The sequence below is a fragment of the Panulirus ornatus genome, chromosome 42 (assembly GCF_036320965.1).
Source record: "Panulirus ornatus isolate Po-2019 chromosome 42, ASM3632096v1, whole genome shotgun sequence".
Taxonomy (NCBI): domain Eukaryota; kingdom Metazoa; phylum Arthropoda; class Malacostraca; order Decapoda; family Palinuridae; genus Panulirus; species Panulirus ornatus.
In genome coordinates, this window is record NC_092265.1 from 11,773,873 (window position 1) to 11,845,633 (window position 71,761).

At 41.5% G+C, this 71,761-nt stretch overlaps 1 protein-coding gene across 1 annotated transcript; it reads right to left on the minus strand.

Moving 5' to 3' along the window:
* Positions 1-5,097: 5,097 nt before the first annotated feature.
* LOC139761902 (uncharacterized) lies at positions 5,098-36,196 on the minus strand. Its single transcript, XM_071686516.1, is given in 10 exon segments — positions 5,098-10,177; positions 12,376-12,778; positions 13,258-13,430; positions 19,975-20,396; positions 25,810-25,883; positions 25,886-25,952; positions 29,582-29,704; positions 30,240-30,328; positions 32,401-33,246; positions 36,132-36,196. Coding segments are annotated over 9 exon segments (2,301 nt in total). The 5' UTR covers positions 33,230-33,246; positions 36,132-36,196; the 3' UTR covers positions 5,098-10,056.
* Between the last annotated feature and the right edge of the window lie 35,565 nt (positions 36,197-71,761).

Here is a 71,761-nt window from a genome sequence, read left to right on the forward strand (position 1 = left end):
ATACAAACGCCTCTCTTTATTTCTTCATCCCACTGCTCATTACCCTTGCTAATCTGCCCACCTCCCACCTTTCTCATGCCACATGCATCTTTTGCACATACCATCACTACTTCCCTAAATACATCCCATACCTCACCCACCCCCCTCACATCATTTGCTCTCATCTTTTGCCATTCTATACTCAGTCTCTCCTTGTACTTCCTCACACAAGTCTCCTTTCCAAGCTTTCTTACTATCACCATTCTCTTCTCCCCAACATTCTCTCTTCTTTTTTGAAAACCTCTATAAATCTTCACAAGTTAGTGATGAGACATCCCACAAGCTGCCCCTCTCAGTTCACTAACATCCAAAAGTCTCTCTTTTACACGCTTATCAATTAACCATCTCTCCTACTCACATACCTATACTTATGTATATCTCTTCTTTTAAACCAGGTGTTCCAAACTGGAGGTAGAAGGATGGAGTGTGGGCATTTATGTATATACATGTGTATGTGGGTGGATTGGGCCATTCTTTCGTCTGTTTCCTTGCGCTACCTCACAAATGCAGGAGACAGCAACAAAGTATAATAAATAAATATATTATATATATACATACACATGTATAATCTAAGGCACAACTTGTTTCACAGGTACCACGCCTGCCACCTGCACATAAGTGTCATAGACATGTAGACTGGCTCAACCTTTCCATTAAGTCTTCACCAAAATCAGGAAAGATAGTTGTCTTTGACTGTACATATTCATACTTGCTTGCCTTCTGCCATTCCCGGTGCCACCCCACCCCACAGGAAACGACATTGCCATCCTGTGTCTGCTTTAAAAAATGTCTGAGAAATACTAATAGAAACATGGATTTGTATGTGGTATTTTTCCCCCCCCATGTTTAAGGCTCCAGTCACAGATAAAAGTTCACATCAAGGGTGGGCCTTAATTGAAATATAGAAAGATAATGAAAGGGAATAAGAAAAGACAAAGGATATCATTTATGAGTTTTAGAGGAAGTGAAAAAACCTGTCATCTAAAATGTACCATGTCATAGTTTTTGGATAAGATATGAGAAGGAAGAGATTTCCAAAGCTTCGATGTATAGGGAAAGAAGCAGTTATTAAAACAGCCCACTCATGAACTGCTGCCATGTCATAGTTTTTGGATAAGATATGAGAAGGAAGAGATTTCCAAAGCTTCGATGTATAGGGAAAGAAGCAGTTATTAAAACAGCCCACTCATGAACTGCTGATGGTCACACAGTAATCATGTGATGCAGCAGCTTGCCAAGTATTGCATGGTCTACCTAGCGGTTGGGATACACAAGAAGACAGTTCTCATGAGCAAAAACCAAAGTAATACCTATAGAAGAGGGAAAGTGAACCAACAGCGCAGCAGAGGGCAAGAGCGTCAAGTTTGGAAGTTAGCCTGGTACAGTTTATAAGTCCGACTGCTTTTGACTTAATTATGTCAAATAAAGATGCAGACCTAGAACCATCCCAGATGTGAGAGTAGTACTCCATACAAGGTTGAATCAATCCTTTGTATAAATGATATAACTGTTCAGAATCAAAGAAGTGTTGACATCTAAAGAGGACACCTGACTTTTAGTGGCAGACTTAGTTATTCCCATAATATGGGGCTTCCAAGAAAGAGTGGATGTTACAGTAACATCAAATGTGTTCAAGGAGTCAAAAGGTGGAATTACAGAACCATCAAAGGAGAGACGAGAGTTGTGAGGAGTTTTTGATAAGAGTGCTAGGTAGAAATTGGGTCTTGGAGGTGTTAAACTTAACTAGATTTTGTCTATCCAACAGAGATATTCTGTCCATGTCTGATTATATTGAGGAAGCTGCGTCACAGCAAGATGCAGATCAAGTGAGAGAAGGAGCAGAATTGAAGAATGTTGATGAATGCAGTGTCGAGTCATCAGCATACAAATGCATCTGATTATATGTGGTGGAGAAGAAATTGTATGGGGAGAAACCATATGAAAAGGTTGAAAGAGCCTTGTGAAAGGTCTTAAGAATATACAACATGAGAGGGAAGCTGCTAAAAGCAGCAAGAAGTTTTGTCAAGGGTATTAGGCATGTGTACAAATGGGAAGAGGGGAAAATGAATGGTTTCAAGTGAAGTATGGTCTAGGACAGGGGTGTGTGATGTTACCATGGTTGTTCAATGTATCTATGAATGGCATCGTGAGAAAGGTAAATGCGAGAGTCTTGGAGAGGGGCGGTATTGTAGACTGTGGGGGAAAGTGAGTCAGTTGTTTGCTGATGATACAGCACTTGCAGTGGATTGAAGAGTGAAACTGCAGAAGTTGGTGAATGAGTCTGGAAGAGTGTGAGAAAAGACGAAGTTAAAAGTAAATGTGAATAAAAGCATGCTTATTAGGTTTAGCGGCAGTGAGGGACAGTTACTTAGGGTGTGAGTTTGATTATCCCTGAGGCAGGGTACAAAGAATTTACCTCTGTATTCCCTACATGTCGCAGAAGGCAACTAAAGGGGGAGGGAGCAGGGGGCTGGAAACCCTCCCCTTCCTTAATTTCAATTTCTAATAAGAGGAAACAGTAAGAGCCAGGCAGCGAGTGCTAATCCTCCTCAAAGGCTCAGATTTTGGGTGTCTGAATGTAACCAAGATAAGAGAGGAAAGACAGGTAGTATGTTTGAGGAAAGAAACCTAGATGTTTTGATTCTAAATAAAGCTCAAGGGTAAAGGGGAAGAATGGTTTGGAAGTGTCTTAGGAGTAAAGTCAGGGGTTGGTGAGAGGATAACAGTTAAGAAAGGAGTAGCATTACTCCTGAAGCAGGAGTTGTGGGACTGTGTCAGGAAGTAAATCCTAGACTGACGTGGGTAAAACTGAATGTGGATGGCAAGAGATGGGTGATTATTGGTCCTTATGCACCTGTCCATGAGAAGAAAGATCATGACAGGCAAGTGTTCTGGGAGTAGCTGAGTGATTGCGTCAGCAGTTTTGGTACCAAAGCAAAAGACCGGGCATTAGTAATAGGTGATTTATACATAAAAGTTAGTAATGTGGCAACTGAGGTCATAATTGGTTCACATGGGGTATTCTGTGTCATGAATGGACATGGTGAAGAGCTTGTGGAGTTATGTGCTGAAAAAAGACTGATGATTGGGAATACCAGATTTCAAAAGAGAGATATACACAAGTATACGAATGTGAGTAGGAGAGACGGTCAAAGGGCATTATTAGATTACGAATTAATTGATAGGCATGTAAAAGAGAGACTTTTGGATGTAAATGTGCTGAGAGGGGTAGCTGGTGAGATGTCTTATCACTATCTTGTGGAATCAAAAGTCCCAAACTGAAGTTTTACTCTGAAACCCCTTGACCTTACCAAAGGCCATTATAATGGTCTGGCAGCATCCAGAATCAAAGCCCTAAATTGAAGCTTTACTATGGAGCCCCTTTAGTCATGCCAAAGGCCATTAGAATGGTCTGGTGACATCAAACAACCATGGTTCTATTTAAAATTATTCATTTTCATTTAGATTTCTAGTACCAATACATGAATCACTACGTCTGCCTCTAGATGTCAAAACTTCTATTCTGAACAGAATTGATTCATCTTGTTTTGAGTACTGCTCTCAAATTTTTGGGGGGTTCTAGCTCCGCAGCCTTACTTGACAGAGACAAAAGCTGTCTGCCTTATAAGCTGTCACGGGCTAACTTCCAAACTTGACCCCCTTGCCCCTCAACACAATGTTGGTTTTTGCTTATGAGAGCTGGATGCTTGTTTGCACACACCACTAGCTAGACCATGCAATACTCAGCAAGTAGCAATCTCACATGATTACTGTGTAGCCATAAGCAACTCAAGGGTGGGCTGTTTTGATACTTGCTTCTTTCCCTACACGTCAAAGCTTTGGAACTCTCTACCTTCTCATGTCTTTCCCAATAATTATGACTTGGCTCATTTCAAAAGACAGGTTTTACACTTCCTCAAAATCTTTTAAATACTATCCCTTGTCTTTCCTTTTTCCATTTCTTAATTATCTCTGTATTTCAATTAAGGCCTTGATGTGGACTTCTATTCATGACTGGAGCCCTCAACATAAAAAAGAAAATGAAAACGTTATGAGAGCTCCACCCAACTTTCTCAAATAATTCACATTAGGCATAGCACCTATCGTACTCTTTCTCACTAGACACATATCTTCGAAGTACCTATGCCACAGATATCTACAGATAAACAAGTGTTAAAAATATGAATTTACACAACCATATCCAACAATGCAAATACTTACGTTCTTTCATACTCTTATAATTCAAACATCCTGCTCGGAAGGAAATTAACAGTAAAGTGTACAACTGAATAACTACAGTGCAGAGCAGTTTCTTTGGGAAAACCCAACTGTGGGTTTATTCATATTCTGAAAAATTCAGAATGAATTCCATATTCATGAACTTGCATGTTATTGCCCAGATGTAAGTATCCCTGGTTATGTACTTAAGAAATCCTTGGGTAACTTTCCCTAATGCTGTTATGTCAGGAATCTGTAATCTTTCCTGAATCATTCAAATATCACATATTAGCCTCAATTTTTTCCATAAAAGAAGATTATCATTACTTTCTTGGTAATGATGATATTTCACTAACTGTTACACGCTATCATATAAAAATACAGTATCCATACAAATATCATCACCATACTATGGCATTAAGTCAACCTCACGGAATCAGGCTTCTCTGCACTCCCTGACATATCTTATGTAAAAGCTAGGGAACGGGCCACTGACAGGCATAGGCCCATGTTGGACCAAGTAAACGTCTGATGATCTAACAAACAAAAGCTCTGCCTTTTGACAGCCTGTAAGCTTGAAGTTAGGGATCCTAGCCTTGCAAAACTAATTCCTATGAAAGGTGCATACTTTTGGGCACTTGGCTCACTCTGTTTAATATAACATTATCGACACTGGTTTTATAATGATACAGTCTTCAACTTAGTAAGCATAATACAAGCCAATATGATTAACAAACTGGGTTTAGTATACAATACACTATATAGAATCAATGCTCATAGTAAAATATCAAGTGAAGGATCACCAATGCTAAGTATGATGAAAATGATGAAAACACCAGGTTAATCAATTTTTTCACTCATATTTCTTTGTTATAAAACATGACAATTCAAAAAACAGTAAGGGCAGCTGCTGGTAAGCCTAGTGTGGCCTCTAGCAAAAGAGTAATGGATAGTCTTACAAATACTTGCTAAGCAGGTGGCTGAAAAACAGTAGATACAGGAGTGCATCAGTGTACATATGTGTGCAAACAAACATATGTGCATGTGCATATGTGGAAGGGGGAACCTAGAGGGAATGCTACCACCTGCACCACAAAAATTCTGCCTTAAGTACAAAACTGTTTCAAAATACAATTTATGGAACACTCATCATAACTTTCTGAGGTAGACTTAACTGCATAAAATAAATAAGCACAAATTGATCTTAAATAAGACAATTAATTTTTTCACATGAGTGTTTAATTTCAACATCAATCATAACATCTACCATGTATTCATTATCTGATTCATCAATATTAATCAGCAGTCAAAGATATATATATGCAACACCAAAATTATAAACTTACAAAAAAGGCATTCAAAAACTAAATCAAGAAAAACTGTTATCCCTTTCTAAACAATCATAAGTCATATCATTTTAAGCAATAATAAGTCATATCAAAGTTAGGATATCAGAAAACTTCTCGTGAAAATTTAAAAATCATATTTCTCAAACATTAACAGACTAAGGGCCTCTGTTATACAAAAATTTCTAGCATCATCCATATCACCTACTATCAATTTTTTGTCTGAGTCCATATGATCGATCAGCAAATCTAGAAACATACACTCAAGAATGAAATAATTTGTTGACATAAAATAAAAAAAACCCAGAACAAATGCATAATCCCTTTCTGAAAAATGAGGTATCAAATCAAAGTGGAGAGATTAGGAAATATTTCATAAAACATTGCCCAAAAATTCAAAACACAAACATTGGATCTTTGCTATAAGTTGCTGTGTCATAAATCCTTTTTCACAAATATAGATGATGAATTCTGAAATGTATATCAAAACAGTATAAAAATGAGTGGTAATTGCCAAGCAACTTATATCTGTGGCTCTGGTAAGAAAAACACTAGGAAAAAAATTAATCTAGAAACACAATCTAATGTTTTGAGGTGTTTTAATAGTGGAGAAAGGGCAGTGGATACTATCAGAGTGCTCAGCCTAACACCTAGGTTGATAAAAAATTTACAAAATTACAAACAAACTGTACACAAAATTGATTTCAAAGGGTGACATTTCAAATGGCATCTGTACTGAATAAATGGAATTTGGAAAAGATGGAAAGCCTTTCAGGAGTTCTAAGTGAAGGTCAAAATAAGTGTAACATACTAATTGGTGCAATACTTATTAAATAAATATATGACTTTATATGGTATTTATATGTATTTCACATCAAAGAAATTTTCTCAACTTATAATAATATAATTTTTGGTACAATACTTAATATGTATGAGAAATAACTTTGACAAGAAATGTCCTAAAGGTCCATGTTAAAGTTGGGTTCACAGTACTTCATTTAATTCAAAAATCCCACTTTTTAAGAAAGCATCTCCTGTAAAGAGAAGATCTGGACACAAGTACTCTGATGTAACTCCTTTTAATCTAATCAAAACTTGGTTTATATTAATACATGCATTTACTGAATTTCTAACTTTAAATCTAGAACTATAATTCTAATATTTCAATATCCAGCATGCTTCTTTGAGAACATCAAGTATCAAATTATGAAATACAATACGAACAAAAAGATATGTCATTTAGTTTACAGAGAAGCTTCCTGACAAGTGGTTTATGATATTGATTTTCTACCATGAATAAAACATGAAAGAACACCCTTCATTAACAGTAAGAAAAAGCCATGCACCGTTTCCCTTATTTTGCAAATAAAAATGCATTTTAAGAAAGGCCATGCAAGGCAAACTTAGCTCACAGGGTAAAATGATGATTAGGATCAATCCCCCTAACCCAAGCTTTGCACTCGTACCTCTCATACACTGACACAAAACTTGTATAGAATACATGAAATAAAACATTCCTTGTAATAGCTAGAGCCTAAAACCTGCTGCATAATTCAATAATGGTTCAAGAGAAGCAAAAGTTTGGTGTCACATCATTAGAGTTTATTATATATTTTCCTTTATATTTTTTGCTTGTTCTTGATTATGTTGACATATTTCATAAAGATGCACTCCAACCTTGATAATGCATGGTTTAATTACCCATGTTCCTATTTATCTGAATACAGAAATTCTAGTGAAGCTCAGCGGCAGAGGAATTTGTAACCTAACTTTCCTATCATGAAGCAGTCGTTATCTGCTTGAACTGAACAATACAAAAGTAAATAAAGGAAAAACTGTCACAGAAAGTAGAGAAAAACTGTTGAGTTAGATGAAGAAATCTTGATGGTTTAAAGAGTAAGAACAAGGGGACAACATGAATATTGGATAAAATACTATTACATAAGCAGAGGAGCAATAATTTTACTTTTCTTTTAGAACTGCTTAGAAGTCAACTGGAAAGATAATTTACCAGTTGACACTAGCAAATAATGAATACTCTTATTCACTTACCAAAATAACACCAATGTAGCAACAACACTCTATTACCCCAAACCCAATCACTTATATATTATATTTGATATAAAAATTCATTTATAATAATTCTAATCATGTACAGTACATAAAACAAGTGGAAAGAAATTTAACAGGAATAAGAAAGTAGCATATTCCAAGAAAAAATTACAAACATACTTTTGCATTATGGTTGAATCAGAGCTAAGTAAGAATTTTCTACACTTCTCATGGAGAAAGTCCTAACTGTAAAGACCCACTGAGAAACTAACTAAAGTCCAACTCTAAAAACTAGTCAGGTCATAAGCACAACCAATGGGATACATCTACACAGGTCCACTGCAGTGCCATCTTGTCAACCCCACCCAATAGTAAAAAGTCTTGTGATACCTACTTCCTGAGATAAAAACATATTCATAATCTTGGAAGGCTGGAGGTAGAGCTCAATCTCTACAATCATTATTCAGTTATACATGAAATTTGAGATTCTTTCTTCAAAACCCTTTTCTATGTTAAAAAGGTACGAGCTTAAATAAAAGACCAAAGCTACTCAACAAGGACAAGATGCAGATCCTTTTGTCATTGAAAGAAAAATGTTAATGTGAATAAGATATATACCCCTAGTCATTTAATTCTGATTAGCGGATACTGTATTCACATTTGTTCACTATAGTTTCTATCTGGAAATCAAGTGAGAATATATTAAGAAAGCAAGTCATGGGTCTTTCTAACTCTGTCTAACCTGAAAGGGAAAAGTTGGTTTACACCATCTGAGATTACTGATTCCTGTACTGGAATACTGGCTCCATATATGTTTACATTCCGTACCTAAGTTAATAAGCTAAAGTATATACAAGTATTTATACTAGTTCAAAATCTAGAATCAACATTATATCACAAACCTGCAGGAAATGACAGAAAGAAGCCAAAAAAAAAAAAAAAAAAAAAAAAAAAAATGCAAAGGTCAATACAATAATATATCATCCAGATGAGATTTTTCAAAACTGACAAATATCTTTTTTTAAAGTATTCCTGATACAGTGCTAATATCAAAATTTCTTCATACACGTCATTGCATCGGTTTGTAAGATAAATTAATACTTTCCACATAATCTCAATAAACAACTACCACCTGACTGTTAAGTAGCACCCAAAATATTTCAGTAAGTTACTGCTTGAATGTCAAGTTGTAACTAAATATATATTTTCTGGAATACTACAGCTATATCCATTTAATGGTTCATGAATGCCCCATGATTTGATAACTGAAAACTGCACCAGATACCAACAATGTGAAGATCTTTGGTGTAGGAACAGGAACTGGTTCAAATGAGTATGACACATGAAGTACATACTCCACTTTTGCTTTATTTTTACTTCACTTCCTCAAGCAGTAATGCAGTTAACTTTCATCATAAAAAAATACACATGCATATCACCTCTTCCAGGCTTTGGATATTCAAACCAATTCCCATTAGTAACTTCTAATAAATCCGAGACTAAAATATCTACTGTCATCACTATTCATATAAGGGACTTATACATCCCCCTTTGTGAAAGCACTCGTCATATGTACTTCACTGTAAAACAATGTACAACACCATCATATTAGCAAAACAAACAAAAAGCAGCAGATATCAATTTGCAAGGGAAATATATTATTCCAAAATGATAGTTGATATTGTCTCCTTTTCAAGGAATAAAAATGAATGACAAAAACAGTACATTACACAAAAGTTTTCTGAAAGAGAAAATTTTGAACTAAATTTCTTTGCATTCATAATCACTTAACTACTACAATGAACCTAAAGGTTTCCTGGCACTTTAGTCAATTAAAAACATTTATAACGGGATAAGTGAAACTTTGATTTTCTCTCAATGCAAACCAAGTTGCTCAAAACATTTTCTACACTTGTGAAGAAAGCCAGTCCTTTACACAAATAAAACTTCCTTCCTTGTACTTTATACAGACTGACCATTTGATTGAAGTGCAATAAATATTCACAAAAAATGAATCACATCATAAATAAGTAAAATAATAACTGAGAAGAATGTAATACAACAAAGAACAGAAATTATGCTATGAATGGTGTATGTTTTTAATTACTGTTAGCCCAGACATACTTGCACTACTGATCTAATATGAAAGTCTAGAGTGTATTCTGAATTAATGTGTGCTTACTACTGATTACATGTGATCATGAACAGATGAAATACCACTCACTTGTGCAATGCAAAGAATACTGTAGAGCCTTTAATTGTTATTAAAGTCAAGAAGATTATACTCCTTACAATGAAGCCCCTTTGCCAAGACATACTATCATATATCTAGTATTTCTGGTCTCACATACTGAAAGCATAAGCATTAGTCATTACAACAGTAACTTTTCAGGTAGTGGACCTATACCCAAACAAGACGATGTTCAGAGTCGTTGAGTGTCCTTGATACACAGCTCCGGTTTGGAAGGGAAGAGAAGCGATGATCATCATGAGCTGATGACGACTCACCCACCACCAATAAGCTGTAGGAGGACATGCACAAAGGGTCAGCCACAGCACTACGTTCACACACACATAATTATTTGAAAGTCATTCACTCAAGAACTTCCCAAAGCAATGTACCTTCTTCTGACACAATGGATGTTGCCAAATGCAGTGATTCCAACCTCATGTATCATGAAAATTCCCTGAACCATGGCATTAGTAAGTGATATGCAAGTACTGTATAAAAATGTGCTGATTTTAAGGTGTTAAATACATAAACCACATGTATCATAATGTTAGAGTACCATAACCCAGTAAAATGTGTTGTAATTGTCTTACCCATACCATAGCTTATGAAAAACTCATATCCATAAATTCAAATTAGCACATAATGCATACTATGCACATATACACATAAGTATGCAATTTCCTTCTATGTGCATCAGGAACAGATGAAGGCCACACCTGCTCACATCCATTCTCTAGCTGTCATGTGTAATGCAACAAACTCACAACTCCTATCCACATCCAGGTCCCACAGACCTTTCCATAGTTTAACAGACGCTTCACATGTCCTGGTTCAGTCCACAGACAGTACATCAACCCAAGTGCACCACACCATTTCAATTCACTCTATCCTGTGCATGCCTTTCACCCTCCAGCATATTTAGGCCCTGACTGCTCAAAATCTTTTCCACTCCACCCTTCCATCTCCAATATGGTCTCCACATTCTTGTTCTTGCCACTTCTGACACATACATCCTCTCTTACAACCTTTCCTAATTCATTCCCTACATAAGTACAAACCAATTCAGCCCATCCTTCATTGCTCTCAACCACACTATTTCTATTACCCTTTCATTACTTAATCAAACCATATATATTATCCCTGGTTGAAAGAATACTGCCCAAGTATTCCCTGCATGTCATAAAAGGCAAATAAGAGGGGCAGAAGCAGGTGGCTGGAAAACTTCCCTTCCTGTAAACTTTCCAAAAGAAGGAACAGAGCAAGGAGCCATGTGAGGATTTTCCCCTCTAAGGCTCAGTCATCTGCTCTTGATGCTACCTCACTCATGTGGGAAATGGTGAGCATGCATGAAAAAATATATATATTTTCTTCTTTTCTTTCATACTTGATTGCCATTTTGTGCATTAAAGAGGTAGCACCAGGAACAAACAAAGAAAGGCTACATCCACTCACATCCATTCTCAAGCTGTCATGTGTAATGCACCAAAAATATGTGTGTGGGTGTGTGTGTGTGTCTGCATTTGGGGTGTGTCATGTGTACATCAACATAATCAGCTGACCAGGTAGTACGGAAAATAAGTGGATTATATCATAATCTTTATAGCATGTCACCCCACAACAATACCAGGAGGCCTCCAGTTATGATGCTCTGCCTCACGATGTTTCAGACTTATATAACTCTAGAATTAGGGTGCGATATATCATCTTAAGACATATCAAAGTTAGGGCTTCTTGTACTGACTTATAACAAAGATCTTCACATTGCAACAGACTGAAAAACAAAATCAAAAAATTTAGTTATGTATTCTCAACGCCTAAAAGAATATTTAAATTAACAAATATGTTAAAATAATCTGAGGTAGTTGTACCCTTATCATGCATATCCCATCAGTCTGGAAACTATGTTCATTTGTGTTCCACTCTACCCCATCATTTACTGCAACCACAGTAAATGTTAGACACTCACTGGTGTACAGGGTATAAGGTTATCATTCAAGGTCTGATACTGGTCAAAAACTTATTCTGTCACCTTAATGTCTTTAATACTAGTTTATCAGCATTACTTGTAATATACTATACTACATTTGTTGAATGAGATATTTCAGTGGTGATATAGATAACCCCTTCTCATTCCCAGTAATCCTTAGTCAACCCTATCCCATTCTAACAGAACCTAAAGCCCTTATCACCATTTTTCAGTACAGCAACATACCTTTTCAGTGTGTTCTAAAATATCATCAAAGTTACGTCATGACAGAGTGCATTTGGGTGGTAAGCTAAACTGCTTTGTGCTCTATAACCTATTCATAAGAATCACACCAGGAAAAATATGATTGGGAACATAAACCCTTGATAATGTGGGTTCCAATGGCCCAGAGTAAGATGCTGCAACAGGTGCCAGGAGTTCATCCTTATCATAAGCCGAGGCCTCCTGGTATGACTAATAATCACCAAAAATCTTTTGTTTCAAATTCATGGCAATCTTACCTCAGTGGTTGTGGGTTACTATTCACATCCACTAAAGACTGTGTTTGTGATACATCATCCCTGATTGTATCATTATTTATCCTTGGAGCTACACCGATGTTGTTTGTGCTATTATAATTTTGGTTTACAGCTGGACTAGCATTGTTTTCACTCATTTCTGCAATATTTTGGTTCTTGTCTCCTGGGGTGTTATCATGATGAAGAGTGCCTGTACCCTGTTTGTCTTCTCCATGTCCACTGTTCTGCCGCCCACCATGAATTTCCTTAGTAACTGCCTTATTATCGCTTTTTTCCACTGAAGTAACAGAAGAACTACCTTCAGTCTTCATACTTCTGCTGCTGCTGCTGTTGCTGTTTACAGATGATCCTGATTTCTTTGGCTCCAAGTTAAGTTTCAATATACCTGATGAAAAGTCGTGCTTTGAACCAACCATATTTAAAGACATGGGGGGATTATATCTAAGCACCCTCTACACTACTAGCAACAAAACTGCAAGAGAAACTATAAATTTGAGAATGAGAAGGAAATCATTATCTAACTCCTAAGATTTTTATATCAGGGTTGCAACCAACATAGATTCATATGGCTATCATGAGTAGGAAACCAAAATAATTGTGGTAACAGTATGAGTAATCAATCCTATTCTATATAAGATTAAAGGTTAGACCAAAGACACCAGCATTTGGCCTGCATAAGTGATATGCATCACAAGTGAAGGGTGAAGAAATAATAAATGGTCATACAAAGAGTGATAAAATCACATCAATCAGTACATGCTTGTTTATAATCAGTAGTAAATCTCACACACCCAACAACTTCTCACTTCACCTTTAACTAAGTTGAATTCAAATCCAATGAAAATCTTAACAAAAACAACTTACTATCACTTCTCATGAGTGACTTAAGAGAGGCAATGAGTTCTCTGGCCCTTGATGCCAAGAAGTCAGAGGTGAGTGATCGTCCTCTGTCATGGTTTAATGGAGCTCCAGTATTACTGTGACTGGATCCAGAAGCAGCTGATGCCACACAATATGTGCTGACTGCACGGTTCACTCTGTAACAGTTATCATTTCCTTAATAACAAATAAATATGTGAATAATACATCTTAAAGTGCAAACTGTTAATACTGAATCCAATGGTTTAATTAATACTGCAGTCTTCACACTACCTTTAGGCTAAAGATATAATCTTTCTACAATATACACTAAACAATCTCATTTATCTATTCACAATAAAATACAGCTCACCAAATTAAAGTTAGGATTAATTCATAACCTCTAAACATACCATGTGCTTGTTTTATTCCTGTACATTACAGCATATTTTCCTGGAGGCATCTAACAGGGGCTGGTGATGCTGTTTCCTGAGAGGTGGGCTGGTGCAGAGAATACATAAAGGAAAGCAAGGATGAATATGTACATGTGTATATATATATGCATATGCGTAGGTGTATGTAAGTGGATGGGTCTTTCCTCGTCTGCTTCCTGGCACTACCTCACTAACACAGGAAACTGTGATCAAGTATAATAACAACAATAACAATAACAATAATAATAATAATAATAATAATAATAATAATAATAATAATAACAATAATTTATCCCTGGGGATAGGGGAGAAAGAATACCTCCCACGTATTCCCTGCGTGTCGTAGAAGGCGACTAAAAGGGGAGGGAGCGGGTGGCTGGAAATCCTCCCCTTTCTTTTTTTTTTTTTTAATTTTCCAAAAGAAGGAACAGAGAAGGGGGTCAGGTGAGGATATTCCCTCTAAGGCCCAGTTCTCTGTTCTTAACACTACCTCGCTAACGTGGGAAATGGCAAATAGTATGAAAAAAAAAAAAATAACAATAATTATCATTCTTATTGTTGTGTTAGCAGCTTTGATACCTGAGACTGAGTTATAGTGATGGGTGATTTAAATGCAAAAATGAGTAATGTGGCAGTTGAGGGTATAATTGGTGTACATGGGGTTTTCAGTGTTGTAAATGGAAATGGTGAAGAGCTTGTAGATTAGTGAGCTGAAAAAGGACTGGTGACTAGGAATATCTGGTTTAAAAAGAGAGTTATACATAAGTATATGTAGGTAAGTAAGAGAGATGGTCAGAAAGAGTTATTGGATTACGTATTAATTGATAGGCGAGCAAAAGAGAGACTTTTGGATGTTAATGTGCTGAGAGGGGTAAGTGAAGGGATGTCTGAATATGTACATGTGTATATATGTATGCATATGCGTACGCAAAGGTGAAGATCTAGAGGTTTTCAGAAAAGAAGAGTGTTGGGGTTAAGAGAGTGGTGAAAGTAAGTGAGCTTGGAAAGGAGACGTGTGTGAGGAAGTACCAGAAGAGATTGAGTGCAGAATGGAAAAAAAAAAAGTGAGAAAAAATTATGTAAGGGAAGTGGGGGAAGAATGGGATGTATCTAGGGAAGCAGTGATGGCTTGTGCAAAAGATGCTTGTGGCATGAGAAAGGTGGGAGGTGGGCAGATTAGAAAGGGTAGTGAGTGGTGGGATGAAGAAGTAAGATTGTTAGTGAAAGAGAAGAGAGAGGCGTTTGGATGCTTTTTGCAGGGAAGTAGTGAGAATGACTGGGAGATGTATAAAAGAAAGGTGCAAGAGGTGAAAAAAAGGGCAAATAAGAGTTGGGGTGAGAGAGTATCATTAAATTTTAGGGAGAATAAAAAGATGTTTTGGAAGGAGGTAAATAAAGTGCATAAGGCAAAAGAACAAATGGGAACATCATTGAAGGGGCTAATGGGGAGGTAATAAAAATTAGTAGTGAAGTGAGGAGATGGAGAGTATTTTGAAGGTTTGTTGAATGAGTTTGATGATAGAGAGGCAGATATAGGGTGCTTTGGTCAAAGTGGTGTGCGAAGTGAGAGGGTCAGGGAGAATGGTTTGGTAAACAGAGAAGAGGCAGTGAAAGCTTTCCAGAAGATGAAGGCCGACAAGGCGGTGGGTTTGGATGGTACTACAGTGGAATCTATCAAAAAAGGTGGTGACTGTCTTGCTGACTGGTTGGTAAGGATATTCAATGTATGTATGGTTTATGATGCAGTGCCTGAGGACTAGCATAATGCATGCACAGTGCCATTGAACAAAGGCAAAGGGGATAAAGGTGAGTGTTCACATTACAGGGGTATAAGTTTGTTGAGTATTTTTGGAAAATTATATGGGAGGGTACTGATTGAGAGGGTAAAGGCATGTGTAAAGCATCAGATTGGGGAAGAGCAGTGTGGTATCAGAAGTGGTAGAGGATGTGTGGATCAGGTGTTTGCTTTGAAGAATGTATGCAAGAGCAAGAAATACTTAGAAAAACAGATCTATTTGTATGTAGCATTTATCTATCTGGAGAAGGCATATGACAGAGTTGATAGAGATGCTTTGTGGAAGGTCTTAAAAGTATATGGTGTGGGAGGTAAGTTGCTAGAAGCATTGAAAAGTTTTCATCAAGGATGTAAGGCATGTGTACGAGTAGGAAGGAAGGAAGGAAAGTGATTGGTTCCCAGTGAATGTCGGTTTGCAGCAGGGGTGCGTGATGTCTCCATGGTTGTTTAATTTGTTTATGGATGGGGTTGTTAGGGAGGTGAATGCAAGAGTTTTGGTGAGAGGAGCAAGTATGCAGTCTGTTGGGGATGAGAGGGCTTGGGAAGTGAGTCAGCTGTTGTTTGCTGATGATACAGCACTGGTGGCTGATTCGGGTGAGAAACTGCAGAAGTTCATGACTGAGTTTGGTAAAGTGTGTGAAAGAAGAAAGCTGAGAGTTAATGTGAATAAAAGCAAAGTAATCAGGTTCGGTAGGGTTGAGGGACAATTAATTGGGAGGTAAGTTTGAATGGAGAAAAACTGGAGGAAGTGAAATGTTTCAGATATCTGGAAGTGGATTTAGCAGTAGATGGAACCATGGAAGTAGAAGTGAGTCATAGGGTAAGGGAGGGGGCGAAGGTTCTGGGAATGTTGATGAATGTGTGGTAGGCAAGAATGTTATCTCAGAAAGCAAAAATAGGTATGTTTGAAGGAATTGTGGTTCCAACAATGTATATGGTTGTGAGGTATGGGCCATAGATAGAGTTTTGCGGAGGAGGGTGGATGTGTTGGAAATGAGATGTTTTAGGACAATAAGTGGTGTGAGGTGGTTTGATCGAGTAAGTAATGAAAGGGTAAGAGAGATGTGTGGTAATAAAAAGAGTGTGGTTGAGAAAGCAGAAGTGGGTGTATTGAAATGGTTTGGTAACACAGAAAATGAGTGAAGAAAGATTGACAAAGAGGACGTATGTGTCAGAGGTGGAGGGAACGAGAAGTAGTAGACCAAATTGGAGGTGGAAGGATGGAGTGAAAAAGATTTTGAGTGATCGGGGCCAGAACATACAGGAGGGTGAAAGGCATGCAAGGAATAGAGTGAATTGGAACAATGTGGTATACTGGGGTCGACGTGCTGTCAATGGATTGAACCAGGGCATGTGAAGCGTCTGGGGTAAACCATGGAAAGTTTTGTGGGGCCTGGATGTGGAAAGGGTGCTGTGGTTTCAGTGCACTACACATAACAGCTAGAGACTGAGTGTGAACGAATGTGGCCTTTGTTGTCTTTTCCTAGTGCTACCTCATATGCATGTGGGAGGAGGGGGGGGCATTTTGTTGTGGTGGGGTGGCAGGAGGAATGGATGGAGGCAGCATGTATGAATGTGTACATGTGTATATATTCCTAAGAGTCCACGGGGAAAATGAAACACGATAAGTTTCCAAGTGCACTTTCGTGCAATAATCACATCATCAGGGGAGACACAAGAGAGAAATATAACAGTCAGTTGAAATACAATAAAGAGATAATCGCATGTTTACCAAATGGCGTCCTAGCTACGTCTCTTTGTTGTATATCAACTGACTATTATATTTCTCTCTTGTGTCTCCCCTTATGATGTGATTATTACATGAAAGTGCATTTGGGAACTTATCGGGAACTTATCGTGTTTCATTTTCCCTGTGGACTCTTAGGAATATACTTGATGATGCACAAAATTGTGATCCTTTTCAACAATGTGTATATATGTCTGTGTATGTGCATGTATGTATATGATCAAATGTACAGGTATGCATATGTGCATGTGTGGGCGTTCATGTATATACATGTGTATGTGGGTGGGTAGGGCCATTCTTTCATCTGTTTAATTGCGCTACCTCACTAACATGGGAAACAGCAACAAAGTATAATAAATATAAAATAAAGAACATAAGAAGTGAGGACACTGCAAGAGGCCTATTGGCTCGTGCTAAGCAGGTCCTGAGTCTGTCCAAACTACAACTAAACGCCTGAACCTATAAACATATCCAACCTTCGTTTAAAGCTACCTAAAGACCTAGCTTCCACTATTGTACTTGGCAGCTTGTGCCATAAACCTACTACCCTATTCCTAAACCAATATTTACCTACATCTGACCTGAATCTATTTTTTTCTAAGTTAAATCCATTATTTCTTGTCCTATACAGTGGCTCCATTCTAAGAAATTTATTCATGTTATCTTTACCCTTCATCCATTTAAAAACTTCAATCATATCTCCTTCAGCCCTTCTCCTCTTAAGTGAGTGTAAATTCAGTCTTTTTAACCTTTCTTCATAAGTGAGGTTCCTAATTCCAGGCAGCATTTTTGTCATTTGCCTTTGTACTCCCTCTGAATAATCTATATCAACTGCATATAGCATGGTGCCCAAAACTGTACTGCATAAACCAAATGTGGTCTCACCAATGCAAGATAGTTACAATAATACTCTAGGAGTTATACTGCTAACAGTCCTATCAATGAACCTTAACATCCTATTAGCCTTATTACACACTTTAATACATTGTTGCCGAGGCTTAAGATCCTTGCTAACCAATATTCCTAAATCTCTTTTGCATTCTGTTTTACCAAAAGTAGTATCGTCCAGTTTGTTATTACTGTTCCTGTCTTTACCTACACTAAGTGTTCTATATCTATCCATGCTTGAATTCCTTTTTCTGTGTATCTGTCCATTCTGATACTCTATTTAAGTCCTGCAAATTCACTGAATTTTCATCTGAGTCAATTATGGCCCCTATTCGTTAGGTGGAGACAAAAGCATCACGATACAAGAGATACTAATTTATCCATGGAAAGACATACATAGCTATATGCATAGCATAACACAAAGAAGAAATGCAGCCTGAGTAACTTTCAGCTCAGATCTAAAGCTCCAAAGATTTATGAGCATTTAAGTAAGGAAGACAATATAGGTAAGCTTGAGCCACTTCAACCAAGTATAGGATAGCTAGATAAGTTCATTCAACATCAGAAGCTATATAATGTCAGCTCAGGTCTAAGGCTCTGAAGAATTATGAGAATTTAAGTAAGGAAGACAATATAGCTGAGTTAGAGCCATTTAAACCAAATACAGGATGGCTAGATAAGTTCATTCAACATCAGAAGCTACATAATGTGAAGGAAACAGGAGAATATGCCTGTGCTATATGCAATTTCTCTTTGTGAGGTTCTTGCATACAATAACCCCTGCATAAAATGAGGAAGGAGCTTTTTCTAAATAGCCTAATATATCTAAAAAAAAAACAAAAAAACTTTAACTGGAGTAACTGTTATCCGAAACAGCCTATTTCCCCAAGCATTTTGGATACCAGAGGTTTTACTGAATATGTACATATGTCACAGAGGTCATGAGTCCAGGCAATGGAAATGAGCTACTTTAATAAAGTATGTGGTAAGACTAGATGATATGAAGAAAGGAATTAAATGAAGGGGGTGAATGACAGATTTGATAAGGTAAGAAATCCAAAGGGAATATATTGTGTAGTGGTGTAGGTGAAACATAATGCTTTCAGGTGGTTTGGGCTACTAGAAAGAATGCATGACAAGGAGTTCATAAAGACATAAGAAGAGTGTATGATAGTATGGTTATAGAGATGGACCAACTATGACATGAGGAAACAGAGTGGAGGAGTACTGGAGAGAAATGGTAGAAGAACGCATGGAGTGACGTATGTGAGGGAGGCATAATTGGACAAAGTGGAGATTGTTGCCTTGACCAATCCCTTGATAGGAGTTTCCATACTGTATGGGAGTCGGAAATATAGATAGGTAGATAGATAAAACATTTATACAATGTGACCATTAAATTCAAATTTCTTCTGCAACTACCAAAAAAATTTTTTTTTTAGGTTTTGTCACATTTCAAAAACCTACATTTCTCTCCTCTGTGGTTTGTCAAAATAGCCTGAAAACAGTAGGCAAAGAGACAGTACTAAGGAAAGGAGATTGTTGGTCCACTGTTCTGCAGGTAATTAGGCACTGATAAACCTAGCATGAATGTAGCAAACATAACATTTCATTAGGATTAATCCTTCTGCTTAAACTATCCATTCCATCTGATTATCCACACAGACTGCTTCATATGTTCATCAGGCAAATCAATAGAATTATGAGAGTATTGTTCCAAAACTGCTAATAAAACTTTAACATATGAAAGTAAAGAAAAATACATTAACCAAGCATTAAGCTTGTGCAGTCTTACCATTAAAGTAAATAAAAGTCCAAGTGACAAAGACATGAAAAAATTATTATCCAAATACCCTTACCTACGAGGGTTTCCTGACTGTGTTGGCAAAGCCCATACACTGCCTGCTTTTCGGACAGCATCAGAGTTCCTTCTTACTGGTCCAAAGGTGTGAGAGGTAGAGCTTGAAACTAAGTTCTGAGATGTAGTTTTTGGGTTTGCCAACCTGTATGGAGGATCTTCATCTCCATCATCATCTGGAGGTGCATTTGATGACACAGTTGTCGGAGTTATGTTAGAGTGAGACACAGTAGGACTTGTCATGGAGTGCAGGGAAGTAGTGGGACTTGCAGTAAGACTTGTACCTGTGCTGTGACTGGTGAACATATTTGCAGCAGAAGTGCATGTTTGACCAGTTGTCATGTTTAATGTAGAATTGACAGTATGTAGAAAGTCAACTAGCTGCCGTGTTGCAGCTTCATATGTGTGACGACTACGTTCAGCCTGGAAAAAAAGGAAAAAATCTCATGAGGTCTTGTTTTCGAAAATCACAAGAAATCTAAAATTCTGAGATCCAAAACTCACGTTTGAAAATGTGAGCAACAACTGAAGTGCCAGAAACAGGAGTGGTGGGAGTATGTGATAGAGTGTAAGAAAGTAAGCTCTAGATTGATATGGGTAAAACTGAAAGTGGATGGAGAGATATGGGTGATTATTGGTGCATATGCACCTGGGCATGAGAAGAAAGATCATGTGAGGCAAGTGTTTTGGGAGCACCTGAGTGAGTGTGTTTGTAGTTTTGATGCACGAGATCGGGTTATAGTGATGGGTGATTTGAATGCAAAGGTGAGTAATGTGGCAGTTGAGGGAATAATTGGTGTACATGGGGTGTTCAGTGTTGTAAATAGAAATGGAAGAGCTTGTAGATCTATGTGCTGAAAAAGGAATGGTGATTGAGAATACCTGTTTAAAAAGAGAGATATACATAAGTATGCATATGCAAGAAGGAGAGATGGCCAGAGAGCGTTATTGGATTACATGTTAATAGATAGGTGCACAAAGGAGAGACTTTTGGATGTTAATGTGCTGAGAGGTGCAACTGGAGGGATGTCTGATCATTATCTTGTGGAGGCGAAGGTGAAGATTTGTAAAGGTTTTCAGAAAAGAAGGGAGAATGTTGGGGTGAAGAAAGTGGTGAGAGTAAGTGAGCTTGGGAAGGAGACTTGTGTGAGGAAGTACCAGGAGAGACTGAGTATAGAATGGAAAAAGGTGAGAACAAAGGACGTAAGGGGAGTGGGGGAGGAATGGGATGTATTTAGGGAAGCAGTGATGGCTTGCGCAAGGGATGCTTGTGGCATGAGAAGCGTGGGAGGTGGGCAGATTAGAAAGGGTAGTGAGTGATGGGATGAAGAAGTAAGATTATTAGTGAAAGAGAAGAGAGAGGCATTTGGACGATTTTTGCAGGGAAACAATGCAAATGAGTGGGAGATGTATAAAAGAAAGAGGCAGGAGGTCAACAGAAAGGTGCAAGAGGCGAAAAAGAGGGCAAATGAGAGTTGGGGTGAGAGAGTATCATTAAATTTTTGGGAGAATAAAAAGAAGTTTTGGAAGGAAGTAAATAAAGTGCGTAAAACAAGGGAACAAATGGGAACTTCAGTGAAGGGGACTAATGGGAAGATGATAACAAGTAGTGGTGATGTGAGAAGGAGATGGAGTGAGTTTTTTGAAGGTTTGTTGAATGTATTTGATGAAAGAGTGGCAGATATAGGGTGTTTTGGTCAAGGTGGTGCACAAAGTGAGAGGGTTAGGGAAAATGATTTGGTAAACAGAGAAGAGGCAGTAAAAGCTTTCCGGAAGATGAAAGCTGGCAAGGCAGCGGGTTTGGATGGTATTGCAGTGGAATTTATTAAAAAAGGGGGTGATTGTATTGCTGCTGGTTGGTGAGATTATTTAATGTATATATGACTCATGGTGAGGTGCATGAGGATTGGCGGAATGCTTGCATAGTGCCATTGTACAAAGGCAAAGGGGATAAGAGTGAGTGCTCAAATTACAGAGGTATAAGTTTGTTGAGTGTTCCTGGGAAATTATATAGGAGGGTATTGATTGAGAGGGTGAAGGCATGTACAGAGCATCAGATTGGGGAAGAGCAGTGTGGTTTCAGAAGTGGTAGATGATGTGTGGATCAGGTGTTTGCTTTGAAGAATGTATGTGAGAAATACTTAGAAAAGCAAATGGATTTGTACGTAGCATTTATGGATCTGGAGAAGGCATATGATAGTGTTGATAGAGATGCTCTGTGGAACGTATTAAGAATATATGGTGTGGGAGGCAAGTTGTTGGAGGCAGTGAAAAGTTTTTATCGAGGACGTAGGGCATGTGTGTATGTAGGAAGAGAGGAAAGTAATTGGTTCTCGGTGAATGTTATTTTGTGGCAGGGGTGTGTGATGTCTCCATGGTTGTTTAATCTGTTTATGGATGGGGTTGTTAGGGAGGTGAATGCAAGAGTTTCGGAAAGAGAAGCAAGTATGCAGTCTGTTGTGGATGAGAGAGCTTGGGAAGTGAGTCAGTTGTTGTTCGCTGATGATACAGCGCTGGTGGCTGATTCGTGTGAGAAACTGCAGAAACTGGTGACTGAGTTTGGTAAAGTGTGTGAAAGAAGAAACCTGAGAGTAAATGTGAATAAGAGCAAGGTTATTAGGTACAGTAGGGTTGAGGGACAAGTCAGTTGGGAGGTAAAATTGAGTGGAGAAAAACTGGAGGAAGTGAAGTGTTTTGGATATCTGGGAGAGGATTTGGCAGCGGATGGAATCATGGAAGCAGAAGTGAATCATAGGGTGGGGGAGGGGGCGAAAGTTCTAGGAGTGTTGAAGAATGTGTGGAAGTCGAGAACATTATTTCGGAAAGCAAAAATGGGTATGTTTGAAGGAATAGTGGTTCCAACAATGTTATATGGTTGCGAGGCGTGGGCTATAGATAGAGTTGTGCGGAGGAGGGTGGATGTGTTGGAAATGAGATGTTTGAGAACAATATGTGGTGTGAGGTGGTTTAATCAAGTAATGAAAGGATAAGAGAGATGTGTGGTAATAAAAAGAGTGTGGTTGAGAGAGCAGAAGAGGGTGTTTTGAAATGGTTTGGTCACATGGAGAGAATGAGTGAGGAAAGATTGACCAAGAGGATATATGTGTCAGAGGTGGAGGGAACGAGAAGTGGGAGACCAAATTGGAGGTGGAAAGATGGAGTGAAAAAGATTTTGAGTGATCGGGGCCTGAACATGCAGGAGGGTGAAAGGCATGCAAGGAATAAGAGTGAATTGGAACGATGTGGTATACCGGGGTCAACGTGCCGTCAATGGATTAAGCCAGGGCAAGTGAAGCGTCTGGGGTAAACCATGGAAAGTTTTGTGGGGCCTGGATGTGGAAAGGGAGCTGTGGTTTTGGTGCATTATACATGACAGCTGGAGACTGAGTGTGAACGAATGTGGCCTTTGTTGTCTCTTCCTAGCGCTACCTCATGCACATGCAGGGGGAGAGGGCTGTCATTTCATGTGTGGCGGGGTGGCGACGGGAATGAATAAGAGCAGACAGTATGAATTATGTACATGTGTATATATGTATATGTCTGAGCATGTATATATATGTATACGTTGAGATGTATAGGTATGTATACGTGCGTGTGTGGACGTGTATGTTTATACGTGTGTATGTGGGTGGGTTGGGCCATTCTTTCGTCTGTTTCCTTGCGCTACCTTGCTAACGCAGGACACAGCGACAAAGCATAATAAATAAAACGAAAAATTGTAGGTTCTGAAGCATGAACAACCATTTCTCTAATGCAATCAGAGACCTATGAGCATTGGAGAGAACTCTTCCTTGTTGAGGAGCAAAACACCCGTCTATCCATCATATTTGTGTGTAATCATGAGGTACAAGTTCTTTTCAACATTATAATCTTCAAGCTCATTTGATACTATTTCATTAAGAACTGGCAAACATACAGAAACCTGCCTATGTCTAAGAAATCATGGTACAATGGTGATGCGATGCCAATCAAGTCTGTGTTTTGATCCTTCTATTTTCTGGATGCAAAAGTGTTTATTTAGAAAGGTTAGTACAGAAGGATGGGATGGTAAAATAAGTGGATATTTACAAAGTTTTGATGGTGCTAGAGAAATGGCTTTTCATACTTCAAAACCCAATTTTCTCACCTAGGACAAAGCCCTGAGAGATCTGATAGTGCCACCAGAATGACATCATCTGCGAAAGCAATACATTTATCTTTCATGCCCCTAGTCTCCAGCATACCAAAGGGTCAATACTTGCACCAAGACCCTTGTATCTACCTCCCACAACAACCTGTCCACAAACAGGCTAAACAGCCATGATGGCACCACACGCCCTGAAAACACACCCACCCTCACCAAGGGCTACTCACTTTCCTCCCTTTCTATTCACATACATGTCTTACTTTCCTGGTCCACACACACACACACACACTATCTCTCTTAAAACAACACTGTTCCTTTACATCCATCTGCTTGGTGCATGCCACTTTTCTCATTCATTCGCCACTCTTCCATACACCATTCCAGGTATACTCAACAGAATTATAGCTAACAAATTGAAATACTAATTCTTAATCCCTCTTGAACTTATAAAAAATTTTCTGTACATGTACTCTGCCTGTCCTCAGGTACCTCAAGATGGGAAATATGTAGAGCAACTAACCTAACGATGGGTAATATGTAGAGCAAATAACCTAATCAACCAAGCAACAATGATGTTCCATTTCTTCATAAACTGCAATCCAATCCACTCCCAATGCTTTCACATATTTCATTTTGTGCAAATCCTATTCACCATGACTCTCACCACACAACCCATCTTTCCAAACACTACGCATCCATTTCCACATTCAACACATTCAACGGAGCTTCAAAATACCTACTTCATCTCCTTTTCACATCATCTTTGTTTGTTGTGACCCATCCATCTGTTCTCCTTAATGTCACAATACTCCTACACTCAAGAAAGTCCAAAGGCTGGTGTGTGAATTTGAGTGTAAAAAAAAGAAAGGAAAAAGTTAATGTGAAGTTAAGTAATAAAATGAGGTGCAGTAGGGGAATGAGACAGGATGACTTGAGTGTGAATCTAAATGAGGAGGACTTGGAGGAAGCGGAGTATTGAAGGTATGTAATCGGAATGAGAGGGCCAACCACTGCATACTGAAATGGTCTGAGCACATGCAGAGAATGAGCAAAGAGACACTGGCATAAGATCATTGTCTCTGAAGTGGTGGGAAAAAGGGAGAAGGAAAGGCTAAAGAGGAAATAGAAAAAATAGAGTAAAGCAAAGGGTACTCAGGCTTGATCATATGGATGTATCACAATACTAGCATAATCTACCTTCCACCAAGCCAAACTCAAATGTGAAAATGATCTTGTTTTACTACAGAACCTGTTATAAGATGAAGCTCAAAGTAACTGAGACTTACCTGGCTCCACCATGCATACGTTGACACTACATCCATGAATGCAAGAGATAAAATGAAAACAATAAGTGTCTACCACAAAAGATACTTTGTGTTAAAATACGTATGTATTAGTGTAAGTTCATGAAAAATACAGTTTATAATAAATTCTGATCTTATAAAATACACTCTAAATCTAACTGACTATTCTGGTTCTAAATTTTACAATCAAGTACTAAAATCATAAACCAACAAAGTTTTAGATGGAACATTCAGTTAAATATGTTGCAAATAAAATAAATTAAAATTTCTGCAAGAATGAATATATGATGACCTATTCTTAAGTAAACCTCTGAGTTTCATACACTGTAACCAATACCAAAAAAAAATCCTTACTGAAAAAGAAGTTGAGAAGCTATGTTAATGGAACCAAAAGGTTTCTTCTCACCTTACTAAGCTGTGCAGTGAGCAGCTGAACCTGCTGCTGTAGCTTGGCCTCCTCCGATGGAGCATCACTCCCAAAGGCTGCACTCCTGCATGACCTATGTTGCTCTTCAAACTCCGGTTGTCTACTAGTAAGCGCTGACACTCCTAACCAAAAGTTACTTCATATATTCATGAGGATAACAAACAAGAGAAATACTTTTCTGTAAATCAACTACAAAGAAATTAATTAAATATCAAAATGAAAACTTAATCAAATTCAAATATCAATTCTGTGAAAATAAACGTAACAAACATACAGAAAATCAGTTCTGAAGCACAAATTATGTACAATCTACCAAAACAAACAGCAGAGAACATCATTACCAGCATATAACTAATATAATTTCCAACTGTTCCACTATTACATCTCTGAGATGTAATGCACCTTCTATAAGAAAAAACAATAATCCTTTCACTGTAAAATTAGATTTCAGGTGGGTGCTTCAATATAACTAATTACCTGCTAAAGAAATCTTATCAGCTGTTTCTTTTTATTTTACTTACTTTCATTGACCTTGAAGTTTACAAGTATTAACATTATAAAACCCCATGACCCCTTTCATGGGGCTCCTGCAGCTTCAAAGTTGTATTTCAATCAATAAAAAAGTTCCTTTGCAGAGACTGTATCCCTGTTTGTCCATTGATAATGATACAACCACACCAACAGTGACTTTTTACTTGTGGAGTTACCCTAAGCATGTAGAATCTGGTAATGTCAATTTACAGACAAAAAAAATTCTTTGAATTCACATGAAAGCATGAAGATTTCACAAACTACAACTCATCAATAATCAGTTCCCAATACAGTTCATTGGAACTGATGAGAACAAATAAATGCAGAGTAACAAGACTACAGTAGCCTGGAAAAACAAAAAATGCAATACTGCATATGCATAAAATTATACAAATTTTTTTTCCACATTTCCTTAAATATAGACATTAATCTCACAGTAAAAGATTAAGCATTTTGAAATGCATGGGAAAGGTGAGTGGTAAATCAAAATGCTGCAAACAAGTGAAATATTCACTTGATCCACGTGATTTTTAATCAGGAGTCAGTCAACAATCATGGTAACAACATTAATGATCCTGATGTATTCTTACATTTATTCTAAGAATTTCCACCTGTCACCATTTACTCTTATACACAGGCACTACTCCCACTTTCAAAGCTCTTAATAGCATTCAAAAGATTTCCACGTAAACTGCTATGCTCAAAATTGATGAAAGAGCTTTCTAATTACCATTGCTATGTATATGGATGGGGTTGTTAGGGAGGTGAATGCAAGAGTTTTGGAAAGAGGGGCAAGTATGAAGTCTGTTGGGGATGAGAGAGCTTGGGAAGTGAGTCAGTTGTTGTTCGCTGATGATACAGCGCTGGTGGCTGATTCATGTGAGAAACTGCAAAAGCTGGTGACTGAGTTTGGTAAAGTGTGTGAAAGAAGAAAGTTAAGAGTAAATGTGAATAAGAGCAAGGTTATTAGGTACAGTAGGATTGAGGGTCAAGTCAATTGGGAGGTAAGTTTGAATGGAGCAAAACTGAAGGAAGTAAAGTGTTTTAGATATCTGGGAGTGGATCTGGCAGCGGATGGAACCATGGAAGCAGAAGTGGATCATAGGGTGGGGGAGGGGGCGAAAATTCTGGGAGCCTTGAAGAATGTGTGGAAGTCGAGAACATTATCTTGGAAAGCAAAAATGGGTATGTTTGAAGGAATAGTGGTTCCAACAATGTTGTATGGTTGCGAGGCGTGGGCTATGGATAGAGTTGTGCGCAGGAGGATGGATGTGCTGGAAATGAGATGTTTGAGGACAATGTGTGGTGTGAGGTGGTTTGATCGAGTAAGTAACGTAAGGGTAAGAGAGATGTGTGGAAATAAAAAGAGCGTGGTTGAGAGAGCAGAAGAGGGTGTTTTGAAATGGTTTGGGCACATGGAGAGAATGAGTGAGGAAAGATTGACCAAGAGGATATATGTTTCGGAGGTGGAGGGAACGAGGAGAAGTGGGAGACCAAATTGGAGGTGGAAAGATGGAGTGAAAAAGATTTTGTGTGATCGAGGCCTGAACATGCAGGAGGGTGAAAGGAGGGCAAGGAATAGAGTGAATTGGATCGATGTGGTATACCAGGGTTGACGTGCTGTCAGTGGATTGAATCAGGGCATGTGAAGCGTCTGGGGTAAACCATGGAAAGCTCTGTAGGTATGTATATTTGCGTGTGTGGACGTATGTATATACATGTGTATGGGGGTGGGTTGGGCCATTTCTTTCGTCTGTTTCCTTGCGCTACCTCGCAAACGCGGGAGACAGCAGAAAAAAAAAAAAGTCTCTTGTACATATATGTGTCAGAGGTGGAGTGGGACACCAAATTGGAGTTGGACGGATGGAGTGAAAAAGATTTTGAGTGATCGGGGCCTGAACATGCAGGAGGGTGAAAGGGGTTGACATGCTGTCAATGGATTGAACCAGGGCATGTGAAACGTCTGGGGTAAACCAAGGAGAGTTTTGTGAGGCCTGGATGTGGAAAGGGAGCTGTGGTTTCGGTGCATTATACATGACAGCTAGAGACTGAGTGTGAATGAATGTGGCCTTTGTTGTCTTTTTCTAGTGCTGCTTCATGCATATGCAGGGGGAGGGGGATGTCATTTCATGCGTAGCAGGGTGGCGACGGGAATAAAGGCAGACAGTGTGAATTGTGTGCATGTGTATATATGTATGCGTTTGTGTGTGTATATATATGTGTACATTGAGATGTATGGGTATATATGTAAAACATGTTTACCAAATGGCGTCCTAGCTTCGTCTCTTCGATGTATATCAACTGACTTATATTTCTCTCTTGTGTCTCCCGTGATGATGTGATTATTACATAAAAGTGCACTTGGGAACTTATCGTGTTTAATTTTCCCTGTGGACTCATAGGAACATATATACATATGTACATACTCATACATGCTTGCCTTCATCCATTCTTGTTGCTAACCCGCCAGACAGGAAATAGCATCCCCCCTCTTCAGCAAGGTAGGACCAGGAAAAGATAAGAAAGGCCACATTCATTCACACCCAGTCTCAAGCTGTCATGTTTTTATACCTTTTTCCACTGTTTGTGCAGAAAAGAAAAAGAGTTGCAGCATAATGTATACTCTACTCTTCATAACCCTGCCTCGCTCTTCATCTACAAGGATTCATTGACATTTCTAGAACAATCACGCACAACTCTACCATACATCTTGTCAATAACTGTAGCACTGTACATAAATAAAGTCTACTGCATTAACAAATAAATTTTGAAATCATCTTCAATCATTCACCAAAAACAAAAACCAACCAAACATTTCCTGTGTTCACCTGCTGCACTAGCAGTCTTCTCTATAAGCGACATGTGATCTCTTGGGAAAGAGGGTCCACTAACATCAAGGTCAGTTACCAATTCAGGGGTTATCCCAGCTAAGGAAAGTGGTCTAAATGGAGATTCAACTTAGATGAAACTAATGGGCTTTCTCTGGCCAATTAATTGAGCAGAAGGTAACCAGTCTGACTTTCACACAAATGGGAGTTTCTGATGATCAGTTTTGACATGAGAAACGAAGGTATTTGCACCTCATTATAATTGACACAAAAGTGAAATGTAGGATGACATATATTTAACTCACATAAGCTCCTGCTTACTGAAAAAAAATTTGTGAAGTGTAAATGACATCATATTCAACAACATAATACCAGAACCTAAAACTGCTGACCATTCTGATGCGTAGTAAGTCCTCCTCCAGGCGCTGTATGGTGGCATCCCGATCTGCTAAGACCTCACACAGCTGCTCTACACGACCCTCAAGCTGCTCTCTTTCCATGACCATACTCTCAACCTTCAAAAGTTTTTGAACTTACTTCCCATTCAGCTCACATAAGATCCCAATTGGAATTGTTTATTCCTATTTTATTACAGTACATTAATTTACCTTCTTTGCAATGAAGTAAATCTATGAACTTAAACTGCTAATGCATATATAGATGAGATGAAAAAAAAAGTTCTTATCTGAAGTTAATATTGAACAGAAAAGACATCTAAGCCAGCGACATGTAATAGAATGTTTTTCAAAGCAAAGTAGTATACACTGCAGACAGATTAAGGATGCTACGTTAAATTTCCTTACTATAATCCCATCCATCATAATATATGTGGGTCACATACAACCATATCTAAGAAGACACAAGATGAATACTGAAGAAAACCTAATTTCAATTACCATAATGTGAGCACATGCGTTTGTTGAAGAAGTATAAATTTGAACCATCCAAGAGATATAAATAAATGTTTACAGGGTATGGTTGTTTTATTAGGAATGAGGAATGCAATACATTATACTACAAAGACATGCAAAGTGACTCCAGTTCACTTACCTGTGCATCCCTGTCAGAACTTTTTGCAGTTGTATGACCATTCTGAAGCAAAATGTCCTGATTTTGCTTCTTCCATTTTGCCTGTAGGTCTGAAAAATAATGAATAACTACTGTAATTGAACATGCTGGAAATACACACAATGACATAAGCCATTCATAAATGCTTTTCTAAACAATGCAGTTAAAATCCGTTTATCAAAATGTGATGCATGTTTTTGTTCTGAAATTGCAAAAATTAGGTGCAACTTTCATGCAGGATAAGCTAATAACTTCCACTTTGTGAAATAAAAAGTAAAAAATTAAGAAAAAATTGAAATTATACAAAAAATAATATAAAAACTAATAAAGACTGTGTTTATATCAGTACCTATCTAACAGATAACATAAAAATTACTACTCCTATGAGAGCATACATCATAAACATGTTTCAGAAGTATGACAGTAAAGAACATTCATGAGATGGGGGGTCCCATGAGAACAAATTGCCATCCCCACAGACTACAATAGGTACCATAATTACCTAGCTCTTGTTTATGGCAAGGGTAGTATTCCCAAAATATATTGCAATAATCAAAATTCTGGTATATGAAGCATTATTTCCTACAGAAACCCATACATCAAAGGAGGTCCTGGCCAAGAATAGCTGGAGTACCCTGCATGGTTTTTCAGACATAAGCGCAAAAACGCAGTGCCAGTAGTGGCTTATAATACTGGAAGTACAATACACCATTGTGCTATAAATGGATGCCAAATATTCAATATTTTCAATAAGCACTACTTATAAAATGTAAACAAAAACAATATAAAGCATGTAAAGTTTGTAGTCAATAAGTGATGGTGACTCTTTTTTCCGGAGGCTGAACATCTAAGGAGACTGTAGGTGGGTCACTGAAGTGAAGCTGCAGAATTTGCTGCCTCTTCACTTAACAATATCTGAACACAGCCATCACTTACTTTACCACTCTCTTCACTTTTAATGAGTGAATGCGCAGCAGAAGAGACAATTCCAAGTGTGTGCCCAATTTGTGTTGTTCCATCATGCAACTCATGTTTCTTATGTATATCAAATTCCACCTCCGAATTCACTGTTGTGCATTTATTCCTTATACATGGAGAGCTTGGCAGGTCTTTTTGCTTTCTTTTTGCATGGTTTGGATCATTTGTAAGGAACAATGAAAATCACCTGAGTTCACAAGCACAGATTTTGCAGATAAGGTGAGAGCAAACACACAGGATGCTCCCACTCTCCAAGTGCAAAGGAATACACATTCAGTTGAGTTAAAATGCTTCAATGTGCATCCTGAAGGGTTCTTCCTGATAGCTGCATAGCATGAAATAGTTTCATCTTCCTTATTTTTTTTTTGTCAGCAGAGACTGTGCAGGCAACTGAGGCCCTAATCTATGTCATTTCATTAACGCCATAGGAGAGACTGTGCAAGCAACTGAGGCCCTAATCTACGTTGTTTTATTAACACCATATGTATATATACCATAGCCTGAGACATGTACCCATTCTATCAAACAAGCCCTAAGGGTGGATGAACAGCCGTGTGGACAGTGGACTAAATGCTAATACCAGGATTAAAACCTATTGTTAAACCCTGGGCAGCGTGTGAATGCATCATGCAGGAAGGCCAACTGGTACACTAAGGAAGTTTGCATATGTGGTTTTAATTTTTCCTTGTACTGTCATTGTGATACAGCAAAGACTGAACACTTCTGAATACTTTTGCAATACAAACTATTTTTTTTTTCTTTTTTTTTTAACTATTCGCCATTTCCCGCGGTAGTGAGGTAGCGTTAGGAACAGAGGACTGGGCCTTTTTTGGAATATCCTCACCTGGCCCCCTCTGTTCCTTCTTTTGGAAAATTTAAAAAAAAAGAGAGGGGAGGATTTCCAGCCCCCCGCTCCCTCCCCTTTTAGTCGCCTTCTACGACACGCAGGGAAAACGTGGGAAGTATTCTTAATCCCTTATCCCCAGGGATATATATATTGTGATAAATCAAAACTGCAATAAATGAAACTGACAAACAAGAGCTAGGTGTATAAGTCTAAACTACTAATCATTAAATTTTGTGTTCCTATTTTCTAAATTGGGCTTTGGGTAGATACCCAGGAACTTGAACTTATGAGCAAAATATAGCAAGAAAAATCACTTACCAGAGACTTTGATAAGCTTCCTGCCATCACTAGTGGTAACTGAACCTAAGGTATGCCAATCCTGAAGAGAAAAGCTGCCACCATTCTCAGCACAGAAACTGCAGATACGTTCGTATGGAACATACATATCCCCATCCACTAATAGCTGCTCAAATATGTTTGTAGAGGAAGCCTTCCTGCCTGATTTTATCACTCCAGCTTGATGGTCTTCTGGTTCTGAAGCAACATCAAGTATAGGGGGGAGTGATAATGGCTCAAAGCTTTGAGATAAGGCAGACTTATTGGTACTTGCATTCAAACTGAAAAATCTGTCTTGGTTGAAAGTAGAAACATTCATCTGACTTGAATTCAAACTAAGGAATTCTTCATTCTTAAAATAAAATTGCCCTTTTGGTGCAGAAACAATGACTGGTAAACTTGCACGTCTGTATGAATCAGCTAAGGATTTGGCATAAGAGCTTTTAAAATTTCGTGATGGTGAGGAAGTTCGAGAAGCATCTTTCAAGAAAGATACCTCTGATGCCACTTCAAAGTCCTCTTCTTCCTTTCCCTCTATAGCCATTAGCATGTCTTCACCATTTTTAGCTTCCTCCTTAAGCTGTTCAGACTTCCATGTCTTGCTCTCGTGAGATTCATTATTGTCATCTACTGCATCTTCACAGTGAGTGGAACTCTGATTGAATTCACTTTTTCCAGAAGAATTGCAATTTGGCTTAGAAAAGCCACAAGCATCATCCTGAGCAACAGAGATGATCTGTTCCACACAGAGCTCAGTCCCTGCCTGTCCAATGTGGTCATTTATGTCTTGTTGTTGTCCATCTGTGTCCATTCTGCATCATGAGCTCACTGTAATGAAGATACATATATATCAACACAAACATTCTGATAACTATAATGAATAAACACTACATTACAGTATTATGGGATATACCTAGCCAGCTTGTTGATTCAAGAAACTCTATATCTTGACCAACAGTTCCCTTAAAAGGAGCCCCCAAGCAAATCCTTTCTTTGCCAGCCTCATGAGTTTTAGCAACCTTTTCTCACAATTAACATTATGGACAAATTCTGACCACCAGCTGAGACCAGTATCCCTAAAATCCAAATACCATATAACACTACCAACATTCAATAGGGCTGCTACAGAGTCAGTGAAATAAGCCTGTTATTCTTTGGAAGTCAACTAATGAAATTTGTTTCTATACAAACAGGTTATTGCTTTGATGAATGTATCTTGATTATTGCTTTTCTGTGCATGTCTTTATGATTTTTTTTTCCTCTATCTCCATACTGACTAAGCTATTCCATACTTCCCAGTCTCTGAAAAATAGATGTTTTTCAGATGTAAAACAACCTCTCTTTTATGAAATGAAACATCGTGCAAGAAAAATATAATAGCCAAGACAAGAATAATTCAAGCGTTAACTTATACAGGGAGAAATAACAAAAGCGCAACACATCTAGTGCATACATCTCACCAGGCAGCACTTCATTCTTCTTATATTCATACAAACCCCACCTCCTACTGATGCCTCATACAAACACCTTTATCTCAAATGTTGCTATTGCTTTTGAAGATGTGATTATAGTTTCACTGTGAAATTTATGGTGGTCTTTGGTGGCATTTGATGCAATTATATGGTACTCATGGTCTAGGAGCATCCATTGAAAAAATAAATCCAAAAACCTTATAATCCACTTTTTATTAAAAAAAAAAACTCATTTGAAGATTATCTACACATCCTTAACCTTGAAAAATGACAAAGTTATTTTGTTCCGACCTGACAACAATGCTATGGTTTAGACTAAATTGCACTTGTAAAGAAGATTAAGTGCTCCAGTGCACCAAAAATTAGTATGTACCAATGGAACAGTTTTGTATAACCCCAGACAACTTCTAATTTTCATGATTGTATGGCTAAAAGACTCACCTAACTATGGTGATGGGGAAAAGTATCGATCTACCCCTAAAGCAGGGAAAAGTATCAATGTATTCCCAGTGTTTTAGGTTAGGCATTAGAACGTCATTGTCAATACAAATGGGTTAAGCATCTGCATATTTTCACTAGTTTTTCACTCATATGACAACAATTCTTAAAGGAAAATAAGTACATGCATAAATGGAACTAAACTATTAAGAATGATATATCTAAGATAATCATCATTTCATTTAACCATTACGACCCTTGCAGATGATAATCTCAACCAAACGACCAAGTGAATGGATTTTTGTCCAGCAGTATTGTATTTTCTATCTCACTGATTCACTTTGCGTACAGACCTCATCTGCAAAAATATAAATGTTATTGTTCATTATTCAACAGAAGTGACTAAAAAACACTGCTTTTAGGCAATTAAGTAATGCTTTTTCTTCACCTTTTCCATTGTTAACTGATTATTCTAGCAATACAAACAAGAAAAAAGACATAACCTGTGCTTCTCATGAAAGGATCTTAAAAGAGACTATGTATTAATCATTCATTAGTAATCTGACAAGTACTTAAAGCATATGTTTACAGCAATCTGTTCTCCCTAGTTAATATCATGTGAAAATTATTAAAATCTTGATATTCATTTTTTTCATAATTCAGATTTCTTTAAAAAGTATTCTTTTGTGATTCTGTCTGACAAGTATAATCTGAATTATGCTCCTTTACCATTCGTAACCAAGTGTTGTAATTTTGATAGTATAATATCACCAATAATAAACTACAGTGTATATAATGTCCACAGAACTGAATAAAAGTTCTGATTCTGGCTGGTTATCTTGTCAAAGTTCTTACTAGTACCAAAAATTTCAAAAAATGGGGTTCAGGCCTGAACCAAGTTTTGCTACATCCCTATGTGAATCACTAAACAATATCACTAACTTCATTTAGCAATGATAAAATATCTTATCTTCAGTAAACTGGAAGTTACTGGAAGTGGCATGGTCAGGAACATTGTTTTCATCCTCCAAGAATATAATGGCAATGAATGTTTTGAGGAATAGATAAAGTAGTGTTTATCAACAAAAAATAAATGAAATATAGAATTCCACAGAACCAATGAAAACCTCACATTAAACCCTACGAGCAGTCGAGATTTATGTTTTAATCTGCTGATGAAATGTCATAGAAATTTTGTGTCGTGACAACAGTTCTACAAAAATAATCAAATATGTGAGAGACCGGATGGCTGGTGAAGCCACCATCCAACGACAACCTTCCCCCAAGCAGCTGTGCATGCAATCCCCAGCACCTTCCCAAAGTGCCACTCATATATTTCTATCATAAAGTCTGGCTGCTGGGGAGATAATGTATTTTCATTTGTACTGATGGAACACATTATTTAATTTACCATTCTTAATCCCAATTTTTTTTTTTCCAAATTTTTGTATTCCTACTATCACCTCTCCAGCTATTACACGAGAAAATTAAGCTGCGAATCGCACTACATTTGTCTAATTTGACTCCAAGCACAAAATTCTATCATTACATAATGAAACATATGATATTCCCGAGCCATTCAAGCAGTGCCTGCAATCTTCATTACCATAACATCAAGGAATGTCGATAATTGCAACTTTACTTGCAGTCGATAAACTCACATATACGGTGGTACACTGAGAGTAAATAATTACCTCTCGACACTCAAAATCAACGATACTCATCCTTCCAATATGCCATACGATTCTACCAATGTTCGAGAAGGAATACATTTACATACCCAAGGTTTCGAGCAAAACTCACCAAACTGGATCAACTTGTCATTGTTTGGGGAGCTAGTCCGTCTCGGGATAACAACAACAACAAAGACGCTGATTGGCTGCCCCAAGAAGGATGACGCTCGCCAAGCGCACTAATCATAAACTTTTACATTTGATGTAACATTTCTCTGTTCCCATATCCCAAACAATTTACTCTATTTCAGCAAGTTTATGTTTAGAAATACTCATGTCCCAAAAGATGTATGACTACATATGTATCGAAAACCGAAACAAAGGATGCAGAACACATGCAATTATCACATTGGACTTTGGTAAATGCTGCTAAACGATAGATTATCTACAAACAAGTGTTTTAATTGTTATAGAATCTGTAAAACGGGAGAAATATTATGAAAGTCTTGTCTTCACTAACATTAATTATCTGTCTCGCGATCATTTAAGCTATGATGTAACCGGATGTTGAATCAAATGCGAAATCAAATGTCTTCACACCCAAAAGCAAGGCTGGTGTTGTGTACTCGTGAAATTCAGGCTTTATCATATTTCCAAGTAAAACAGGCAGCCCCTTGAATTACATATTTCTTAATACATTTCTCTCTTTTCATGCGCAAACAAGCCTTGTTTTCCGGTCCCACCTTGTTCAGTAACGGGAGCATACACCTGGGAAGTGTGATGCGGCATTCATTTGTTCCCAACCCATGTACATACATACATCCTTCTCACTCTGATTACCTTAGCTCAGAATAGACTTACTGCAACTATAAATTCATGGTATTTTCTGCGGCAAGCAAATCTTGATTTGAGGCTAACTTACATGCTAAACAAGCAAAAATAACTAATTGACTTGAGAAAAAAGCAGTGATTATATTTGAACTCCTGACCGAGATGAACATTATTGCAATGCATTGTCTATCCACTGCATTTTACCAAAATATGAATGCACCAAATTACTCATACATGTGCAATACACATGCATGTTCTACCTCTTATAATGTACAAATATGCAATATATATATATATATATATATATATATATATATATATATATATATATATATATATATATACAACATAAATTCACATGCTGTTCGAGTGCAACATAACTATATAGGTCAATACCAATGAAAACCTTTAATAATCAGGATTATATCCTAGTGCTTTAACGCCGGTAGCGGCGGGATATACCTTAAGTCTTGGAAAGAGCCGAAACCTTCCTGTTTTCTGGGAATATCACCAGAACCACACGAATTGGGAAATACTTCCATGTTCATCTACAGAATACGACAAATGCAGCTCGTCTTGCCGTGGCATGTGCGAACATGGCTTAAAAATGAAACTTACCAGTATTAATGTTCCCCCTTTCCCGGTATGATCCCCCGCTGTACGACTGTGTAATGTATAAGTCTCAGGAAGAAGCCAGCCTTCCCAGGAATAAAGCCACTTCACAGAAGCACAATGCTATCAAGGAGTCGACAAAGGAGGGTAGTAGAATTCGGGTTCTCGCGTTGTCTCGGAATACATACCGTGACGTGTGGCGTCCGGAGGAAGGGGTGTGGGCGTGTGAGTGTGGTATAATTAAAGCAGATATGTCCCCGGGGTCTCTCTCTCAAGTGAAGGGGTTCTATTTTCGGCCACAAAAATAAACGTAGGTATATTATATGCAAGCGACTCTTTGTGAGGCGCTTACTGTCACGCGGAGTAGATGGTGTCATCAAACTTCATACTTTGCATGTAATTTAAAAAAAAAAAAAAAAAGTGCTATCGTACAATTTTTTATGATAGGTTTATCATCATATTTCATACGAGTAAATCATCATCGAAGTAGTCGGTGATTTAAAAAGTGATTTGATGGAAGAAATGACCAAACTGATTGATCAGAATATATATATATATATATATATATATATATATATATATATATATATATATATATATACATATATATATATATATTTCTTTCTTTTTCTTTCAAACTATTCGCCATTTCCCGCATTAGCAAGGTAGCGTTAAGAACAGAGGACTGGGCCTCTGAGGGAATATCCTCACCTGGCCCCCTTCTCTGTTCCTTCTTTTGGAAAATTAAAAAAAAAAAAAAACACGAGGGGAGGATTTCCAGCCCCCCGCTCCCTCCCCTTTTAGTCGCCTTCTACGACACGCAGGGAATACGTGGGAAGTATTCTTTCTCCCCTATCCCCAGGGATAATATATATATATATATATATATATATATATATATATATATATATATATATATATATATATATATATATATATATATCGTTGGGTTTCAGCTTAGGCTGCTTCTGTGGTGTGTTTCAACCCACATGACATGCATAGTTCACAGCCTCGGACCAACTGGTCACACCAGCCAACACACGCCACCCTGGTTTTACATAACATTAGAAAACAAAAACGTTTCGGCGATAATGCAAAACTGGGATACAAAAATCTTTATGTATTCTCCTTGTTACAGCATACAAATGTGATCAAGTTTATGTAACGGAATATCTGGCCGTGGGTTTGTTTCTGGCAAAAGGTGAAAATGTCGAATCCACACTGTTCTAATGAACATCTACATATTAACAAGCAATAAATCAATCAAGAAACAAACCGTACGAAACATTTCGTATGCATTAAAGGCGGAGAGAGAGAGAGAGAGGCGGCTGCTGCCAGCACCAGGGAAGTTCACAGGCAAAGACACATCCACGGGTCGACTGTGCCAGACAGAAATATTAGAACAGGGAGAGAGAAACACTGGTGTCCATGAGCAGGTGGCAGATTGATATAGCATTATTAACAATCGCATTAATCATGGAACCTAAATGTACGCCTTGAACACGAAACTTGAGCAAGACAGGATAACCCTGAATATTATATGTTCTGATCTTCCACTAGGCCATCATACCAATGGATCGTACTGTCGTGTTCAAAGGTCATACTATACAACATAAGGATCACAACGTTGTAAAAGTTGCACTGTATAGTATAAGCTCTTCCATGGACTACGTCTCCGCATCTATAGGGTAGAACTGAACACTTCAGATGCCAGTATAAAAGTATTAACTCTCTTGGTTAAGCGATTGAAGAAGTTATACAGGTCTGCCGTAAGAATAATGTGATTATGCAGATCAAATTAAGCCACGACAGGCTACTGATGCAGTCACTAGAATAACGAACCAATTACAGGCACTGAAAGCATTTGTGGACAGGAAGCAAATGAATTGTTCAGTCAGGGCAAATGAACAGCGTGACCTTAGAGTCAGATCACTTGATAAGGGATTCTCTTAAAAAAAAAATATATATACGAACCTTTCAGAAGCATACATAGTTCAGCCGATTTCAGTAGCCTTCCGCAATCATTTAATGCTTCACATGATCAAGAACTAGTGAAGCTACACTGCCTATAACTTACCCGACACAAATGACACTACTTGATGGTTAGGTAAAGAAACTGATTTGACGAAAAAAGAATCTATTTGGTGGCATGTAAAAAAAATGCACGCCGACACAAAACTGTAGATTGGTTTATAAAACAATTCATAAACCATAGACTTTTTTTCTAATCTTAGTATACCGAGTGTTACTTAATTCATTTGCACACCCTAAATACCATTTGCTTTACATGAAGTGACACACTACGCTAAATCATTCAGAAAAAAAAAGAGAGTAACAATACATCAATGGGATGAAAATGTTCTTTTTTTTTTTTTCATTACATAGCAGTAACTAACGATGGTTTTTGCCTATTACCGTATCCCACCCGAGAGGAGGTAAAGTGGTCATATTCGACAGTAACGCATTTTTACATAGCTAACTAACACAGCCATCGACTGCCACAGAAAAAATTCATACCACCTCCCACCACTCTTTCCCAAAACGACCACAAAGAGTACATGAGCCTTGGAACAAGCATGTCAGCCATAACGAACAAAGGAAATAAATATGTTTTCACCTATCAAACATCTTTTTTTTTTTTCGTCCATTAGTTACAAATAATTAACCTTGCTTGCCTGTGAAGGGGTAAGGGGGGTTATAAGGGAGGCAGCCGATACGACTGTGAAAATGACGAAGTCGGACTCTTAATTTTGAGGAAGATTTAACGGTAACTTTAGGCTCCTAATTTCCATTCTCTGAATAAAAAACATGGAAAAATATGTGGGTTTTAATTAATGTAATTATCATAACTCCCTGACTACTTTAATTAGCAGATAAAGGTCACTAAGACAGAATTTTTTGGGAACTTTGGCGCTTACGAGAAATGTGGAGACTTAAAAGATTCATAAAATAAATTCATTACTTGTTTCTGTAGGTGTGATAATTTAGTAATAAGCTTTGTGCATTACAATACAAAAATAAAATCTTGAATTAGAGGCCAAGCAGAATAGATGCAATCAAAAATAATGCTTAATGGTAGGCCTAATCTGGAATGCTATGGTGTATTTTCATATGAACTCCAAATCCAACAAAATAAGAAGTACTAAGTAAAAGTTAACGTTTGAGCTCTCACCAGAACACATGGTTCGCAACAGAAACAAAAATGAAAGTGAAAACTACAAAATGATTCCATGGACTCACAAGACGCACCATTAATAACCCGGCAAATATACACAGGTTTTACAAAACGAAAACAAATAAGTTGTAAAGTTAAAATTAAGGATGATACAAAACCAAAGTGAGCTTTCATATAAATTAAGGATGATACAAAACCTAAGTGAGCTTTCATATAAATTAAGGATGATCAAAAACCAAAGTGAGCTTTCATATAAATTAAGGATGATACAAAACCAAAGTGAGCTTTCATGTAAATTAAGGATGATACAAAACCAAAGTGAGCTTTCATGTAAATTAAGGATGATACAAAACCAAAGTGAGCTTTCATGTAAATTAAGGATGATACAAAACCAAAGTGAGCTTTCATATAAATTAAGGATGATCAAAAACCAAAGTGAGCTTTCATATAAATTTAGGATGATAAAAAACCAGTGAGCCTTCATATAAATTAAGGATGATACAAAACGAAAGTGAGCTTTCATATAAATTAAGGATGATCAAAAACCAAAGTGAGCTTTCATATAAACTTCCATCTAAATAACGTTATGTAAAAAGGGAATTCATCTCTTACTTTAAATCTTCCTGAGAAGAGCGAGACTTACTCAAACAGGATTTGTGCTGTCTACCCAACATGTAAATATACAGAAGTGGAGTTCCTCTTAATTAAGGTGTCCAGGAAAAGTAACAAGAAACCAGAGAACATGAAGAACAGAAGTGGAGTTCCTCTTAATTAAGGTGTCCATGAAAAGTAACAAGAAACCAGAGAACACGAAGAACAGAAGTGGAGTTCTTCTTAATCAAAGTGTCCAGTAAAAGTAACAAGAAACCAGAGAAAACGAAGAACAGAAGTGGAGTTTCAGGAAAAGTAACAAGAAACCAGAGAACACGAAGAACAGAGGGTGGAGTTCATCTTAATTAAGGTGTCCATGAAAAGTTACAAGAAACCAGAGAACATGAAGAACAGAAGTGGAGTTCCTCTTAATTAAGGTGTCCAGGAAAAGTAACAAGAAACCAGAGAACATGAAGAACAGAAGTGGAGTTTCAGGAAAAGTAACAAGAAACCAGAGAACACGAAGACAATAAGTTGTCAAACTTGCTGTGTTAGAGGATGTTGTGAACAACAACTTTCGGGGAAATTCAGACAGTAATTGGTTATAAAGTGAGTAAGTTGAAGTGAAGTTCCCCGCTAACCATTGCTGCTCATGTTCTCAAAATACAGAGTAAGACTCCTAATTCTTATATGAATTTCTATCGTCTTTATGAAGATAATTTCCACACGTCACATGAACAACATTCCAAGACATTATAATGCAAGTCTGTTTCTTTAAACAATGATTAATGATATTCGCACTATCTAAATAAGTCTTCTTGCATAAACCATAATTATAATCCTACATAGTCTTACATTCTGCAACGTTGGAAGGGCGTAAACATTTCAAATATTATTACTTTTACTCCATGCCGCAAAAACCATTTCGTGAAAACACAGGTGAAAACTCGTAATAATAATAATAAAAACAACAACTGTGAAAAATCAAAGAGATTGATTAAAATTTCACAACCTAAAAATCTCAAGTTTTGAAGAAGAGGAGAAACTCAAACAAGAAGGAAACTCCTGCTGTAAATTGTCATGATCTTATTTGCTGGATGAAGGCGAGAGAAGATGACAGCAAATACCAGAGGTTGAAGTCCATGATAAATGTGATTTACGACAGACTTCGTCTCACCAGCTGTGAGGCGGCGCGGCGCGTTGAGGGGATGCATGTCTCCCAACTTTAGGTGGAAGAGATGCATTTCCCCTCCAACCCTAACTCAAGACAACTTTCCACGCTGATTGTCTACTTATGCCAGGGAAATTACGACGTTGTCTCAGACCTAAATGGTGCATGGAGATCAGTCCTTCCCAAACTGGCTGAAAAGGATAATCATATAAAATGTAATGAACTTGTGCTGACGGTCTGGGTTGGGGATGGAGGTAACGAATTACATCAATACAGAAGTGTCTGGATATATATATATATATATATATATATATATATATATATATATATATATATATATATATATATTTTCTTTTTTTTCTTTTTATTATCTTACTTTGTCGCTGTCTCCCGCGTTGGCGAGGTAGCGCAAGGAAACAGACGAAAGAATGGACCAACCCACCCACATATACATGTATATACATACACGTCCACACACGCACATATACATACCTATACATCTCAACGTATACATATATATATACACACACAGACATATACATATATACACATGTACATAATTCATACAGTCTGCCTTTATTCATTCCCATCGCCACCCCGCCACACATGAAATAACAACCCCCTCCCCCCGCATGTGTGCGAGGTAGCGCTAGGAAAAGACAACAAAGGCCCCATTCGTTCACACTCAGTCTCTAGCTATCATGTAATAATGCCCGAAACCACAGCTCCCTTTCCACTTCCAGGCCCCACAGAACTTTCCACGGTTTACCCCAGACGCTTCACATGCCCTGATGCAATCCATTGACAGCACGTCGACCCCGGTATACCACATCGATCCAATTCACTCTATTCCTTGCGCTCCTTTCACCCTCCTGCATGTTCAGGCCCAGATCACTCAAAATCTTTTTCACTCCATCTTTCCACCTCCAATTTGGTCTCCCACTTCTCGTTCCCTCCACCTCCGACACATATATCCTCTTGGTCAATCTTTCCTCACTCATTCTCTCCATGTGACCAAACCATTTCAAAACAACCTCTTCTACTCTCTCAACCACACTCTTTTTATTACCACACATCTCTCTTACCCTATAATCACATACTCGATCAAACCACCTCACACCACATATTGTCCTCAAACATCTCATTTCCAGCACATCCACCCTCCTCCGCACAACTCTACCTATAGCCCAAGCCTCGCAACCATATAACATTGTTGGAACCACTATTCCTTCAAACATAGCCATTTTTGCTTTCAGAGATAATGTTCTCGACTTTCGCACATTCTTCAACGCTCCCAGAACTTTCGCTCCCTCCCCCACCCTATGATTCACTTCCGCTTCCATGGTTCCAGATCTACAATACGTAAAACTGGGGAGTGAACTCGTAACTATATACTCTTACCTGTTAACCCTCTATCATCATCCATTACCGTTACTGTACCAGATTAAACGTGATAAAAAGAATAGAATAGATTTCTTAACATCACTTGACCCTTACATCTAGCCTTGTTAACTGTGGTATTTGTTCTGTAAAGCGTGATCAAGGTTTTCCCTCCATAAACTTTCAAGTTTAATCTAGGTAAGACTTGCCTTGTATAACTTACAATTCATTTTTGTTAGTTTTCGGAAGAAAATTCCGTTCACTGTATATTAATCTTTTCTATCAGCACTGTCGCTGTTGAAACAAAAACCGTTCGAACAATATACACTGCTTACTAAATATCTTAAATAAACATTGATTTATTCAGCAGCACCACTTTCAAACTACGTTTATCAAAACATTTACGAGGCCCAATATTGAAACCAACCAGATCCGAAAAATCCCAGCAAATCTAATTAATTAAAATACATCAAATATTACACGCCATTTTTAAAGGCAAGTTTCCCTGCAGAATCTCTCGTCGGTTCTGAAATGAACTTTTTCTGATCATTTTCCTTCAAAAACACTATTAAAGATTTTTATATCTATAAAAGCATTACATAACGAGTTTTACCTGGCGCCATCACGATGTTTCTACGACAAAATAGTTAATAGGCTATACGCGCAGAGGACAATGTTGCTTGCCTCTCAAATCTGATACTTAAATTAACCAAAGTATATATATTCTTCTTTTCTTTCTTTCTTTCATACTATTCGCCATTTCCCGCATTAGCGAGGTAGCGTTACGAACAGAGGACTGGGCCTCTGAGGAAATATCCTCACCTGGCCCCCTTCTCTGTTCCTTCTTTTGGAAAATTAAAAAAAAAAAAATGAGAGGGGAGGATTTCCAGCGCCCCGCTCCCTCTTCTTTTAGTCGCCTTCTACGACACGCAGGGAATACGTGGGAAGTATTCTTTCTCCCCTATCCCCAGGGATAATATATATATATATATATATATATATATATATATATATATATATATATATATATATATATATATATATATATATATATATATTCATTGCTAACTGTAGTATATATATTTATATATATATATATATATATATATATATATATATATATATATATATATATATATATATATATATATATATTTTTTTTTTTTTTTTTTTTTATACTTTGTCGCTGTCTCCCGCGTTTGCGAGGTAGCGCAAGGAAACAGACGAAAGAAATGGCCCAACCCCCCCCCCCCATACACATGTACATACACACGTCCACACACGCAAATATACATACCTACACAGCTTTCCATGGTTTACCCCAGACGCTTCACATGCCTTGCTTCAATCGACTGACAGCACGTCAACCCCTGTATACCACATGACTCCAATTCACTCTATTTCTTGCCCTCCTTTCACCCTCCTGCATGTTCAGGCCCCGATCACACAAAATCTTTTTCACTCCATCTTTCCACCTCCAATTTGGTCTCCCTCTTCTCCTCGTTCCCTCCACCTCCGACACATATATCCTCTTGGTCAATCTCTCCTCACTCATTCTCTCCATGTGCCCAAACCATTTCAAAACATATATATATATATATATATATATATATATATATATATATATATATATATATATATATATATATATTCACTGCTAACTGTAGTCTCCATAACATTATTCATGCAATACATTTTTTTACTTTGATATATAAAGAGGCAAAATCAAAGCGGTTCACAGCCGCTTCCCAATGGAATAACCACATATTTGTCGGTGAAACATATTCACTGTAATTCATTAAATGACTTTTAACGGATTTAACTAATCATCATTCATTTATCACAACGTCATTTATAGTACTGTGAAAATTCAGTTCATTAATGTCTAGTAAAGTTCGATTTTCACCGCAAGAAATAGTGTTATTTCGATATAGTTATCACTTATATTCATGAATGATATTGGTCATGGTAAAGAAATATTGAAAATGATACAGCATGAGCCGGATTGTCTCTTTAAGCAATATACACACACAAAGAATATACAACTAATCATATACACCACAAAGACCTCGACCAATTTAACCATCAGTGTACAAGTGAAACTTATTAACATAGTAACGCTAATGAAATTACTGCCAATAATTGTTTAACTGTCCAATTTAGGGGGGGTTCCACCTATGAACATGAGTTGCAATTGGAATTTTATGCGATGTAAGGATGTAATTTAGTTTACGTTGGCATCAGCTGTGTTATATGATAATAACATTAACAGATACAAGTGGAGGCTTGACAGTCTCATTAACCAGTAATGTTGCCAGTGATGATACACAACAATAGCTCTACAATTTCGGTACAGATTTGTACATTCAGTCAATACTTATTACTTCCTTTATTGAAAAATAAAGGCTATAACTCCTACCGTTTTCTAATTGTAAGTCCCTTGTCGTTTCAAGATATCTTCCAATGCAAATCAAACGCCAAATGGCGTCCTAGCTTCGTCTCTTCGATGTATATCAACTGACTGTTATATTTCTCTCTTGTGTCTCCCGTTATGATGTGATTATTACACGAAAGTGCACTTGGAAACTTATCGTGTTTCATTTTCCCCGTGGACTCATAGGAATATCTTGATCACGCGCAAAACTGTGATCCTTTCCAATATATATATATATATATATATATATATATATATATATATATATATATATATATATATATATATATATATATATAATGGCTTTGTCTTTAGGTACAGCGGATTAATAATGTACGAGACGGATAAATACAAAGAAATCATAATTTCTTTACAGCTTACTAAAGGTTGTCTTCCTGTTCACCCCACAACACGATGGTACGACTCTTAAAGTGCACCAGTACGACACGTCATACCGACGTTACAACCCTCGGGGTCAGAGACAAGTCCATGATACCCAAGGATGATACCATCGTGCTCAGGGGTTCGTAACGTCGACCGTAAGGCTCACACCGTCGTGTTCATGGGTCGTGCCGTCTCTGTTCATGGGTTATACTGTCGTGCTCATGGGTCGTACCGTCGTGCTAAGAGTCGCACCGTCGTCCTCAAGGGTCGTTCTGTCGTGCTCAAAGGGGCACCTTCGTCCTCGTGCAACCTTACCTCACAACAGATATACCAGTATACGAGCGTGAAGAAGCTGGGAAAGAGAGTGTAAGGTCAAGATCATTTCGTATGGTATTTCCCGTAAGATCTTCGACGCCAAATTCAACAAGAAGAAAGAATGAAAAGATTGAAACATCTCGAACACTTACGGACGATCAAAAGACCTAAAGACGACCTAACCAGATCTGCGACATCTGCTGGATGAAACCCGAACCTCCACGACCAGATGAAGCTGCCAGGGATTAGAATTACACCATTTTTTAAAAGAAATAACAAATCAAAGCGAAATTCCAGTGTCTGAAAGCAATGAATGAGAGATCCTGTCCAGATGACGAATGAAGGAAGCACTGAAAAGAAAACGAGAAAGAACTCGAACACGAGTAAAAGGCGTTAGCAGGAGAGTGAAGCAAGTAGAAGAGTGTGGAGGAAATCATTTGCGACGGAGTGTATAAATGACAGAGATTCAACGCGCATCATAAAGTGAGAGCTGAAGAGAGTCAAAAAGTTCCGAAAGAAAATTTATAATGGATGATGGAAGACGAATCACATTGTTCCTCCCAAGAAGACAGACGAGTGCTGGTCTTGAAGGCAGGGGCAATGTAGACGAGCAAGCACAGACGCAGGCAGGGAGGCACAGATACAAGCAGGGAAGAGTACTTATTCAAGTCAGGATCAAGGATACCATCAGGTCTGCATGACCTTACGTATCTGTAAAGTGAGGAGTGTTCTCTGCCTCTTGTGATGTGATAACATACAAAAAAAGGTCAGAGAATCAAGCAAAAGATAAGTCGGGAGGCGAAAGAACATTGGAATCGCATGAAACAGAGGGGAGGAAAAAAAGAGATGACAACCATCCATGTCATCAGGTCGGGGTATAAGAGGATTTCATGATTGCCGGGAAATTCTTGGCAATAAACTACAAAGAAATATCTGTCAGTGGGATAAAAAGAGAGAGAGAGAGAGAGAGAGAGAGAGAGAGAGAGAGAGAGAGAGAGAGAGAGAGAGAGAGAGAGAGAGAGACGCAAGCATCGTATACAAGGCAAGAAGGCAGACGTAGGCCCTCCCACGAGGGTTTATAATACAATCCTGGACACCTTTCGAGCCGCGTCGTCCACCAGAGAGAGAGAGAGAGAGAGAGAGAGAGAGAGAGAGAGAGAGAGAGAGAGAGAGAGAGAGAGAGAGAGGACACGACAATGCCATCCATTCATCCAGACGCAACGTCAAACCCAGGTTTCCATGATGGGGTCGTCCGCGACCCAAGCCCCAACTCTTGTATCCGTGCGCGCAAAAACATTCCACTTTCAAATTAATTCACGTGTTGGGATCCTATTAAAGAAGAATTTACTGAGTCATCTGAAAATCAGTAATTAAAAATAACTTTGCTCTGCAGGGCGGATGCAATATTCAAATCTTCTCGTCGAGACCGGCGCTAAAATGAAAAACAGAAATTACATCTATTTCTATATCAGAGAGAAGGGCAGCTGTAACCTATGTGGCTCGGCAGTGTAGCCAGATCATACGGCTATGGGTGAGGGAGAATATACATGGTTACGAATGAAGGAGGGTCATTGGTAACACTTTCTACGTACGACGGTACGAACAGTGATCACGACGGTAAGGTCCTTGAGCACGACGGTGCGATCCTTCAGCACGACGGTACGACCCTTGAGCACGACGGTACGATCCTTCAGCACGACGGTACGACCCTTGAGCACGACGGTATGACCCTTGAGCATGACGGTAAGGTCCTTGAGCACGACGGTGCGACCTTTGAGCACGACAGTAAGGTCCTTGAGCACGACGGTGCGATCCTTGAGCACGACGGTACGACCCATGAGCACGATGGCACGTCCCTTGAGCACGACGGTACGACCTTTGAGCACGACGATACGACCATGGAGCACGATGGTACGACCCTTGAGCACGATGGTACGACCACTGAGCACGATGGCACGTCCCTTGAGCACGACGGTACGACCTTTGAGCACGACGGTACGACCATGGAGCACGACGGTACGACCTTTGAGCACGATGGTACGACCTTTAAGCACGACATTACGACCCTTGAGCACGATGGTGCGACCCTTGAGCACGACGGTACGACCCTTGAGCACGACGGTACGACCCTTGAGCACGGCGGTACGACCCTTGAGCACGGCGGTACGACCCTTGAGCACGACGGTACGACCCTTGAGCACGACGGCACGACCCTTGAGCACGACGGTACGACCCTTGAGCACGATGGTACCACCCTTTAGCACGACGGTACGACCCTTGAGCATGCTTGGTCTTTCACCTGACCCCCACCTGTACCCACCTTACGAGTAATCTCAACACCTTTTCCTTCTCTGCTTCCTTCTTCCATCTCTTCGTCCACCTTTTCACATTTCTGCCTCCTCCTCCTCCTTCGCCTGGTCCCTGCATGGGAGGGAGGGCGTGCCCCAGGAGGGACGCCAGGTAAGGTTTACGACACCTTGCAACACATACATATTGTGGCAGGTTCGCATCCCTGACACACCCCCCTTCTGGACAGTCGTCCAGGACCCTCGTAGTAAAGACAGAGGCGTCAGTAAGATTATTCCAGGTTATAGAGGAAGTTGTAACATGCACGACATACCTACAACTGGGGAACATAATATGTTCTTTTGTGATTAAAAGAGCAAAGTTGTACCGACAGACTATCGGGAAAAAATATATTCAGTGTTGTGATAAAAGAGTCGTGTACATAAATCTACAACAGATAGACATGAAAAAGATCTCGTATCAAAAATTCATTTTACCTGAAAATTTCGTGTATGTCCCAACATTTCATATTGATAAAGGGAAAATGAAGTTATATTTACGATAGAGGACCATTTGGATCTCCTGATGGAAAATCTGTGAATGCGAGTTTTATGGTGGGAGTGTGGCATGGGTATACACAGGTGATACAAGTATCACACAGGATACACCAACACTAACCCAGGCACACATCTCGGTGAAATATTTACATATACACTGAAAGGGCCTCTGACCCAGTTGCCAGACTAATTAGCAACCTCTTTCAACAAAGCATCTAACAACTTGCTCTATCATAACTTCTTCCACCGCTCATTATCTTAGAGAAAAACTTAATTGTTAGCGATGCCTTAGGCAAGCCTTAGCATTTACAAAAATTGTAAGAAAGTTTTTCATTTCCTAATTTCCCCAAAGAAAACTTGCACGCACACACACACACACAATCATATATATATATATATATATATATATATATATATATATATATATATATATATATATATATATATTTCTTTCGTACTATTCGCCATTTCCCGCGTTAGCGAGGTAGCGTTAAGAACACAGGACCGAGCCTTAGAGGGAATATCCTCACCTGGCCACCTTCTCTGTCCCTTCTTTTGGAAAATTAAAAAAGAGAAGGGAGGATTTCCAGCCCCACGCTCCCTCCCCTTTTAGTCGCCTTCTCCGACACGCAGGGAATACGTGGGAAATATATATATATATATATATATATATATATATATATATATATATATATATATATATATATATATATATATATATATATATATATATCCCGATATACCAATGTTTACCAAATGGCGTCCTAGCTTCGTCTCTTCGATGTATATCAAATGACTGTTATATTCCTCTCTTGTGTCTCCCCTGATGATGTGATTATTACACGAAAGTGCACTTGGGAACTTATCGTGCTTCATTTTCCCCGTGGACTCATAGGACTATATATATATATATATATATATATATATATATATATATATATATATATATATATATATATATATAAATGGTTGCCATATATTGATATGTGGTCTAATGCCAACTATATCCTTTGTGGTATGTGAGACGGTAGGCAATATGTAGGTCTTCTGCTACAGTACATCTAAAAAGCCACATGTTATATGTAGAAGGAGCACATATGTATGGGGTGGGCACCTTTAACGAGAGGTGGGAGGAGTTAGTTGATGCAGGATTAATTGAGAGAGAGAGAGAGAGAGAGAGAGAGAGAGAGAGAGAGAGAGAGAGAGAGAGAGAGAGAGAGAGTCTCTGTGTTTGTACCTACCAAGCGTGTGTGTGTGTGTGTGTGTGTGTACCTACACCTGTCTGCATGAACAACCAAAAAGCTACCCACAGCAAGACAGTGTCAATACGATTCACCCGTGAGTTTCTGTTCTTAAATCTGTTATCATGTCCACCAAACCGGATTGCTATGGACGACTGCCATATCATACACGACGTAAGAAAAGGCGCTGTAAATTGGCGTCTATTCATTATCATGTTTACATTTATTCTTAGGATAACTGAATGCCTGATTTGGTCTGGCTGTCACTAAACAGATGTCTTCGCGTCCAGCGAGAAGAAATCTAAGGAAGAAATCAAATGTGACGGAATAAACAGTTCTGTTTGGGGTTCTGAGGAAAATTCATTTGTATCGTTCCTTAAATCATGATGCAGACAGTGACATACGTCAGCTGTGGGTACGGCCAGTTCATGTCAGATATGGTGGAATCTGCGTGACTTCAGGTAGGACTTCAGTCCTTGTCTCCTCAGGTTCAGGTTTATATAAGTTCCTCATGTTGCCAGACTCTGTCATCACGGACAACCACAGTGTTCACAACGTTCTCTTTAATATCATATTCTTGCCCGTTTTCTTTTCGTTTCTCTTTATCCTCTTTCTTTAAGTCTCTCTTTTTCTGTTGCACCTGCTGCTTCCACTTCCTCCTTGCTGCTTCTGTTCCTCCTTCTCCTGCCCTTCCCTCTCCTCCTGCTGCTGCCCTTCCCTCTCCTGCTGCTGCTGCTGCCCTTCCCTCTCCTCCTCCTCCTGCTGCTGCTGCCCTTCCCTCTCCTGCTCCTCCTGCTGCCCCTCCCTCTCCTCCTCCTCCAGCTGATGCTGCCCCTCCCTCTCCTCCTGCTGCTGCTGCTGCCCCTCCCTCTCCTCCTGCTGCTGCTGCTGCCCCTCCCTCTCCTCCTGCTGCTGCTGCTGCCCCTCCCTCTCCTGCTGCTGCTGCTGCCCCTCCCTCTCCTGCTCCTGCTGCTGCCCCTCACCGCTGCACAGCGGTAATCTGTCCTCGTGCTGCGTGGCAGCAGCAGCAACGGTACCTCCAGCCGAGCGTGAGCAGATAGGCGCTGCCCCCTCCCCACCCAAGCTTCTATAGACGACCCCACCAACACCACAACCAACCCCTCCCCCCCCTCACACCACGACCCCCAACACTATCACCCCACGTCCCGAAACCCCCCATCACCAACACCAACACGTCCCGACCCACATCACCACCATCCAATGTCCCATCCCTCTCCATCGCCGCCACCCGTTTCCCTGTGGCCTCCACCAGCAACTCCAGCTGTCTGATGCCCGACACACACAGTAAGCAGGACAAGCAGACATACATAGCAAGCAGGGCAAGCAGAATACACAGTAAGCAGGACAAGCAGACATACATAGCAAGCAGGACAAGCAGAATACACAGTAAGCAGGACAAGCAGACATACATAGCAAGCAGGACAAGCAGAATACACAGTAAGCAGGACAAGCAGACATACATAGCAAGCAGGACAAGCAGAATACACAGTAAGCAGGACAAGCAGACATACATAGCAAGCAGGACAAGCAGAATACACAGTACGCAGGACAAGCAGACATACAAAGCAAGCAGGACAAGCAGAATACACAGTAAGCAGGACAAGCAGACATACACAGTAGTAAAGGACCAGCAGGCATACCTAAACAAGACAAGCAGACGTGAACAACCTCATACAGACATACTGGGTTAACTATGGCACTGTAGAGCAGGCACAGTCCAGGGCATACAGAAGATAACGATAATACACGGAGCATACATAGAGGAACCATGTTATACAGGGCATACACAGATGAACATAGATACACAGGGTATAAGACAGAGCAACTATGATATACAAGATATATATTTTCTTTCATACTATTCGCCATTTCCCGTGTTAGCGAGGTAGCGTTAAGAACAGGGGACTGGGCCTCTGAGGGAATATCCTTACCTGGCCCCCTTCTCTGTTCCTTCTTTCGGAAAATTAAAAAAAAAAAAAAAAAAAAAAAGAGAGGGGAGGATTTCCAGCCACCCACTCCCTCCCCTTTTAGTCGCCTTTTACGACACGCAGGGAATACGTGGGAAGTATTCTTTCTCCCCTATCCCCAGGGATATATATATATATATATATATATATATATATATATATATATATATATATATATATATATATATATATATATATATATATATAAAGGAACAGATATACACTTCACAGACAGACGAACACACACACACACACACACACAGGTAAGTAGAGAGAATCCACGAGCCACACCAGGGAGGTGCACAACGTTACTATCCGGCCTTGTAACGTGTGTTGCTTTCTGTCTACCGTAATCACACATCCGAATCAACCAGCTTCACCTCTTGGACGCGACGGTACGACCCCTGACCATGGAGGTCGTCCAAGGGTAGCGCACTGGACGACGCCCAGTCGTGCCCAGGGATAGAGAAAAAGAATAAAGGTAATTATTTTGACTACTGTGGAGGCGGTTACCATAATGGTTGTGGTGACCCCGTGACCTCACACTGGATGGAGGAGCGTGACCTGACCTCGGCGTCAAACCCCGTGTCTCCAGGTTTATCAAGGACACCTTCTACACTCACTACCATGGGACGAGACGCAATCATGAAAGCCTAGGACACCTCGTAGCTATATTGTAGAAGTTACCTGGACGTATAATAATATGTTAATCGTATGCAAATGAGGTGTAGGCCTGGTGGAGCACACGCAGGGAGCAGGTAGCGTGCAGCTGCAATATTGTGAATTCTTGGAATGTCTCTCTCTCTCTTCATAACACTCGGTCGTGCACCATCGTTTATGCAGATCACGAATTCCGAAACTTCCAAAATTTACAGTGTGTGTAGAGGGGAAGAGGGGGGGGGTAGGGGTCGAGTGGAGAGTCTCTGCACACACACACACACACACCCGTGATCACGTAGAGAATCAGACACCAGTGAAGGGAGGGTTGGAGGGGGGGGAATCCACCGTGGTGTAGTGGCAAGCGTTACTGACCATGAGTCAGCACGGGCCAGCACATGGGGTCAGACTTGCATCGGTTCGAATCCTCGGCGTGGCAGTTGGCCCACACCCGACCCAGGTGTTCATCCTTCGCTTTGGACTGGTCGATAAATGGGGTACCTGCTTTAGGCTTGGAGTGTGTGTGTGTGTGTGTGTGTGTGTGTGTGTGTGTGTGTGTGTGTGTATAAACACACATAGGAGTAAAGGCAAAGTACATATATACAAGGTTAAGCGACGGGGCAGGAACACGAGTGTGACACACTCTACCCACAACACACAACCATGAGGAACGGGGGCCGACCTTGGATTAGCCTTATGAGTGGCCTTGGGCACCACCAGCAGGAGAGTCATGAAGGCGGCCCAAGTGAGTGACGTGCTCGTGTGCTGCTAACAAAGGCAAGCTTCTCCATCACTCTCCCTCCCTCCTGTGTGGAGAGACTTTCATTTTCATGCTAATACCACCACCACTACTACTACTACTACTACTACTACTACTACTACTACAGGTACTATTACTACCATACTACTACTACTACAGGCACTATTACTACTATACTACTACTACTGGTACTAGTACTACTAATGGGACTATTATCATTACAACGGGTACTATTACTACTACGATACTACTACTACTACAACTGATGGATTTCTTGGCAAAAATCTGTATACTGACGAAGACAACAGTGCGTTCAGACGTGTAGCGTGCAGCAGGGGTGGACGCAACACTGGTGACGTGTTCCCTGCTTAGTGCGAATCCTGCGTGTTGTGTAGCATTGCCAGACTCGCCTCCTGATGTAGGGATGTCTGTGGCCCGGGTCTTCTACTCCCGGGTGCAGAAGCAACAACGGGACCCAGTGACTCAGGTATGGGTACCCTCGCTCCCTATTGTAGAACCTATGACAGGGCCTTGTGAGCAGGGCTTGGCGTCTCTCATGACCGCTGAATCCTGCCCCTGCTGCTGCTGCTAACAAGGTGAGGGAGGACCTCCTCCTGGTCTGTGAGGCTGGACGACCTTCTTCTGTCCAGCTTTTACCTAATCATCGGTTGCCCCTCTGTAAATTCTTCCTTGTATCCACGTTCTCTGCGTCACATCATTCTCTCTCTCTCTCTCTCTCTCTCTCTCTCTCTCTCTCTCTCTCTCTCTCTCTCTCTCTCCCGGCCAGGGTATCTGAGCCAGTAACAGCATTGCAGGTCGTTTTTCCTTTACAAGTTCAGGGGCTTTTTCCTTGTTGGTCTTCATACGAGCTTAATGCTCCTCTGTGATGGAATTTTGAGTACCTCGGAAGCAGAGTGGCTGAGATCCTTCTTTTATGTATCTGACGAACGCCTGTGGGCGCCTTACGCTGTGTGTGTGTGTGTGTGTGTGTGTGTGTGTGTGTGTGTGTGTGTGTGTGTGTGTGTGTGCGTGTGTAGTTATTGTTGGTTAGCGCCTTCACGTCTCAGTTAAATTTCGATATAAGTGCCTCCCGAGGACGTCAGTGTCTACAGGAGTTCGAAGACGTCAGTGTCTGCAGGAGTTCGAAGATGTCAAGTGCCCGTAAGTGTCTAGAGAGACGTGCCAGTGGCGGGTGTGAGAGGGGACGGGCGCTCCTGATGTCCTGGTTGACAGTGTTGACCACCAGCAGGAAAGTGTACCCCGGTGGTGGAACTTTATTATCTGTCACTTTATTATTCACGACGATCCTTGAGCACGACGCGTCGGTACGACCCCTCGAGGGAGAAGGGGGGGTCTGATGACCTGTGGTCCTTGACCTGACTCTCAAAACATCGAGCCACCGTACGTACCCTAGGACAGAGGCGGGGTGGGTGGGGGTGAGGGGGACCGTTAACGCTATGACCGTTAACGGCTGTACCGTTGACGACCGGTCCATGATTGCCCAGTTTATCGGTCGACGTCACGGCGTACCGTTGGTACACATCGGGAACGCCCAGCCAAACTCTGTTCCCCCACTGTATATGTGAAGTGTGACGTGCTCTTTATTCGGGGTCTTCTACGGGGAGTGAGGAGCCCCATGTCACCAGGGAGGGAGAGAGGGAGAGAGGGAGGGAGGGGCGACAGCACGTACTGGGGTGAGGGAAAAAAAAGATATCTTTTGATGTGTGTATGTAAAATGTCGTGAGGTGAGGTGGGGCGCCGCCACCCAGAGATCTTCTATGGAATAAACTCCTTAGAGGATTTACCTCCCACTCCGTACTGCTGGGGCGTGTGTGTGTGTGTGTGGGGGGTGACAGACGAGTGAGTGAGGCCCTCGTCTGCTCGGTGGGGGGGGAGAGAGTAGGCGCTGAAGAGGGTCGTGTTGCCGTCAACAGTCTCAGCAGAGCACCACGTCAATAATCTCCCAGGAAATCAATAAATCAATCCGCCGATCACGTGAGGACTCCAGGCGACACAAGACCCAGACCAGTCTGGAACCTGGGCTTGGCTGGCTGGTCATCACCACCACCACCACCACCGACACTTCTAAAAGCTAAAGTTATTATGAATGACAACAAGAGAGCCGTCTCGTCATTTAAGTACCCTTTGTCTCACCCACTCGAGTTCGTAAGTGCGACCCTTGGGCATGATGGCGTGGCCTTTGACCTCATTCTTAAGGGTTGGGTCACAGGGGCCGGCCAGCGTTACCTAAAGTTCGTACCGATGTGCTCAAGAGTCTATCACAGTCTGAGGTATGTCGTGAATTCTTATTGTGGTCAAACGAGTCCCGTCTAGCGTAAGTTGGGCCATTTTTGGAGTCAACCAGGAGCATAATTCACCACCAACTGTGGCAGCCAGTCAGACTGGCTGTGTCTACTGCCATCATTCTTTTAACCTCTTCATCTGATGTATCTATTGTCTTCATCCAACTTCCCTCCCCCCAAACTGCAGGACTGTCAATATAAACTTCTCGTCTGCTCGAGGTAGTTCTATGACTGTGTTGGGTCAGGTGAACTTGGTTGCCTCAGTGGGTGGCTTAGGTGAACTTATGGTGCCGTGGTGGGTGGCTTAGGTGAACTTATGGTGCCGTAGTGGGTGGTTCAGGTGAACTTGGTGATTTAGCAGGCGGTTTATGTGAACTTGGTTGCTGGAGTGGATGGCCCAGGTGAACTTGGCTGCCTCAGTGGGTGGGTCAGGTGAACTTGGGAGTCTAGGTGTGTGGCGCAAGTGAACTTGGCTGTCTCAGTGGGTGGGTCAAGTGAACTTGACTGCCTCAGTGGGTAGGTCAGGTGAACCTGGCTGCCTCAGTGGGTGGGTCAGGTGAACTAGGCCGCCTCAGTGGGTGGGTCAGGTGAACTTGGCTGTCTCAGTGGGTAGGTCAGGTGAACTTGGCTGCCTCAGTGGGTGGGTCAGGTGAACTAGGCCGCCTCAGTGGGTGGGTCAGGTGAACTTGGCTGCCTCAGTGGGTGGATCAGGTGAACCTGGCTGCCTCAGTGGGTGGGTCAGGTGAACTAGGCCGCCTCAGTGGGTGGGTGAGGTGAACTTGGGAGTCAGGTGTGTGGCGCAAGTGAACTTGGCTGTCTCAGTGGGTGGGTCAAGTGAACTTGACTGCCTCAGTGGGTAGGTCAGGTGAACCTGGCTGCCTCAGTGGGTGGGTCAGGTGAACTAGGCTGCCTCAGCGTGTATAAGAATAAACGTGTCAGTGAGGAGGGTGAGCCGAGGTAAACATGATGTTGGTGGCAGAACTTGGGGCCTGGAAATCCCGACCAAGATCGATGGTGCGGGAACTTGAGTGAGGCGCCGCTCCTCCTCTGACGTCCTCCACCACACCACCACAACTAACGTCCTCCACCACACCACCACCACCACCACTGAAGTCCTCCACCACACCACCACCACTAACGGCCTCCACCATACCACCACCACCACCACTGAAGTCCTCCACCACACCACCACCACCACTGAAGTCCTCCACCATACCACCACCACTGAAGTCCTCCACCATACCACCACCACCACCACTGAAGTCCTCCACCAAACCACCACCACTAACGTCCTCTACCACACCACCACCACCACCACTGAAGTCCTCCACCATACCACCACCACTGAAGTCCTCCACCATACCACCACCACCCCACCACTGAAGTCCTCCACCATACCACCACCACTGAAGTCCTCCACCATACCACCACCACCACCACCACTGAAGTCCTCCACCATACCACCACCACTGAAGTCCTCCACCACACCACCACCACCACCACCACTGAAGTCCTCCACCATACCACCACCACTGAAGTCCTCCACCACACCACCACCACCACCACCACTGAAGTCCTCTACCACACCACCACCACCACCACTGAAGTCCTCCACCACACCACCACCACTAACGTCCTCCACCACACCACCACCACTAACGTCCACCACCAGTGAAGTCCTCCACCATACCACCACCACTGACCTCCTCCACCACACCACCACCACCAATGACCTCCTCCACCACACCACCACCACCAATGACCTTCTCCACCACACCATCACCACTCACCTCCTCCACCACACCACCACCACCAATGACCTCCTCCCTTACCTTGGGGCTACTGTTGGAGGAGGAGGAGGAGGAGTAGGAGGGTGCATAATACATGGTGAGTACGGTAGGGTAGGGCAGGGTGGGGTGTGGAGCTGGTGGGGTGAGTGGAGGAATGGTAAAAGGCAGAGGTTCGATACCGGCGGAGGGTGGGTCGCCCTACTGGTGAGTCATGTGGTCATTACTGGGTGTGTGGGTGGCGTAGACTCACCCTCCACCCCCCTCTCAGCCACGCATACACCCACCACCATCACACACACACACACACACACACACACACACACACACACACACATGTACTTGTCTCTTTATATAAAGTAATTAAGAGTCATCTATTCAGGGAAGCATTTTCCCTTTCATTTCCCATCAGGATGGGTAGGGCGTCTGTGGGCGGGTGGTCCATGTAACACCCACCAGGCCACAGTCCGCGGGGAAATCATCATCTATGGCCTTCTCTCTCGACTCATAATCATGATACCATCCCGGGTGAAGGACCACAGAAGGGAACGGGTGACGCTCGAAATGAATACAAGCAGCTCGGGAAATGGTTGAAGATGATGTTCTTGTAATGGTTAAGGTTAAACCCAGGAGCCCTAGTGACTGTGTGTGTGTGTGTGTGTGTGTGTGTGTGTGTGTGTGTGTGTGTACAGGTGGGGAACACCAGAGACTCATCATATTTTTTGGGAGTGTCGTGATAACATTCCCACCTTCTTTTCCTCGTGACGCGACACTGAGAGTTTCGAATGCCTTCGATCGTTCGTCGTGTGTATAGCGAGTGAGCCATCCATGTCAATTGTCTCAGCCACGTGAACCATGAATGGCCAGGCCAGGCCAGGCATTGTATTCCGACAGCATGAAGCTCTCTCTCTCTCTCTCTCTCTCTCTCTCTCTCTCTCTCTCTCTCTCTCTCTCTCTCTCTCTCTCTCCAACACCAGGACATGGGAAGTATTCCTGGCTTAAAACTGTGGCAAGACCCCTGAAGCACGACGATACGATCCTTGAAAACGACGACGGTACGACCCTTCGAGCACGACAGGACGACCCTTCGGTCTATGATGACCTGACCCCCTCGCCCTGACCCATGAGGGCTGGGCCACCACCACACCCCTCCCCCAGGGCCATACATACCGTGGTGATCAAGGGCTGTGTAGCGTCCCGCTGGAGGGGGTTAATGTAGCCTAGCCAATCCTCTGCTATAAACCATGTTAACGTTCTTGCCTTGAGGACACAAGACGGCCTCTTCCGCTTTAAGAAAAAAAAGAGAGGAAAAAAAAAGGGGGGGGACGCGGGGGAACATGCATCTGTCTATTTCTTTCTTTTGCTCTCAAAATTTTGGGTATGTTTTCTCGCCCAGTTCCAAAATGGTCGACAGAAAATAATGTGTTGCTTCGTTGTAAGAGATGAGGAGAGCTTTGACGTACAGTACCCAAGGAGGGAAAAAAGGGGGAAGAATTATAAGCGTAAGGGATTGTGAGTTATGGTAGAAATATCTTTACACCGAGAGATGTTTCCTCATAACAGTGACCCCGAAGCTGGCAACATATCACTGTCGAGCGAGAGAAGCGAGGGATGCAGAGAGAGAGACGAGGGAGCGAGAGAGGAGGAGGAGAAAAAAAAAAGACAGGAGATAAGATAGAGAGGGAGGAAAGTAAACGATGGGTAGGAGAGAAGGGCGAGAGCGAGAGCGTGTCAGAGGGTGTGAGATAGGGAGGTGGAGTGAGAGGAGGAGCGTCACACTGATAATATAAGCAACACTCGAGCCTGTGACTCTATAAACAACAGCACTATATACACACGGCCAGCCAGGGGTGTGACGTCCACACTGGCGCGGGTGTCCACACCCCGGCAGGGGACAGTAAGGGCAGGGGGTGGGGTCGTCGGGGAACCTCCACAACGACAGGAAGTGAAGCGTAGGATGGAGGATGTGAGTCAAGTGGTGTCCCACAGGGCGGATGGTGTGGTACGGCGGCACGCCGGGGGCGTCGTGCAGTGCGGGGGAGGTAGCAAGGTACGGGGAACGCATCGTGCGGTACGGCAGCAGACGAAGGTGTAGGGGGTCGTGCAGCACGGCAGCAGACGGTGTAGGGGGTCGTGCAGCACGGCAGCAGACGGAGGTGTAGGGGGTCGTGTAGCACGGCAGCAGACGAGGGTGTTGGGCGTCGTGCACACGGCAGCAGACGGGGGTGTAGGGGGTCATGTAGCACGGCAGCAGACGAAGGCGTAGAGGGTCGTGCAGCACGGCAGCAGAGCGTCGTGCCAGCAAACGAGTGGAGCAGAGTGTCGTGTGGGACGCTGCTGGCCAATATCCCCGGTCCGGGAGGTGTCGCACAGCACGAAACATTGTAAATTTGTTTCAACTCACGACAAGAATTCTGCTCCGGCGACCAGGTTGAAGATGAGAGAGTAGCGCTACATGATGGCGGACCAGGAGAACAAGAGACGAGAGCAAAAGAAAATGAGAAATGAGAAATGAGAAAACTTGAAAAGTGTATGTGCAAGATGGAAAAACAAGACGCGCGAAAATAAAAGTCAAATATTAATTGTATTAATCATGAAGAACTGGTGCCATGTAGCACTTAAACAGTCACTAATCTATCTATCTATCTATCTATCTATCTATCTATCTATATATATATATATATATATATATATATATACGCGTGTGTGTGTGTGTGTGTGTGTGTGATAACCACAAACGGAGCGTCACTTTTGGCGATAAAAATAATAATAATAATAATAATAATAATAATAATAATAATAATAATAATAATAATCATAATAATAGACAACCGAACAAGTCACAGGTTGTATTTGTGTGTAAGGTCAGTTAAGGCTATGCCCGAGCTCAGCGGTCAGAGCTGCGGTGTTCAGCGATGCCCCCTGGACCAACTAGGGAGGACGGGCACCACACACACCGGGCCAGGCACAGGTAACATATGACTTCCACTCCTGACGCGCTTTATAGATCATGGCGCGAGGCTTCTTGCAGCAACATCGCGAGAGAGGAGATTAGTTTAGGTGGTTAAAAACTTTGTTTATATAAGGGTAAGAGATTAGGTTTCTTTTTTTCTTTTCTCTCTCTCTCTCTCAGGTTGGGTAAGCTCATGCTAGGAGGAAGATCCATCCAAGGTATCAGAATGTCCTTCACCACACTTGACACCCACTCTCACTGAGCACGACTGTAGGTTGTATAGCTTCACCGACTCTGAAGCTCATACAACCGTACGAGACTGGTTCATGAAACTGTATAATATATATATATATATATATATATATATATATATATATATATATATATATATATATATATATATATATATATAATCCCTGGGGATAGGGGAGAAAGAATACTTCCCACGTATTCCCTGCGTGTCGTAGAAGGCGACTAAAAGGGGAGGGAGCGGGGGGCTGGAAATCCTCCCCTCTTGTTTTTTTTTTTCTAAATATATATATATATATATATATATATATATATATATATATATATAATGGACCTAGAGAAAGTTTATGATAAGGCTGACGAATCTGTGGTGTGGGACTGAGGAGTCTGGGACAGATGAGTGTGTCTGAAGGGATAGTATGGGTACGTGTCTTGGACTTTGAATACAAAAGAACAGAGGAGGGTGAGTGTGATGGAAGCAAAATACCTGAGGACAATACCTGGTGTAAGGAGAGTTAACCATATTAGGAATGACAGCGTAAGAGTGAGGTGTGCAAATAAGCGTAGTCTAACGATGACAGCTGAATATGGTGTGATGAAATGGTTTGGACGTATGGAGAGGATGAGCGAAGACAGACTGACGAAAAGGATCTGTCAGATTGCTGTGGAGGGAGTAAAAGGGGAGGAGAAAGAAGAGACTGAGATGGAGGGATGCAGTGAAAAAGACTTTGAGAAGTCGGGACCTGAACATTAAGGAGGGTAAGAGGCGTGCATGGGATAGAAAGAACTGAACCAATGTGGTGTACAGGGGGCGACGTGCTGTCAATGGGCTGAACCATGGCATATGAAGTAGTCAGAGGAAATCGCAAAATAGTCTGAGAGGTGTAGTGTGGCTGGTGTGCTGTGGTATCTGTGCAATATATACGTGCGAACTAGAGGGCTGATGTCAGCACGATGACCCCCTGTTTCGTCAGTTCCTGACGCTTCCTCATGAAGGTGAGAAACGGCGAATAAGAAAATAAGTGGTGAAACTTAGCTATTCCCATAGATCATCAGCTTTTACAGTCTCAGTTATTAAGTTAAGCTTACACTTGTTTAATACATTCTGGCTTCATGAATTATGGCTGTTGATAGCCAGTAGATATAACACACACACACACACACACACCACACACACACCACACACACACACCACACACACACCATACACACACACACACACACACACACCACACACACATACACACACACCACACACACACACACACATACACCAACAACCCTCCTGGACATAATGGATATGGTCAAATTTTCACTGCATTAAGGGAAACAAGTTCAAGAAAGTTTACAAATTATGGAAGAGCTTAAAAGCTTTCCCAGCCTCACTGTCTGCCAGAGGCTTACAGTTTTACCATCGCTGTCTGCCAGAGGCTCAGTGCTACCATCGCTGTCTGCCAGAGGCTCAGTGCTACCATCGCTGTCTGCCAGAGACTCAGTGCTACCATCGCTGTCTGCCAGAGGCTCAGTGCTACCATCGCTGTCTGCCAGAGGCTCAGTGCTACCACCGCTGTCTGCCAGAGGCTCAGTGCTACCATCGCTGTCTGCCAGAGGCTCAGTGCTACCATCGCTGTCTGCCAGAGGCTTACAGTTTTACCATCGCTGTCTGCCAGAGGCTCAGTGCTACCATCGCTGTCTGCCAGAGGCTCAGTGCTACCATCGCTGTCTGCCAGAGACTCAGTGCTACCATCGCTGTCTGCCAGAGACTCAGTGCTACCATCGCTGTCTGCCAGAGGCTCAGTGCTACCATCGCTGTCAGCCAGAGACTCAGTGCTACCATCGCTGTCTGCCAGAGGCTCAGTGCTACCATCGCTGTCTGCCAGAGGCTCAGTGCTACCATCGCTGTCTGCCAGAGGCTCAGTGCTACCATCGCTGTCTGCCAGAGGCTCAGTGCTACCACCGCTGTCTGCCAGAGGCTCAGTGCTACCACCGCTGTCTGCCAGAGGCTCAGTGCTACCATCGCTGTCTGCCAGAGGCTCAGTGCTACCATCACTGTCTGCCAGAGGCTCAGTGCTACCATCGCTGTCTGCCAGAGGCTCAGTGCTACCACCGCTGTCTGCCAGAGGCTCGCAGTGTTACTAATTCGTGTCTGCCAGATGATAACAGCGTTACAAACCCGTCTGCTAGATCACAGTGTTATCAATCCCTTGTCTGCCATATGATAACAGAGTTACCAAAGCCTGTCTGCTAGAGGTTTACAGTGTTATCAATCCACGTCTGCCAGCGGCTTCCGGTGTTACCAATCCATCTGCTAGAGACTTACAGTGTTACCAATCCAACTGCTAAAGATTTACAGTGTTACCAATCCATCTGCTAGAAACTTACAGTGTTACCAGTCCATCTGCTAGTGGCTTCCAGTGTTACCAATCCATCTGCTAGAGACTTACAGTGTTACCAACCCATCTGCTAAAGACTTACAGTGTTACCAACCCATCTCCTAAAGACTTACAGTGTTACCAACCCATCTCCTAAAGACTTATAATGTTACCAACCCAAGCCTGCTAGAGACTTACAGTGTTACCAACCCATCTCCTAAAGACTGACAGCGTTACCAACCCAAGCCTGCTCGAGGCTCACAGTGTTACCAGCCCCCAGTACCAGGCTGAATGCACTATTCACTGAAGAGGTCGACATGTGCCACACCTCTCTGCTCAAATCCCACGCTTAATTGATTTGATTTCCTCATGACCTTTGACCTCTTGGGCTTAAAACTACTCGCTCCCTCGAGTGTATCAAGGTGACCTGGCACACCACGTCTGGCGTGCTGATTACACTCGGGTTTTATCTTCAGGTGTTGTGATGCGAGAAAAATGATAAATTCCACACAGACAAACACACACAGGCACACACACACAGGTGGTAGGTGGCTGGCGATCACCGACCAGAGAGGCAGGAAGCCAGCACTTCAGTGGCTGTCAAGTTCCCCTTCCTAGCCCAGATTACTCGTCCCCTCCTTCTCCCTCACATCCACACGTACTGTTGGCAGTCACACACCTCAACCAACCTCCATCTGTACACATAACAACTACCAAATCACACGGCTCTCTCTCTCTCTCTCTCTCTCTCTCTCTCTCTCTCTCTCTCTCTCTCTCTCTCTCTCTCTCTCTCTTCATAACTGTAAACTTTCCCGCGATGGACGCTACTCACTGGCCCAGCCTAAAGGACAGTACGTGGGACGCACTGTACCTGTATACGTCAGGGACTGGTACTGTACCTGTATACGTCAGGGACTGGTACTGTACCTGTATACGTCAGGGACTGGTACTGTACCTGTATACGTCAGGGACTGTACGAAGACAGGGCACCACAAGTGTGGCACACGGCACCCCCACTGTACCACAGCAGCTCATGACAAACACAAGTGTAATACGAAGACCAGGTCTCGGAGAGCGGCTGGCTGGCCAGTCAGTCTGTCCTCCAGCCACAGACATTGTCGGTCAAATAAGGAACCCCATGACACCCTCCCCACACACACGGGACGAATAAGAGACAACCTTGCCAATACACACAACAACCCGTGATGTCGGAGCGTCGGGTACGTCAGCGAAGCTCTCGGGATCGAACTTGCTTCCGTTCCCGAGCCTCAGGCGGAGGAATCCGTCCACGTCACGCAGACATGACGTCACCAGACGCAGACGTCTCCGTCAACAGGTTCAGCCAGTGACATGAAGTATGTATTACATAAAGGCCTTTTTTTTTCCCTCATACGGATGCTCGTGGCTACACAGGTTTGTAAAATGGTCTATTTCTCTCTTCCTGTGTCCGGTAATATATCCACTACTGCCAACAAGTGACAAGTGGAGGAGGAGGGGGATACGAAAGGGGCTGGGGAGTTCCCCCCCTCAAAGGTGGAAGTAATTTGCGGTATCATGATGGAAGGTGAACCAATATGCATTCATTCTGGACGTCACACTTACCTCCTTAAGCCTTAACAAGCCTTACTTAACCCGACTCTATATTAACCCAATATTATTCTAATCTATCCTAACCCAACCTAACCTAACCACACTCTATATTAACCCAATATTAACCTAACCTAATCTAACCTAACTTAACCTAACCTAATCTAAATTGGCTAACGCTATACACCCTCAGAACGACTAACGCTATACACCCTCAGAACGACTAACGCTCTACACCCTCAGAACGACTAACGCTCTACATCCTAAGAATGACTAACGCTATACACCCTCAGAACGACTAACGCTCTACATCCTAAGAACGACTAACGCTATACACCCTCAGAACGACTAACGCTGTACACCCTCAGAACGACTAACGCTGTACACCCTCAGAACGACTAACGCTATACACCCTCTCACACAGGAAAGATGTTATTACGTTGCCAGACGGAGTGGCTCCAAACGTTATTTAAAATCCTAACGATCGCTGGCAGCGTTCCCTGACCTAACTACCCAGCCAGCACACCACGACTGTTCTCTACTGGTAATTAGAATGACAATGAATATAAAATAAAAACTTCAAATGGGAAACACTTGAACGGATGCTAAAAAAAAAAAAAAAGGGAAAAAATCAAAACTTTGTCACCAGACAAGCACAGATCCAGGCGATAATAACGTTTTTTAATCACGAATGAGTAACGCGGATTCTAGTGTTGCCATATACGCTCCAAATTTAGATTATCAGATCATGGAAACAGTTGATAAAGTCGTCACACACACACACAAAAAAACGGGAATGAATTTCCAAACAATGGGTTTTAAGAGTAAAAATAAACCAGAGCAATCTAGGCTTGATGATTATATAGCAAATGCTATACCCAAACACCCACGCCCGGTTCAGGCTTGATTATATAGCGAATGCTATACCCGCGCCCGGTATGATATCTGCGCACGGTAACAGAAAATGGAAACATGAATTTCTCTGTAATCTGAGACTTGGCATAAAATGGTTATGGCATCAAGAAAGACTTGAGTCAGTCTATTGTCTCTCATTTCTCGTAATTTCCGGACGGGGTCGAGGAGGACCTCAATCACTAAGACTTGAGACAAGGGAGAGGGGGGCCTGGCGACCTAGTTTTCGTACACGGCCGAGAAAACTGACGAATCTAATTTCGGTGTTTTCAGAACCGTGGAAAACAAGATGGTATGTAGCCAATATTCAAATTGATTTCACTTGAGATGTTGTAAGTCTAGCTGGAGGTAATGTGGTGCATGACGTGTCTGTATGACTGAATGGTAACGCGCATGACGGTTACGACCCTTGAGCACGAGGGTACGACCCTTGAGCACGAGGGTACGACCCTTGAGCACGACGGTACGACCCTTGAGCACGACGGTACGACTCTTGAGCACGACGGTACGATTCTTGAGCACGAGGGTACGACCCTTGAGCACGACGGTACGACCCTTGAGCACGACAGTGACGACCCTTGAGCACGACGGTACGATCCTCAGAGCATGAAGGTGCGACCCTTGAGCACGAGGGTACGACCCTTGAGCACAACGGTAGGACCCTTGAGCACGAGGGAACGACCCTTGAGCACGAGGGAACGACCCTTGAGCACGAGGGTACGATCCTTGAGCACGAGGATTCTGTTCTTAGAGCACAATGGTATGACCCTTGATCATGGTGGTTCGGTTCCTTGAACACGACTGTACGACCCTTGAGCACGACGGTTCGATCCTCAGAGCATGAAGGTACGACCTTTGAGCACGACACCACGACCCTTCAGTACATACGAAAGCGTAACCTGTAACATGACACTTAAGGATCAGGTAAAAGCTTAGGCCCATCCTAGCCTCAAGGTTTCATTGCGTCGTGCTCGAAGGTTCGATCCTTGGTGGTGGAGCGTCGTCCCGTCGTGCTCAAGGGAGGGGGTCGGTCGGTCGGTCAGAGGTACAAACAAAGTGTCGTTCGCTGGCCGTGTGTTGCATCGCCGGACGATGAATATTTGAAGCCATGAAAAATTGTGCGCCAGATGAAGTGTGCAACAGAGACATGTCAACAACGACCTTCCCTCCACCCACCCCCACCTACCACCACAAAAAAGAGAAAAAAAGATGAATTTTTGAGTTTACTCAAAAAATATGAGTAAAGTACCACCTGTACTTTCCAGTTAAAGATCATTAGACAAATGAAGGTCAGGACTGCACGATCCAGGTGATGCTGAAGTCAGTCTCCCTGAAGTGATCCACACAGTCGACTACTGAAACCAATTTCCTGAAGCACTATATATATATATATATATATATATATATATATATATATACAGACTCAGGAATCACTTGTCCTCTCGTTCCATCAATGGATGTTCACAGTGCGGGAGCACAGATGCAAATTCATAGGATATTTTCACAAGAAAATATGAGGTAATACTACACTGACTGTATGCTGTACATACTGCTCGCCCTGCTTACCAGACAGACGTAAACACACACACACACACACACACACACACACACATGGTAATGAAATCGAGATCAAATAAAATACATACTAGAGTTATCGGGCATCACCCTCACCACTAGCCATCAAAATACAGCAAACTACAATCATACAATGAGTACATCTACTGCAAGCATACAACCGATATATCTATCTACCTTTAGACATAAAAACCCCTCTGTGTTACATTCTCTGAAAAGGTATAGAGTTAACATCAGGGGAAAAAAAAAAAAGTATGATTAGAAAAAAAAGTGTACATGTTAAACGTGCCTCAGTGGCTGTAGAGCCCTTATGAATTAATAGCTTAGGGTACGAATATACCGAGAGAAAAATCGCGAAAATGTTCTACTCTAACATAAAGCTCAAAAGCCGAAAAAAAGAAAAAAAAATATATATATATCTTGTCTTCATTGACGTGTATGCGGTGGGATTTCCAACAGAAAATGAGAAATATAATTCCGGGAAAGGTTGAAAAAAAAAGGAGAGAAAAAAAAGAGACAATTTGACCGAACGTGTGGTAGTATAATGATTATGGTCTGGAGGGACTAACCAGATCATGTGACTAACACTGAGTGAAGGGGGCCAGTGTTGGATACTGACTATCACTGAGTGAAGGGGGCCAGTGTTGGATACTGACTAACACTGAGTGAAGGGGCCAGTGTTGGATACTGACTAACACTGAGTGAAGGGGGCCAGTGTTGGATACTGACTAACACTGAGTGAAAGGTCCGTGTTGCATACTGACTAACACTGAGTGAAGGGGGCCAGTGTTGGATACTGACTAACACTGAGTGAAGGGGGCCAGTGTTGGATACTGACTAACACAGAGTGAAGGGGCCAGTGTTGGATACTGACTAACACCGAGTGAAGGGCCCGTGTTGGATACTGACTAACACTGAGTGAAGGGGGCCAGTGTTGGATACTGACTAACACAGAGTGAAGGGGCCAGTGTTGGATACTGACTAACACCGAGTGAAGGGCCCGTGTTGGATACTGACTAACACTGAGTGAAGGGGGCCAGTGTTGGATACTGACTAACACAGAGTGAAGGGGCCAGTGTTGGATACTGACTAACACCGACTGAAGGGCCCGTGTTGGATACTGACTAACACTGAGTGAAGGGGGCCAGTGTTGGATACTGACTAACACAGAGTGAAGGGGCCAGTGTTGGATACTGACTAACACCGAGTGAAGGGGGCCCGTGTTGGATACTGACTAACACTGAGTGAAGGGGGCCCGTGTTGGATACTGACTAACACTGAGTGAAGGGGCCAGTGTTGGATACTGACTAACACCGACTGAAGGGAGCCAGTGTTGGATACTGACTAACACTGAGTGAAGGGGCCCGTGTTGGATACTGACTAACACTGAGTGAAGGGGCCAGTGTTGGATACTGACTAACACTGAGTGAAGGGGGCCAGTGTTAGATACTGACTAACACTGAGTGAAGGGGGCCAGTGTTGGATACTGACTAACACTGAGTGAATGGGGCCCGTGTTGGATACTGACTAACACTGAGTGAAGGGGGCCCGTGTTGGATACTGACTAACACTGAGTGAAGGGGCCAGTGTTGGATACTGACTAACACCGACTGAAGGGAGCCAGTGTTGGATACTGACTAACACTGAGTGAAGGGGCCAGTGTTGGATACTGACTAACACCGAGTGAAGGGCCCGTGTTGGATACTGACTAACACTGAGTGAAGGGGGCCAGTGTTGGATACTGACTAACACTGAGTGAAGGGGGCCCGTGTTGGATACTGACTAACACTGAGTGAAGGGGGTCCGTGTTGGGTTGGATACTGACTAACACTGAGTGAAGGGGGCCAGTGTTGGATACTGACTAACACCGACTGAAGGGAGCCAGTGTTGGATACTGACTAACACTGAGTGAAGGGCCCGTGTTAGATACTGACTAACACTGAGTGAAGGGGGCCAGTGTTGGATACTGACTAACACTGAGTGAAGGGGGCCCGTGTTGGATACTGACTAACACTGAGTGAAGGGGGCCCGTGTTGGATACTGACTAACACCGAGTGAAGGGGGCCCGTGTTGGATACTGACTAACACTGAGTGAATGGGGTCCGTGTTGGATACTGACTAACACTGAGTGAAGGGGCCAGTGTTGGATACTGACTAACACCGACTGAAGGGAGCCAGTGTTGGATACTGACTAACACTGAGTGAAGGGGCCAGTGTTGGATACTGACTAACACTGAGTGAAGGGGGCCGTGTTGGATACTGACTAACACTGAGTGAAGGGGGCCGTGTTGGATACTGTCTCCTGGTTGTTTAACATGATTACAAGCAGCAGACGTCAAGACACTCAGTGTAGTGGAGTACAATCCACTGTACGGTGCTTGCTGATAACTCCTGTCTAAACAGGGAGACGAATACAACTACGAATACAACTACAACACTGACTCATACACTGCCGGCAGTTTCACAACAGTTGTATTTCTCACCCGACCCCGCATCCTCACCCCCGTCTCTACATAATCAACAACGAGCCAATAAATGTTATAACAGAGTTCAATCACGTATGATGACAAAAGAGAAAAGGCTTTGCACGAGTGTACATCACCGCTACTTTCTCTCCAGCCTCATTCGGTAAGGGAATCCGATCCTGATGAACAAAGTGATACTGAATTCAAGTGTCTGACTGACTCTCACGGACACACACACACACACACAGGGGAAATGAAGCTGAAATGTACTTTTAGGGAAATATAGCAAATGTTCCAAAAATCATATATAAAGATAATATAAGAATAAAGAAGACTTGACAACCTGCAGGAGTGATAGAGGTGACGTTAATGATGTATAGATGGCGCAAGCATCTTAACTTTCAGGGATAACACTGTCTTGACCACATACACTGGCCGGAGGTTCAGTGTCCTTACCTACGGTTAAAAGGGACGCCAGGCGTGGCCGTCCCCCCCCCCCCGCGTCCTTTAAACATCACCCCCCCACACCCCCAGTGTACGCCCCCCGACTCTGCTATCATGGCAACACCTCGTCAGTGGCAGATGAAGGCAGGTCGTCCCTGGAGGTCGTCTGCTGCAACACCTTCCCTCTGGTCTCCCCTTCCCCTGGCAGGCAAGCCAGGCCAGAGGGCCCCACAACCAGGCCAGAACAAAGCTAACTCAGATCCCTTAGCAACGTACATCCGAGATCACGAACACCCCCAACAGGTAAATACATCTAAACCTCAGTATACAGAAACCGGGAGAGGAAAGTGAATGATATCTGACCCAGTTGTTTGGGAGATAGTGGGGAAAGACAGGTTCGCTCCCCACTTTGATTATATGTGTACACACACACACACACACACACACACACACCTACATGCATATGTATACATCTGGCTTAGGCTTGGGGGAGGGGGGGATGGTGTATATGCGTGTGTACATCTATAAAAGTGAAAGACGTGGTATATATGTACAAGGCTAAGAGACGGGGCAACACTGGTGAAATCCTCTCTCCCTCGTAACAAACACACACACACACACACACACACACTCACACACACACACCCACTCACAAAGGCAGCCTACGAGTATGAAAGGCACATCTACAACGTCGGATGATCGTAATTTCTCGTCTTGCATCGACCCACAGA